Raw genomic sequence first — 57,085 nt, forward strand, 5'->3', positions numbered from 1 at the left:
TGCAGCAAAATACAATGCAAGGCACAACTTTTCTACAGCTAAGTATTTATTTTCACAAGAATTTAGAAACCTACTAAGGTAATAAACAGCTTGCTCCTTGCCTTATTCATTGTCTTGGGCTAAGAAAACTCCGAATGAATCCTCTGCTGCAGCTATGTACAACTTCAAGGGCTTATCACCCTTTGGTGATATCAGCACTAGAGGGTTGGCCAAGTAGGCTTTGATTCCTTTGAAAGCAGTTTGATGCTCTGCTGTCCACACAAACTCCTCTTCATCTTTCAGCCTTAATAAGGAAGAAAATACTTTAGTTTTCCCTGCAGTGTTAGAAATGATTCTTCGAAGAAAATTAACATGTCCAAGAAATTTTTGTAATTCTTTCTTATTTGATGAAGGTCTGACTTCAATGATAGCTTTGGCTTTATTCTGATCAATTTGTATTCCCTTCTTGTGTACTACATAGCCCAAGAAGTTTCTAGCTGATACGCGAAAAGCACATTTGAGAAGATTAAGTTTCAACTTGAACCTTCTCATTCTTTCAAAGGCTGCTTCCAAGTGAAACAAATGTTCCTCCATGGATTGAGATTTTACTACAATATCATCAATGTAACACTTTAAATATCCTCCAATGAGGTCATGAAAAATAGTGTTCATAGCCCTTTGATATGTAGCCCCAGCATTCTTCAAACCAAATGGCATTTTAACCCATTCGAATGTGCCAATATTTCCAAGACATCTGAATGTTGTCTTGTGGATATCCTCCTCTGCAATACAGATTTGGTTATAACCAAAGTGCCCATCCATCATTGATAAAATTTGATGCCTTGCTGAACTGTCTACCAACAAATCTACTATAGGCATAGAATACTCATCTTTTGGGGTTGCTCAATTCAAGTTTCTAAAATCGATGCATACCCTCATTTTACCATTCTTCTTAACTACAGGCACAATATTGGATAGCCATTCAACATACCTGGCTGTCCTAATAAAGCCTGCCTTGAGGAGCCTAAGAATTTCCTCCTTGACCTTCTGAATCACCTCAGGGCTCATTCTTCTTGGTTTTTGCTTGTATGGCTTGAAATTAGGCTTCATAGGGACCCTATATTCCACTAATGACCTATCTAATCCTAGTAGTTCATTATAAGACCATGCAAAACAGTCTTTGGATCTCTTTAAGACCATCAACAACTGGTCTCTGTCAAAAGCATTCAACCAAGCACTTATATAGGTCGGCTGCTGTATGGAACCTTCCCCTAAGTCCACTTCTTCCAAGGGGTCTTGTACCTAAGAACTCACTGATACTTCTTCTTTGATTCCTTTTGACTTCGAAGCAATCTCCTTGCTTTGTCTTGCTCCCAGTTTCTTTGATTCAACATCCTTACCCTTCTCCTCATAGACAAAGTCTGTCCACAAGGCTTCTTCCTCCTGTATCTCATGGACTTTTATTTCAATGTCCAAAGCACAGTATTTATCCAAGGCCAAACATCTGACCTGTTGTTGTTCCTGCTTACAGCCAATTGTCATGGCTTCTTTCTCTTGCTCTTGCGCTTTTTGGACTATTGATTTTATGTCCAATGTTGAGAACTTAATTAAAGTCAAAGATTTGGCCTCCTAGGTTCCATCTCTTTGCCTACAACCAGGCATCATTGTCATCCTTAATGACAAACTCTTCATTAGCACTTTCCTGGACTAAGTGCTTCAAGTGTGCTAATTCCTCATCAGCCGTCACTTCGGCTGATCCATCAAGTTTTTTCAGTATACTGAGTGGTGTTACTCCTTCAATATACAATTTGGCCTCTGCAAAATCTGTACAAGCTATGAAGGGTTGGGGATCTGCATTGATCTCCTCTGTCTCTCTACTGCCCAAGGCCATCATTATTTTCTGATGTAGAGAGGAAGGCATACACTTGTTAGTGTGAATCCAATCCCTACTAAGTAGAGCATTGTACTTAGCATTGCTGTTGATAACGAAGAACGCAGTCATACAGTCCCTGGTTCCCACACTCAGGTTGATAGGTAAAATGCATTGAGCCATCTGTTTGTCTCCAACAAAACCAACAATGGTTGTACTGGTTGGGATTAGCTTGGGGTTCCTCTTTCCTAGTTTTTTCAAAGAAGATTTCGGAAGCAGGTTTACTGCTGTCCCATTATCCATCAATATCCGATTCATCTGTATCCCATCGAAGAAGGCCTTGATATACAGCGGTTTGACATGCTGTGCCATGGATGTTGTGGGATACTTAAAAGGGTATGAGAGGTTTGTACTCACCTCTTCCTCACTCTCATCTTCAGTTTCCATTGGTGTGGCCACTTCGGATTCGTCTTGCACCATACTCACTTGTGAGTCTTCACTGGAAACTGGAATTGGGTCAATCTCCTGACCTTAGCTTGAAACTCCTGTGGTAATATAAGCACCATATTCATTGACACCGGAGGAAACGAGCCAAATTGGACGACTGGCTGTACCTGTTTTTCTTCTTGGCCAACTTGTTCAACTACTTCGGAAGCATCTTCCATGCTGCATTTTGGTACTTTAGTAATAGTAGCTTTCTTCAAATGGTCTGTTTCTGCTAGTTTTTCAACCAAAAATGTATGTTCAGCCATGAAGGCTTCAAACATCTCTTCCTCAACCAACTCCTGCCTTTAGCCTAGGCCGACTTCTTCATCTATCTCACTATCACTTTCCACTAAAGCCTTTTCCAATCCTGTTAAACTGGATCTTTCTTTGGCTTTTGGTTCGGAGTGAACTTTGGCCAATTGTTCTCTATTGCAACTCCTTTTGTCTTAAAGAGTCGACTTTGGATCATGATCTGACTTTGAATTTTCTTCTCTATCTGTCTGGCTCTTTGGCTGGACTAATGAAGAGTTTTCTCTGCTTTCTTTCAGATCCTTCTGGTACTGAGTGTACCTTCGTTGGATCTTCCTTCTTTGGGACCTAGAAATCACTGGGACCATATTTGGTTCCTTTGTTTTTGGGTACTTAAGTAACACCCAATTGTTTAAAGCCACCAAAGGAGGTTTAACCATCCTACCTTGGTTTCTAACAACTTACCTTTGGGTAGACATCTCCCTAGGTTTGTTCTACATGACAAACCAATCTAGAACTCCAGGTACCCATGAACCCACTGGCCCAGTTGTTGAACTGTCTCTTTTGTCCTTCAAATCTATGTTCAAAGCTGGCTCTGAAGGCCACTGTTTGGCCCTGACTCCCTATTTTGGGCCCAATTCTGGCCTTCGATAAAGGTGGCCACTTTCCATCTTGTGTAAGGCTGATCTAGGAGGCCAATCCTTGGCTTTGATCCCATAACTTGAACCCTTTTCAGGTTTCCTTTCAGGATGATTACCCTCCATTTTGTAATAGTTAGGTAGTCTAGATTCATGTAGAGGTCTCTTGTCTTTGGAATGCACTCTAGTGGCCGTTGGCTCAACCATTAATGGCTATTGTCTAATACCAGTTGGATATGCCCTTTTGTTATAAGCACTTGTTGGTTTAGGACGCCTTTGCACATCTTTGTAATACTGCTTCCCATCAATCGGAAGCCCTTTCAGCCACTTATAGCTCAACCTGCATCTGGGACACATTCTTTGCATGACAGCTGCCTCCAAAGAATCATCATCTAGTGTTTCTTCATCAGAATCTTCCCTTTGGTCTGAAAGACCTTGTCCAATAGCTAGCAGACTTCTAGCATATTTCTTGACAGTAGTTTGACTGGCAACATGCATTTGCACATTAACCTCTTCCAATTCTTTCAAGGACAAGTTCTGGAAGTTTGGCACAATAACATTGGCTGCCACTTCTTTAATTTCTAGGAATGGATTAGTGTCAATCCCCATGGCTTTTTCTGTTTTAGCTAGGAAATTTAAACTTTTCTTTTGAATCTGTTCCTGGATCCCGTCTCAAAAAACAACGCAGTTTTTAGTTGAGTGAGACCAAGAATTATGCCATTTACAATCGAATTTTCCTTTAAGTTCTTCTGGAGATGGAATTTTAACTCCTTTTGGTAACTTCAAGAAGTTTGCAGCAAGCAAATGATCAAAAATATCATCTGCCTTTGTTAGATCAAAAGAGTATTTCCTATGAAGGTTTTTCTTTTTAAACTGCTGGTCAATTGTTGTGTCTTTATGAATTAATGCCTCACAGATCACATGCTCTTTCCTTACAATCTCTGCTGCATCAATCTCATAATTAGGATCTTTATAATACGTCTTGTATGATGCATTACTTCAATCTTGTTCTTCTTCTAGTAATGCTTCATACCTAGGCACCTTATAGGTTAATTCTACTAAGTCTCTAAACTCAGTTGAGTAAAACTTCTTTCAAAGCCTAAACTCTAGACCATTTTGAGCCAATCTCACAAATTCAGGCTCTGGTAAGATGATCCTACATTTATTTCGTGCTCTTTTAAATCTGGCAATAAACTGGCAATAAACTGAGTAGCCTTCTCATCAGGCCTTTGACTCAATCTTGCCAAGTCTGCCATGGAAACCTCTGGCTCTGTTTGGAAGAATTGAGCATGAAATGCCTCCTCCATTTGTTGCCAAGTTTGGATAGAGCCACGTGTAAGGTTAATATACCATACAAAGGCTGCCCCAGTTAGAGAATTTGGGAACAATCTTAATTTCATATAGTCATTGTTGGTAAATTCACCACACTGAGCAGCGAACCTAGCAATATGCTCAACCGTTGACTAGTTTTCATTCCCATAAAAAAGGGCAAAGTCTGGTATCCTAAAGCCTCTTAGGTATTCATGTACCCTATCTACCCATTCTGGGTATGGTTTCCTATACACAGGAGTTTGAACCCCCCGAGCCATCGGTCTGCACATCTCTCTAACAATATCAGCAATTTGGTCTCTATGGACCATATTTTATGCTTGTTGAACCACTACTGGAGGAATAAACACAGGATTTGGTGGACAACCTTGTGTTTGTGGTCCTCTTGGTCTATAGGGTGGTATGTTTGGGACTGCTTGTCCTTGCGGTGCTGGCTGCTGTTAGGGATATGGGTGACCCCTTTGAGCTTGTCCTGCAAAAAGACCTGCGAAAGGTGCCAGAACATGTATTGTGTCTCTTCCAGTTGTAGGAAAACCTTCCAACCCCCTGGGTATAAATTCAAACAAAGGATTAGTGAACCCCCTCGTGCCAGGTATGGCTTCGAACATGGGATTTGGAACCATCCTTATGTCATTATCTTGTGTTGGGCCAGATCCACTAATTTGCATGACTTCACTGTTAAGTAATAAGGCATTTTGATTTGCCATAGGCCTCGAAAGAGGCTCATACCAAGACTGAGGTGGTGGTCTTTCATGGTTTTGGCTACTAGTTTGACCATTAACATGTCCATTACTCTGCATAGGCTGTTTATCTCTAGCCAATCTTTGCTGAGGGACATTTGAATTTTCCTCTATATGCCTTGCATTAGTTGGTTGATGAGTACACATTCGATCCAAAAAGGATGTTGCCCATCTTTCTATGGTGTTCATTAACTGTTGTCCCATGGCATCTACTAGGCCTCCCCATGGATTCATTGGCTGAGTAGATGGAACAGTGGATGGTCAAATTCCTTGGCCTCGTCAAATACTTTGAATATGCGGTACTTGTTCCGAAGTGCTGGTCTATTCGACCATAGGTTCTGATAAAACAGGTACTTCCACAGGATGTGTCATCATATTATCCTTTGGATTAGGCATTTTTACCTCTCATTCCACGCCTTCTTCCAGGCGTTCATTTTCTCCTTATCTCCTAGCCATTTTAATTGGTCCCACTGGGCGTGCAAAAAATATATGTTGGCTTTTTGGCTTTCGAAGGTTATTTTTGTAATTGTGAACGTGCCAGCAAGGATCAATCAGTCCTTACAGAAAGTTAATTGCCAACTAATTATCAGACGATTGTGTTTTAGTTCTTTCAGCCTCAATGAAGAGGACTTTTACGGGTGGCTTTGTTTAGGAAAATTAAGTAAACAATAATTAAAGGAAAGACAATTGTAATATTTCATTAAGTAAAATGAAAGACTTACAAAGATCCAAATTAGCCTCGTAGAGGTTTACAACAATAATTTACTTGAAACTACTCCTATGAACGAAATGCAGTGCAGAAATTTGAAGTACGGAAATGTAAAGAACAAGAAATGTAAAAAAACTAGAAAGAAAATAAAGTAGATATAAACTGGTTTTCTGGATCTGAGTCTGGGGGCACTTTCTGGGGCTTTCTCTGCTATTTATACTTCTCAATGACAACCGTCGAACTGCATTTCTAACCATCGAACCACCCTTCCATGATCGCTAATTGTGTTGCCTTATAGTTAGCTCCACTATGCCATATCTGCAGTTAGGTTTTTCCTCTTGATTTTGAATTTAAATATGAGTAATCGTTGAAGTCACGTCATCTTGCACCTTTTTGCTGATTCAGTATTATGCAAATCTACAAAAACCAATACTAACTGCCACGTGTGTGATTATAATTGATGACTTGAATTATTTTCCCGTATTGCCCTTGTTCAGCCACGTGTCGAACTGTAATTGGCTTATACAAAATATGTAGTCAACAATTATTTAATAAAAATATGATAATTATACTTGATTTTTTTATATTTTGTAAGACAAAAGTTAAATGGAAGTTAGCCAATTGAGAAATCAAAAAAATTAGTCTGAGATATTGATCATAAATTTTCTCACTAAAAATCTCATTTTACTTATATAAATGGGAGTATAAGATTTATTTTATGTAAGTGAAACAATTTACTTTTTCCTTCTTTTTTCGATGTGGGATTATAAAATAAAAGTTAAATGAAAACTAGTCAATATGAATTTTCTTAATTGTTTAAAAGTTAATAATTGTTTAGGCGAGAAGTTTATTTCGAATTAAGCAATTTTAGCCGTTTAATCTTTAATTAGGTCAATCTTTAATTTATTTCAAATTAAACAAATTTAACTAATATATTTTGATAAAACTGCTAAAATCACAATTAAACCAATGAATCAGTCAAACCGAAAACGGTTCACCCTATCGGTTAGGTCAAAAAACCAACCAACTTATATAAAAAATAATTAATTAAAACTTTTTAATTTTAAAATTTAAACTGTCTTGAACTGAAACATGCACAACATTACAATATTAAATGGGAGCATAAAGTTTATATAGTGAAGCTACTCATTTTTTCCTCATTTTTCTGATATGAGATTGTAAAATAAAGTTAACAGGTGTTTGGACTAGATGTTTATTTCTAATCAAGCAATCTTAGTCGTTCAATTTTTAATAAGGTCAATCTTAGTTTATTTCAAGTTAAACAAATCTAACCAATATATTTTGATAAAACAGCTAAATCATGGTTAAACTAGTGAATTAGTCAAACCGAAAACGATTCAGCCTTATTGGTTAAATCAAAAGACCAACCAATTTGCGACAAAATTAATTAATTAAAACTTTTAAATTTTATTTTAAAATTTAAACTATCTTGAATTGAAACATTCACAATACTATAATATTAAATAAGAGTATGAAATTCACTTTATATAAGTGAAACAATTCATTTTTTATTTCTTTTCTCGATATGAGATTATAATTATTTTAAAATTAAATATTATGAGAGTTTCAAAATTTCATACAAAATTATTTTTAAAATCAAAAAGTGGATATAAAATAAAAGTTAAATGGAAGATAACCAATGGGGATTTTTTTAATTGTTTAAAATTAAGAAAATCATAAAAAAAAATTGGTATCGATTATAGGACTTTTCACTAAAAATATTTTTTTACTTATATAAATGGGAATATAAGATTCATCTTATATAAGTGAAATAATTCACTTTTTTCTTTTTTTTCCTGATGTGGGATTGTAAAATAAAAATTAAATGAAAACTAACCAATTGAGATTTTCTTAATTGTTTATAATTAAGAAGTTTCAATAATTTATATAAATTAGAGTATAAAATTCACTTTATGTAAATGAAACAATTCATTTTTTTTTCTTTTTTTTCTCGATTTGAAATGGTAAAATAAAAGGTAAACGGAAGCTAATTAATGAGTATTTTCTTAATCGTTTAAAATTAAGAAAATTCAATAATTTTAGAATTAGGGTTTTGAACTTTTAGAAGGCTTCTCTCTTAAAACTCTTTTTATAAGATTCATTTTATATCAGTGAAACGACTCACTTTTTCTTTCTGTTCCCAATATGGGATTATAACACTTTATATAAATTGAATAACTCAATTTTTCTTTCTTTTCATGACGTGAGATTGTAATTATTTTAAAGTTGAATATCATGAGAGTTTCAAAATCTTATACAAAATTATTTTTAAAATCAAAACGTTTATATGGAATTGTAAAATAAAAATTACATGGAAGATAACCAATGTGCATTTTCTTAATTATATAAAATAAAAAAAAATGAGTATGAGATATTGATCATAGGGTTTCTCACTAAAAATCTCATTATGTAAATGGAACAATTTACTTTTTCTTTCTTTTTTCAATATAGGATTGTAAAATAAAAAGCAAATGGAAGTTAGCTAACAGAAATTTTCTAAATTGTTTAAATTTAAAAAAATTCAATAATTTTGCAACAAGGGTTTGGAGCTCCTAGAACGCTTTTCTCTAAAAATCTCATTTTCCTTATATAATATATAGATAGATAGTGAAACAAACTTTGTTCTTTCTTTTTCTTCCAATGTGGAATTATAAAATAAATCAAAAACTAATTAGAGTTTTATTTTTATACGGTTAAATTTTAAATTGTTTAAAATTAATAAAATCAGTATGAGAAATCGTGATTAAACCGGCGAATCGGTTAAACCCAAAATGGTTCAGTCTAATCGATTAGGTCAAATGACCAACCAACATATACAAAAATTAATAAATTAAATTTTTTAAATATTATTTTAATTTTAAAATTTAAAGTGTCTTGAATTGAAATATACCTAATACTATACTATTAAGATTCACTTTATATAAGTGAAATAACTCACTTTTTTGTTTTTTCCTTTTTCCGATGTGGGATTATAAAATAAAAGTTGACAATTATTTGGACGAAAAGTTTATTTCTAATCAAGCAATCTCAGTATTTCAATCTTTAATCAGATCAATTTTTAATTTATTTAGAATCAAATAAATCTAATCAATACATTTTGATAAAACCGCTAAAATCGCGGTTAAACCAACAAATCAATCAAATTAAAAATGTTTTAGCCTAATCGGTTAGGTCATAATTAATTAATTAATTAAAACTTTTAAAATTTAAACTATATTGAATTGAAACATGCACAATTCTACAATATTAAATGGGATGAGAGTATAAGATTTACTTTATAAAAGTAAAATAACTCATTTTTTCCTTTCTTTTCCCGATGTGAGATTATCAAATAAAAGCTAAACAATGAAGATTTTCTTAATTATTTAAAATTAAGAAAATAAAGAAAATTAGTGTGAAAAATTGAAACTCTCACAAACCTTCTCACTAAATCGGATGAGAGTATAAGATTCCATTTATATGAGTAAAATAACTCATTTTTTCTTTTTTTTTTTTTCCGATGTGGGATTGTCAAATAAAAGCTAGTTAATGGAGATTTTCTTAATTATTTAAAATTATTAAATGGGATTGGAGTATAAGATTCACTTTATATGAGTAAAATAACTCCTTTTTTTTCATTCTTTTCCCGATATGTGATTATTAAATAAAAGTTAGTCAATGGAGATTTTCTTAATTGTTTAAAATTAAGAAAATTAGTATGAGATATTGAAACTCTCACAAGACTCCTCACTAAATGAGATGAGAGTATATGATTCTCTTTATATGAGTAAAACAACTCTTTTTTTTTTTCTTTTCTCCTGATGTGAAATTATCAAATAAAAGTCAACTAATGGAGATTTTCTTAATTATTTAAAATTAAGAAAATCAAAAAAAATTAGTATGAGATATTGAGACTTTCAGATTTCTGACTAAAAACACTATTTTTTTATATAATAGATAAAGAAAAATGCTTGGGAGCACTAATTAGTGCTCCCACTAATTAGGTGGCAGTGGGTCCCGTCATGAATGATGTGATGTTTTAGTCTTGGAGTTGTAATTTTTTTTTATTTTTTTTATTTTTTTAATGCATTAGTGCTATTAGTGGTGATGTTTTTAGTGGGATGAATCATTGTTGATAGATAAATTACGTGTGACAATCGTTAGGGCTGAACAAAGAATCCGTGAAATTCATAATTCGATCCAGTCTAGTCCAATCCGATAGGTTTGGATTGGTTTTTTGAATCCGTGGTTCGGTTCTGGATTGAAGAATTAAAAATTCGTATTCCATGGATTGGTTCCGGATTGAACCCCACGGTTTCAGATTGGAACCGATCCGAACCGTATATAAATAGTCTATATTTTTATTATACATTTTTCCCTATAGTATCTTCTCTTATTCCATATAAAACTAAACTCAAACCTAAATCTGCATCATATCTTCTTTTATTACTTTTGTTTGTTAGTTTTTAGTTTTAATTTGTAATGGTCTAAATACTTATGGTGAAACTAATTTTTTTATGGTTGTTTAAATTCTAGAATAGTATGTCGTTATTATAGAAAGACATGTTGCTATTGTGAAACTAATATAGCGCTATATTTATATTTTTATGAAATTAAAATGCTATATATATATTATTTAATTATGTGAATCTGTGGTCCTAAATGGATCCAATCTGTATTTAAATGGATTGATTCGGATTGGTTCCATGATTTAAATGGATTGGATTGGTTTCAATTTTTCAGAAACCGTAAATAATAAATTGATCTTAATTTTACCTCAATTTAGTCCAATTCAGACCATGTCCATCCCTAACAATCATTAATATATATATATATATGTACGGTATTCATGTGCACTTATAGAAAGATATATGACAAGTCAGGTGCTCCAAATCCAAATAAACCCATTTTCTATTCTGATTCTCCAGAGACCACTAATGAGAAAGTTCTTATTGTGTTAATGGAGAGAATTTTTTTTATATCTTGAGTTGGGAGACAGAGACACAACTTTTCTCCTCATTACAGATTTGAATAGATTATAAAAAATATGGATTTAGTGCAAAAACAACATACGACAACAAACGAGGAAAAGGGTATTTGCTTCAATTGACTTGGTATCGAATATATTTTACACTAATGATCGATAGTACTAAAAGTGATATTCTAAACTAATATTAATGAATTGGCATTCATTTAAAAAAATAAAAAATAAAAAATATAAGCACAACAGCACTGTAGTCATGGTAGGATCCACTACCACATCATTGGTGATAGCACTAATTAGTGTTCTCACTCATTTTCTTATATTTTAATATCAATACACACTTGTATATTAGTGTAAATAAAAAATCAGTTAATCCTATGGGATGGTTTGGGATAATCTAAACAATAATTATTTAGACCACTAAAAAATACATCACTAATAGCACTAATGCATTGGGATTGATAAAAAAAAAAAGAAACAAGGCATAGAAAGTGGGCGGAGCCCACTGCCACATCATTAATAGTCCTTCTAGTGCTCTATTTCTAGTGTTCCCAAGCATTTTTCTAATATAAATAAGTGTACTTTTTGACTTTTTATAAAATATGAGTTGGGTATGGGTTGGGTTTGAAGTGATGTGGTAGAGATGTGATGTGACTTAAATAAGATGGTGACTTTTTGACTTTTTTAGATTATGACAAACAATATTGATTTACAGTCGATAAAATCAAATTGATTGCTATAAAATTCATTTTTATGATTGAGAATTTTAACATTTTCTTAACGATTTCATCACCAAATTCTTAATATGTATCGATATTTTTAATCACAGGTGTGAACTCAACATGAATTGTAGATCATCTTATTAAGCAAAAGTGGCGCCAACACACTTTATTTAGATCATGAAAAATAGGAAAATGTCTCGTAGCTCAAATTTTGTGGCTCAAAAGTGGCTCAAATGACCAAAACGACGTCGTTTTGGCCATTTTTATGTTGTTCTGTACTCAAAACGACGTCGTTTTGGCCATTTGAGCCACTTTTGAGCCACAAAATTTGAGCTACGTAGCATTGTCGTGAAAAATAACATTGAACAAAATGTTGCACCTTGTTTGGATGGCCTGTAATGTTCCTACCGCAAGAATGAACCTACAAACCTCATTGTCACAAATTAAATAGGCAGATCAGAGTGTTCCCACTTCCAATTTTGTCTTTTTATTCACTATTTATGAAATTTAAAATTAATCATCATATATATGTAGAACCAAGAAATGGACAGCAAGAACCATCAAGAAATTTACAATAGAGAGAACTCTTCATAAAAATTTTATTAATATTATATTAAACAAATTTGGTTCTTAGCTTAAAGTATCTTATCCGAATTTATAATATGACCAACCTTAAATTCAATACAAAACACTCACTCAACACAATTCTTGACTAACCATGCCAAAAATAAAGAGAATCAAAAAAATTACTAAAATGTTAAATTTGAGTTTAAATTTCACATACTAACTATGTGTATATTGAAAGACATGGTGATTTAATTCTTGTGTTAACAGGCATCTATTTATATAAATAGAATTTTTCTAGAGAAAGTAATTGGTGAAATAAAATCTTTTTAAAACAACAAAATTGCAGGCTAAGGAAGGATTTTCTCCAAAATTGCCTTTGAGTCACTTTTAATCGAATATGGACCTTTTCAAATTTATTCACCAATGCCAGGTCAATCACTTATTTATTATTTTGCTATTTTGTGCTCTAAATGCTCTAAATGTTACGATTTTTCTTGAAGTTTTGTTTCTTTCCCGCAAAATTATTTATTTTGACCAACAGTAGAATCCTAAATATTTTTTTTAGAGAACTGAATCCTAAATTATTGAATGTGGGTTGCTGCTGTCATTGCTCTGTGCCCCAATCCTCAAGGATTTTTCATGAAAAGGATGATGGACTAGGATACAAAATAAATAAAAAACAAAAACCATAATAAAAACAACAAAACTACTACTCCATGAGTTTGCCCTTTTTTTTTTTTTTCTTTTTTTCGATCTCCTCCATGCTACCCGTTGGGCATATAAAATTGCAAAAATTACATGTTATAAATTCACGAAAAAATTTATTATTTTATTTTTTAATGTTTATAAAATTTATCACTAATTTAAAAATATTTTTTTAAACATACACTATTTGGCATAACCTATTTTAGTCCATCTTTTTATCTTTTGTGGTTCACATCAATCAACATCTCCTCTCTACTTTTCTACACATCTTTTTATAAAAAGTCAAAAAATGAAATTACTGCTATAAAATTTTACCATCTTGAAATTGGGTGATTGTTTGTTTGTTTGTTCTTGATGAATAGGTACCAAATTCTCATACAAAAATATATACCTTTTGTAATTTTTTTCGTTTCAAATCAAAATTTTTACTATTATTTTAACTTATAGTTTGAAAATTATAACCTTAGTGGCATTGGTTACTTCTAAGGCCTCGTTTAGGGGCTTACTTTTTTAGTTAATTAGTCAAAAAGTCAACAACTCATATCAAAAAATCAAAGATTCTCTTTTCTCTCTACTTTTTGCACATCTTTTCGTAATTAGCCAAAAAATCATCCCAAACATATAAGTTTTTTTTACCTACCTTTTTAGCCAAATAACTAAAAAATTACTAAATTAGTCTGTTCCCAAACGAGGCCTAAGGCTACTTCTGCTTTCTAATTGTTTTGCTTATCTAAATATATATATATATATATATATTCTATTTGTAAATTATTTTTCAATAAAAAGTGAAAAAGCGAAAAATCTGTGGCTTTGAAGACCCCCACGGGGCGTTCTCGCTCTACCCCATACGATTACATGATTGTCATTATAAAATAAATAAATAAATAAAATCTATCGAAAAAAATCTAGAAATTGAATTTATTACCATATGTTGCCATCAGAGCTTGTGACAACTGAGCTATTATTGAAGTAGTGTTTCAAAAGTACAGTTATGAAAAAGTGAATTTTAAAAATGATTCAAACAGATGAGCCACACATTAAAAGATGGTTTGAGAAACTCAAATTAATTTGGACCAAAAGTGGTCAGCAAAAAACGCCTTTAGGCCTTGTTTGTTTAGCTGACTCAAGGAAGGACTAGTGTATAAATGAGATGAGATTCAAGTACAATTTGTTTGGTTGATTTATTAGCTCTTGGATTGTTACTCCGAATGAAATGCTACTCCCACACTGTAACGGGATTAACTTTTCCTGGTGGCAGAGGATTGTGAAAACAATCCAACGGCTTAGTGTTAGAATTTATTTTATATTATATTTTATAATTTAATAATATTATATATATATATATAGATATTATAAAGATAAATTATATCCTATTTGAAAAAAAAGGGGTTAAATTATAATATATCATTTATAATAATTTTATTCAAACACTTAAAATATATAAAAATCTATAAAATCATATAAAATTATAAAATAATATATATTATTGTCATGGTATTACTAATTTAATGATGTATAAACAAATACTATTTATCTTACATTTCCAAGTTAATATCACCACATTACTAATCTTCTCACTCAATCTCACCGTACTCGTAATCACATCTAATCTAATCTCCCAAATAAGCATGACCTTAAAATCACATCCAACCTAATCCGCCAAACAAGCATGGCCTTAAAATCATTCAACTGGAGTAGGTTTAAATTTGAACTTGATATTTAATGGGAAAATATCATTAGAAAAATAGATAAACTAATTATAAATTAATGAAAACTTTGCAATTAATTTGCATTAAGAACAATTCTTACTTATATAAGACACAACTTTCACTAATTGTACTTAATTTCCACATTTTATAGTTATCTCTTTTTTTTTTTCTTATTTTGATCCGCAAAAAAAATAATAAGAATAAATAAATAAATAAAATTATCTTTATTGTCGATTGAAGGCCTTCACAACCAAAAAATATTAAATCTAGGTTGTGTTATTTAGGACTAATCTTGTTTCATATTGTCAATTGATTTTAAGTTTGATACTTTAACAAAAATTTTATAAATCCAATTTGAAGGCATGAAACTTTATGTCTCTAAATTTTTGTGTCTATACATTTCAATACATTTTTAATCAGATTCTATACGTCAAACTTGTAATGATGTGATGTAAAAAATTTACTTCAATGCCTCTTTTTGCAAGAGAATAAAAGTTAATTTTTTTGACTTTTAATCTCTTTTAAGTCACATCGTATCTCTATTTTTTTATATATTTTTTTCAAAAAAAGCTAAAAAAAAAGTCAAAAAAAATTAACTTTTAACCTACTTTTCAAAACAACCTATGCCAATTAGTTAGGATTGAGTAATATTATGACAAGAAATTTTATTCAAAATATAAATTTATGACTTGCATTTATTTTATTTTTTGAACCCCACACTATAATTCAATCTTTACCACACAACTATGTTACCAGATTTTTCTGGATAAATTTATATGGATAGCACAGTTCATTTTTGGTTGGGATTTGTTTTTTTTTTTTTTTTAAATTTTATCATGGATTCATTTTTTATGCCTTATAATTTGATGTAATTTTGATGAACTGTATATCCTGTATTCGCTCTATTTTTTATATCAATAAAAGTTTTATTTGCCAATGAAAAAAAAGAAGAAATTAATGTATAATTAATTCTCACGTGATTTTATTATGGAGAGTGCATTTGGAGCTGAGGAGACTGTCCCTAAAAAAAATCATTGAAATTAACAATATGATTCCAAATATAAAATTCAATCTAATCACAAAATTGAATATAATCATAGTATATGGAGTGGAATTCACATATCTAATGAATTTTTTTTGAAAGAATTGTGACAAATTATGTGATCCGGGGCTTGTTGGGGAACATGATAAATTAACCAAAAAGTCAATCATTCTGCACAATTTTTTTTTTTTTTTTTTTTTTTTTTTTTTTTTTTTGTAAAATGTAAAATAAATCACTAAGAAAAACCAATTATCAAACGAACCCGAATTATGTGAAGGTAAAATTTTTCAAGAAACAATAAATAGTTAATTGTTGGACCATTTTAATATCTTATATTTATTTATTGATTTATCTTTTTCATAAATGAGATTTTATTACTTTGGTAACCTCTTGATCATAAATGGAGGTTAAATAAAAATCATGAACTTAGTTAATGGTCATTATTTTGGTGTAACCATTTTCTCTTATTTAATGGCCATTAGTGACCTATAAATAGTTCCTCTCATCTACTCTTTTCTACACCACTAACACATCAACTATTTTCTATACAAGAGAGATTACTAGCAAAGAAGGGTGTTTTATTGGTGGAGCTTTAGGTTCACCATCTTGTGCAGAGTTGACCTGAACCATACGACAAGTGGTCGGGCTGTTGTATCCTGGAGGGGACAAGTCATAATTTTGTGACTGCTGCATCGGTATTGTGGTTCTTCTTACCGCAGTGGGCTTGATCTCCTTAAAGAAAACGAGATATCCGTGCCTCAGCCTGATCTATTTGTATCTCATTTTCTTTGCATCATTTATCAATAAAATATAATTTTTTCTGGTATTTTTACCAACAATTTTAAGGAGATCAAACATGGAATAAGTGACAGAAAAAACTAATGATGAAATTGGAGATCTCAACAAGCCTTTCAAGTTCAAAGGAGTTCATTTTAAGAGGTAGAAATGAAAAGTTCTTTTTTACCTTAGACTTTTGAAAGTTGCATATGTTGTTATCAAGAAGAATCCAAACAAAATCCTAACCGAGGAGATGAATGATGAAGACTACGAGGCACATGAAGCAAAAGTGGCTTCCTATAATACAGATAAGTATAAGCGTCGCTTTTATCTCTTAAATTTACTTGCTGATTAATTTTATGATTATTACTATGACACCACTTACACTTTGTCTTCTATTAATTTTTGGCATGCTCGCTTGTGTCATATAAATAGTAAATATGTGGGAATCATGAGTAGTTTAGAGTTAATTCCCAAAGTGACAAAAAAATTTGAGAAATGTGAAGTTTGTAGTAAAGTAAAAATTACCAAGAGGCCTCATAAAAGTGTTAAAAAAAATACCGAATTGCTAGAATTATTTCATACTGATTTGTGTGAGTTTGAAAGAATTTTAACTCGGGGTGGTAACCGATATTTTATCACTTTTATTGATGATTTTTCAAAATACACAAACGTATATTTATTAAAAAATAAAAGTGATACTTTTAAGAAAATTAAAGAATTCCTTCTTGAAGTAGAAAATCAATTCGGTAAAAAGATTAAAAGAATTAGAAGTGATAGAGGCCGAGAGTATGAATCTCTTGGATTCAACTCTTTTGTTCAGTCATTGGGAATTATTCATGAGACTACTCCACCATATTCACCTTCATCTAATGGCGTAGCTGAAAGAAAAAATAGAACGTTAATTGACTTGACGAATGTTATGCTTATTGATTCAGGTACTCCCTCAAATCTTTAGGGCGAGGCTATTTTGACAGCTTGCCATGTGATAAATAGAGTGCCACACAAAAAGACTAAAATTGTACCTTATGAGTTATGGCGGGGACATAAACTAAATCTAGGTTATTTGAGGATTTGGGGTTGTTTAGCTTTTGTGAGGCTTGCAGATCCTAAACGACCTAAATTGGGTGAACGAGCTACCACCTGTGGTTTTCTTGGGTATGCATTGTATAGTACAACTTATAGATTTTTTGATATGGAAAATAATATTATTTTTGAATCAGGTGATGCTATTTTTTATGAAAATAAATTTTCTTTCAAATCTAGAAATAGTAGGGGTCAAATAATTTTTGAAAATATTTTATCTGTACCTACCTCTTCTACTCCTTCTCAAGTTTTTCAAGAAAAAGAAAATTTTCAAATCCAACCAAAAAGAAGTAAACGAGCTAAAGTTGAAAAAAGATTTTGGCCCTGACTATTATCTTTACAATGTGGAAGAAATTCCTCTTACGGTGCAAGAAGCTTTATCATCACCTGATGCTATTTTCTGGAGAGAGGCTGTAAATGATGAGATAGACTCACTACTTTCAAACAAAACATGGAAGTTAGTGGATTTACCTCCAGGTTGTAAAACTATTGGGTGTAAATGGGTCCTTCGTAAAAAACTTAAACCGAATAGAACTATAGATAAATATAAAGTGAGGCTTGTCACTAAAGGTTTTAAGCAACAAATTGATCTTGATTTCTTTGATACTTTTTTTCCAGTTACTAGAGTTACATCCATTAGACTGTTGATTGCAGTGGCTGCAATTCATGATTTAAAAATTCATCAAATGGATATAAAAACAACATTTTTAAATGGAGATCTAGATGAAGAGATTTACATGGACCAACTTGAAGGCTTTGTGGAGCCTGGCCAAGAAAGCAAGGTGTGTAAGCTAACTAAATCCCTTTATGGTTTAAAACAAGCTCCTAAACAGTGGCATGAGAAATTTGATTCCTGCATGCTTGAGAATAGCTATAAGACGAATGAATGTGATAAGTGCATATATTATAAAACTTGTGAGAATGCACATGTGATTATTAGCCTATCTGTGGATGATCTACTTATCTTTGGCTCTAATTTGCATATTATAAATGAGACTAAAAATATGCTTAATAGCCACTTTGATATGAAAGATCTTGGTGAAGCCAATTTTATTTTGGGAATTAAAATTACCAATACTATTTTTCTTGATCAGTGGTATTATGTTGAGAAAATGTTTAAAAAATATAATTTTCTAAACTGTAAACATGTTGCTACTCCTTTTGATGCAAGCATACATTTGTCTGGTGTAACAAATGAAAAAGAAGTGATTAATTAAAAGGAATATGCTAGCATAATTGGTAGTTTGAGATATGCTACTGACTATACTAGACCTGATATTGCATATGTTGTTGGAGTACTTAGCAAGTTTACTAGCAAGCCAAGTCAAGATCATTGGCTAGCCATGGGAAGAATTATGAGATATTTATTTGGAACAAAACATTATGGTTGGTTTTATAATAAGTATCCTGCGGTACTTGAGGGATATAGTGATGCCAATTGGAACACTTTGTCAGGTGATTTTCTCTCTACCTCGGGTTTTATTTTTACCTTGGGTGGTGGTGCTATATGTTGGAAGTCTAAAATACAGACGATAATTGCTAATTCTACAATGGAAACTAAGTTTATAGCGTTAGCTTCAGCATGTGAGGAAACGAATTGGTTGAGAGATTTGTTACATGAAATTCTTTTTTGGGAAAAACTAATTCCTCCTGTGTTAACTCGTTTTGATAGTACTGCTGCTATTGGTAGAGTAAATAATCATTTTTATAATGGTAAATCCAAACCTATTCAAAGGAAACACAGTAATGTGAGATCCTATTTGAGTAATGGCATTATAACTGTGAATTATGTAAGATCTTGTGATAATCCTGCGGATCCGTTAACCAAGGCCTTGGCGAGAGATAGAGTTTGGAATACATCGAGGGGGATGGGTTTGAAGCCTATAAAATCATAAACAGAATAAAGGAAACAAATAAAATCAACCAAAATATTATTTTGTAAACACAGAAAATAATTTTCTTCCGAAATTATTTACGAAGAATGAAAAAAAGGAAACAAATGAAAAATTCTGTAAACAGAATAATTCGGATCTGTCTTAAGATTGTTGGAGCAATCTTCTGTGTAAATAAAATAAATTAAAACAAAGTCAAATAAAATAAAATAAATAACTCACCGAATTTATTTATCGAACCGAATTAAAAATAAAAGACCAAGTCGAGTGTGTGACACTCTGTCCTTAAGACAGATTCGCCCCCCTACGGTGTTTACGGTTGAGTGGCGTCTATCTCTCAGGATACAATGATCTTCACAAATTGTAGTAGCACTCCAAACAATTTATTCGACGAACCAAACCAGTGTTCTAACTCTCTGAAAATTATCCTAAAATAATATGAAGAATAAAGGACGCAAAAGAGCAAAATGAAGGCAAGGAAAATGAATTTTCGGAATCAATCAAAATTGGAATGGGACTGCCTTTATATAGGCTTTGTTGGCACCTATTCAATTTGAATAGAAAATGTATGAAGAAGGGATATACCCCTTCCTTTAAAATAAAAAGACATCATGAAAGGTTTGCACCATTTCATTCAAATGGAGGTTTGACCCTTCCTTTAAAACAAAAAGACACCATGAAAGGTTACACCCTTTCATTCAAAATTGAGTCTATTTCAATTCACAACTACCTCTTTATAAATTTTCCAACAATCCCCCACATGAATGAAATTGACAGACAGAAAATGCAACAACGTGATGTAAACACAGAGAGTACAGAAATTGGAAATATTCTGCAAAGAATAGGTAGCTTTTGGCTTTGAACCTTCCCTTGTGAGATACTATCGGATTTACTACCTAACCAGTGAACATGATGTCTTAAACTGTTCAGCCGTTTGTGTAAACCAAGACAATAGAACTCACACAGTATATCTCCAGACACAGTTTAGTTCTCATTATTGTGTTCATTTTGGCCCTGAACAACCTGGTCTTTCATGAGTGCTCTAAAGACTTGTAGCCCTTCACAAATCTTATAGAACCGGCCCAGTTCACACTCACATAGGTGATTCTTATGAAAAGTATCCTGCCATACTCCACTAGTTTTACTTAGATATAAGAATCATTAAAAGTATTACTTAACCTAAACCGCTGCAGACATCACTATTTCATCAAAGAAATGGGTAGGAGATAAACTCCCCAGGGATCCTTCTGAGTCATTCACAACTCGGTTGTCCCTTTGAACCTAGATCTTAGGATCTTCAGTCAACTAGGTTGGGTTGCCATTGTGGTAACTCTTATTTAATAGGCTTTAATCCCATTCCCCTCGATGAATTCTCAACTAACTCTCTTGCTAACCCTTTGGTTAGTGGATCCGCTATGTTGTCTTTAGATTTAACATATTCTATGGACATAATTCCATTAGAGAGTAGTTGTCTTACGGTATTATGTTGACGACGAATATGTCGAGACTTACCGTTATACATATGACTCTATGCTCTACCAATTGCTGATTGACTATCACAATGTATGCATATAGCAGGCACCGGTTTTGGCCATATTGGAATATCTTCAAGGAAGTGGCGAAGCCATTTTGCCTCTTCCCCTGCTTTGTCTAAAGTTATGAATTCAGATTCCGTAGTAGACCTAGCAATACAAGTCTGTTTGGAAGATTTCCAAGATACAGCCGCCCCACTAAGAGTAAAGACATACCCACTAGTGGACTTTGAGTCTCTTGTATCCGATATCCAATTTGCATCACAGTATCCTTCAAGTATTGCTGGATATCTAGTATAATTAAGCCCAATGTTACGAGTAAATCGGAGATATCTAAGAACCCTTATAATTGCTTTTCGGTGTTCTACTCCCGGATTACTCGTATATCTACTTGATTTACTTACTGCATAAGCTATATCTGGGCAAGTGCAGTTCATCAAGTACATTAAGCTTCCAATAATTTGGGCATACTCTAATTGAGAAATACTTTCTAGTACATTCTTAGAAAGATACAAATTAATAACTACAGGTGTTCTTACAAGATGATCATCATCTTTGCTGAATTTGTCAAGTATTTTCTCAATGTAATGAGATTGTGACAAAGCATATCCTTCTGATGTTTTGGTAATTTTCATACCAAGTATTACATTAGTAATGCCCATGTCCTTCATGTCAAAATGTTTATTCAACATTTTCTTGGTAGTTTTAATCATGTCGTTATTACTACCAATGATGAGCATATCATCTACATAAAGACATACAATGACATAACCTTTATCTTTGTTTTTAATAAAAACACATTTGTCACACTTATTAATTTTAAATCCATTTGACATCATTGCCTTGTCAAATTTCTCATGCCATTGCTTTGGCGCTTGTTTTAAACCATATAATGATTTAACCAATTTACACACTTTCTTTTCTTTTCTTGGAACAGAAAACCCTTCTGGTTGTTCCATGTAAATTTTTTCATTTAACTCACCATTTAAGAAAGCGGTTTTTACATCCATTTGATGAATTTCTAAATTGTATAGAGATGCAATGGCAATTAGCATTCTAATGGATGTTATTCTAATAACCGGTGAGTATGTGTCAAAGTAATCAAGACCTTCTTTTTGTCTAAACCCTTTGACCACAAGTCTTGCCTTGTATTTGTCAATTTATCCATCCGCTTTCAATTTTTTTAAAAAATCCATTTGTACCCAAGAGGTTTATAACCTGGTGGCAAGTCCACTAATTCCCAAGTGTGATTTCGCAAGATGGATTCAACTTCACTGTTGACAGTTTCTTTCCATAAAGGAGCTTCAAGACTGGATATAGCCTCTTTAAAAGTTAAAGGCTCATTTTCTAACAAAAATGTTAGAAAATCTGGACCAAAAGATTTTGAGGTTCTAGCACGTTTATTACGCCTAGGTTCTTCTTCCTCATTTTGGTCTAACTCTTGCTCTTGATCATGTTCTTGATCATTACTAGTAATAGTATCAAAAGATCTCTTATTATTACTAGTCTCTTGTCCAGTTTTATTTGGAAATACATGTTCAAAAAATGATGCATTTCGAGACTCAATAATAGTATTTACATACATTTCGGAATGTTCTGATTTATGAATCAAAAACCGATATGCACTACTATTCTTGACATAACCAATGAAAATGCAATCAATAGTCTTAGGACCTATCTTAGTTTTTTTAGGATTAGGAATAGCCACTTTAGCCAAACAACCCCACACTTTTAAGTATTTGTAGGATGGTACTCTACCATGCCACATTTCATAAGGTGTTTGATTCACTTTCTTTCGGGATACTTTATTTAAAATATAATTAGCAGAAAGTATTGCTTCCCCCCATAAGTTCTGAGGTAATCCAAAACTGATTAACATGGCATTCATCATTTCTTTTAAAGTCCTATTTTTCCTTTCAGCAATTCCATTTTGCTGAGGTGAGTAAGGAGCGGTGGTTTGATGAATTATTCCATGTTCTTTACAAAACTCACCAAAAGGTGATTCATATTCACCACCTCTATCACTTCTAAGTTTCTTGATTTTCCTACCAAATTGATTTTCAACTTCATTCTTATATTGAATGAAAGTTTCCAAAGCATCATCATTGGTTCGAATTAAATAAACATAACTATATCTAGTATAGTCATCTATAAAAGTGATAAAATACTTTTTCCCACCTCTAGTTTGAATTGATTTAAAATCAAAAATGTCACTATGAATTAATTCAAGTGGTTCCGTACTTCTTTCAATTGAATGAAAAGGAGTTTTAGATAATTTTGCCTCAACGCAAACTTCACATTTATGATTTGAATCAATGTTAAATTTAGGTAAACATTCCATATTAATTAATCTACGCAAAGATCCATAATTAACATGTCCTAGTCTACCATGCCATAAATTTGAAGACTCAAGCAAGTAAGAAGAAGATGTAGTATTATTAATAACTGAGGGTACAATGGTCATTACATTTAACTTGAAAAGGCCATCAGACATGTAACCTTTTCCTACATACATCCCGTTTTTGGTAAGTACAAACTTGTCATTTTCAAAAACTAGCCTGAACCCATTCTTACTCAACAAAGATCCGGAAACTAAATTTTTGCGAATGTCCGGTACATGCAGCACATTGTTGAGAGTGAGTTCCTTTCTAGATGTCATCTTGAGTACAATCTTTCCTTGTCCTTCAACTTTGGAAGTTGAGGAGTTGCCATAAAGAGTTGTTCACCATTGTCCACTATAGAATAAGATGTGAACATCTTTTTGTCGGCACAAATATAGCGAGTAGCACCAGTGTCCACCCACCATTCTTTAGGATTTCCGACAAGATTTGCCTCGGAAACAACTGCAGAAAGATTGATGTCATCGACACCATTGGAAATATTGTCCACTTCGGTCATATGGGCTTGAGCAGGCTTCTTGCTTGTTCTTCTTTTGCTTTTGCCTTTGCTACAGCAATCTTTGGCCCGATGTCCCTCTTTGTCACAGATGTAACATTTGCCGTTAAACTTGTACTTTTTATTATCCCTCCCTTTAGAGCCTTGTGATGAACTTTCTCCAGAAGACTTTCGTTTCTTGATTTTTGAAACATGTTCCACCACATTTGCCTTAGACTCCATAGGATGCTTACCAGCCTGCTTTTCAGAATTGCGCGTTGTCCTCCTCAATTCTCAAACGCACAATTAATTCGTCCATAGAAATTTCTTTGCGCTTGTGCTTGAGGTAGTTCTTGAATTCCTTCCAGCCTTTTGGTAATTTTTCAATTAAGGCTGCAACTTGGAAGGATTCACTGAGAGACATGCCTTCTGCGTGAATGTCATGCAGAATGAGTTGGAAATCTTGAGCTTGGCTGATCACAGTTTTTGAATAAACCATTACAAAATCCAAGAATCTGCCAACCACAAATTTCTTTGAGCCGGCATCTTCCGTTTTGTACTTTTTCTCCAACGATTTTCAAAATTCCTTTGTTGTCTTGATTGGACTGTAGACGTTGTATAATGTGTTGTCAAGTCCGTTCAAGACGTAATTCCGGTAAAGGAAATCGGCATGTTTCCAAGCATCAACCGCAGCAATCACTTGCCGGTCGGTTTCATCCTCTTTCAGGATAGGAGCCTCTTCACGGAGGAAACGAGCCAGGTTCAGAGTTGTAAGATAGAACAACATTTTCTGTTGCCATCTTTTAAAGTCAGTTCCTGAGAACTTCTCTGGCTTCTCTTCATGATTTATTGGTACTGTCACCACAGGATAGGGGATTGGTGCAATTGCCACCACCACAGTAGTACTTGTTTGGGCATTAGTTTCAGTAGCCATCAATTCTAATTTATAAAACAAAATTATAATTTAGAATTTACACTATACAGAAAATTAAACCAAATTCACAGAATTAAATTCTGTAAATATAAAAAAAACAAGAATGTAACTTTTATTTTCCAATTAATTTGAAAATAAAATAAAATTTTATTTAAACAAATTAATTCTACACAGAAAATTAAATTCTGTAAAATAAAAGAAATAAAAACTATAACTTTTATTTTTCAATTAATTTGGAAATAAAATAAAATTTTATTTAACCAAATTAATTCCACACAAGAAATTAAATTCTGTAAAATAAAAGAAATAAGAAAATAACTTTTATTTTTCAATTAATTTGAAAATAAAATAAAATTTTATTAAACCAAATTAATTCCACACAGAAAATTAATTTCTGTAGCACTTCAATAATTAAAATACCAAAATAGAATTTTAATTAATAAAAACTCAGAAAATAATTTCTAAAAAACCAAAATTAATTTCCTGACAAAATTTCACAAAAATATATTCTGAATTGTTAATGACACCAGTATCGTACTACTAGTTGTTGTCAAAGAAAAGAGACAGTATATTACTACTATCTGTCAAATAGCATATAATCACTATTTGTTTTTCCAACCAGAATATTATTTTGTAAATTCACAGAAAATAATTTTCTTCCGAAATTATTTACGAAAAATGAAAAAAAGAAACAAACGAAAAATTAGGTAAACAGAATAATTCGGATCTGTCTTAAGATTGTTGGAACAATCTTCTGTGTAAATAAAATAAATTAAAACAAAGTCAAATAAAATAAAATAAATAACTCACCGAATTTATTTATCGAACCGAATTAAAAATAAAAGACCAAGTCGAGCGTGTGACACTCTGTCCTTAAGACAGATTCGCCCCGCTACGGTGCTTACGGTTGAGTGGCGTCTATCTCCCAGGATACAATGATCTTCACAAATTGTAGTAGCACTCCAAACAATTTATTCGACAAACCAAACTTGTGTTCTAACTCTCTGAAAATTATCCTAAAATAATATGAAGAATAAAAGACGCAAGAGAGCAAAATGAAGGCAAGGAAAATAAATTTTCGGAATCAATCAAAATTGGAATGGGGCTGTCTTTATATAGGCTTTGTTGGCACATATTCAATTTGAATAGAAAATGTATGAAGAAGGGACATACCCCTTCCTTTAAAATAAAGAGACACCATGAAAGGTTTGCACCCTTTCATTCAAATGGAGGTTTGACCCTTCCTTTAAAACAAAAAGACACCATGAAAGGTTACACCCTTTCATTCAAAATGGAGTCTATTTCAATTCACAACTATCTCTTTATAAATTTTCTAACACCACTAACACATCAACTATTTTCTATACAAGAGAGATTACTAGCAAAGAAGGGTGTTTTATTGGTGGAGGTTTGGGTTCACCATCTTGTGCAGAGTTGGCGTGAACCATACGACAAGTGGTCGGGCTGTTGTATCCTGGAGGGGAAGTTATAGTTTTGTGACTGCTGCATCGCACTACAACAAAATGGTACTTTAATGACAAAATCACTTCGTCTCCAATAGTGAAATTTTCGTCACCAAATTGATCCGTGACGAAATAATTTCGTCACCACGTTCGTCACCAATTCGTCGTCACTAAAAGTACCCGGTGACGAAAATTTATTTTGTCACCTATTATTGGCATTTGGTGACGAAATATTTCGTCACTAAATGTTAAGTATTTTGTCATCTATAATATCCATTTCGTCACCAAAATTAAATAAAATTTTATTATATTTATTTTGGGTGACAAAATATTTCGTCATTAAAAATAGTGATAAAGTTTTTAGTAACGAAAATATCGTCACCAAAAGATGAAAAAAAAGACCCTTCAGTGACGAAAACTTTTTGTCAAGAAATATTTTAATTTAGTGATGAAATAGTAAATATGTGTGACAAAATTATTTGTTGGGATTAGAAAGTTTTAGTGTCAATTTTTTTCGTCACCAATAATAAATAATTTTTAAAAATTGAGGGGAGGGTTATATTTGCAATTTATATATTTTTTTCAATAAACAATACCTGTACATTTTAATAATCTATTAAATAAAATATTTAATACAAATCAATATAAAATTAACTTGTTCATTATCATAAAACAACTCAAGCAAAATACATGTCTCATAGTATCAATAAATTAATATATAACATCCAAATTATAACATCTATTTTAGTAAAATCAAAAACTACAACACAATCAAAATAACTTGTGCATTTTAATAACCTGCTGAATATAATATCCATTACAAATCATTACAAAAACCTGTTCATTTGGTAATATCAACAAAAACCTGTTCATTTTAATCTATTCAATAAAATATCAACAAAAAGATAAGATCCATCACAATATAATCATAGCCCACAACAACATAGTCAAAATACATGTTTGGTAATATCAACAAAAAGTACAACTACACTATGATGGATGTGTCTGGTAATATCAACAAAAAACTCTTGCTATGCAGGTTACCAAATTCGTTCATCTCCAATCTGCCATTTAAAAAAGAAAAAATAAAAAAAAGACAACAACAACAAAAGGTTAAGGTAACCATTCACTAAATATGTTAATATGCAACCTATAAGAGAAAAAAATAAAAATTTCAAAGTAAATTTTAAACCAAATTTTTACCGTGCTTGTTCCGTAAATTTTTACAACTTACATTAGTTCCTCCCAAGGTGTTCATAATATTTCTTGGCCTTTTAATGACTATTTCAAGATTTTACTCCCTAACGGCCTATTTTCAAGCCTAAATGTTTTCCAACCGAGAGTCCTATGATTGTTCTGTAAGTTTTCATAACTTATGTTGATTCCTCCCAAAGTGTTTGTGATAATTTCTGATAATCTCAAGGTGTTTGTGATGTTTTTCGGGCCTTTAGATGCATACTTCACTATTTTCCCGAGACCTTGTGCCTAAATGTCAAAAGTAGTTTTTTATTCTACCCTAGTTAAAGAAGAAATGTTTTACTAAATTAACATATAAACATAATATACTAACCAAGAAGCTTGGTCATCAGAATCTGAACTTTCCCCATTCTCAAAATTTCCCGTGATACCTTTCTGCGTCAAACACTCTATGATACTTTGTATCTTCTTGCTTTGTTTCTTCTCTGACTTTTGAAACCTTGCAATTTGTTCATTTTGCTGTGCTATTTGCATCTCAAGGCGTTGAACATAGTCACTATTTTCAACAGGTACAACAGTAGTCTTCATAGAAGAAGAATGCCTCAAGCCGAGTCCTTTCACATAACCTGACCTTGGCTTAAGCACCTTAACTGACAACTCCTCTTGGCTTAAAGGGATCACACCAGTCTGCGAGAGGTGTTCGGCTTGCGTCTTTATCATGTTGTCCTGTTAATTTAAAATAAATCGAACAATTATTAGTTATTCTACCCTACAAACCAAATAAATAATTTTATCAAAATTAATATGCATTGCCTTGTACATACATAATTAGCTTGGCTCTCCGACGAAATCCATTCATGTGTGTTCGAATTATAGTGGATGGACTTGTAAAACTTTGCCAAATTAGGAACTTCTCCATTTGCAATTATCTGATTCATTTGTTTTTGAATGTTATTTCAAATATTTAAATAACAAAGCCTACTAATCTGATAAAATAAAATAGCAGAACACACCGAGCTGTGCACCCTAACCGGGATTAATTTTGATCCACATCTATGTTTTGTTTTCATTTGCATCCTATTATTCACATTAGTTAGTGATTCTTCCTACACGATTGAAACACCAATAAAAACAACAAAACTTAACATTAGTAAGAAGAAAATTAATTTTTGACAATTAACATAAAACATTATACCATGAATTCTTTACTATTCCACTTCTTGTCAATTAGAGATGCCCATTGATTAAGAGTAACACTTGTAGGTGGGTGGCTTCTCGCGTACTCCTCCCCTCTTGCATCCTTAAGTTGCTTGTAATGTTTGTGCAACCTATAGGTGAAGCTACTTAATCGCCGACCAAACTGTGTGTTTAAAGTCCTTGCTACATCACTCGGATTGCCTTGTAGATCAAACTGATCCTACAAAATCAAATCATTTTTTTTATAAGTTAAATAACCTAAATTTCAGACAAGCAGCAATGAGCCTGATTAAACAACAAAGAAAAAAAGATTGCATCAACAGATGTGTTAACAGTTGCAATTTAATTCCTAGATATGCAGGCATTATATATTGTAACAATTGCAACAGATGTGTTAACAGAGGAATATGATGTCCATGTTTTTCTAGGCAGTCTACAGGAACCTAAAAATTCAATGTCAAGCTTTGACATGAAATGTCCTACATGTCTTTCTAGGCATTATATATTGTAATGAAAAACATTAACAGCAAGAATATGTGAATCATAAGTGTATACTATTGTAAATATTGCTTTTTACTGTGAAGATATTGCCAAGACCTTCCTAAATACATAGTTATAGTTGCATTCTTACTAATCGTTAAATTCATTCCAAAACTAGAAGTCTTTGATATGCTACCATGTAATATCTTGTTTAGCAGCAAGTTCTTGTAATCACCCTAACAAAGAGAGTATTTCTTTCACACAATAATTACCATGTAATTTCAATTTCAATTTCAATTTCAATTTCAATTTTCATGTGTCATGCCTCTTTTACTTGACAATAATTACCTCCAAGCGTTGGATCATCGGCTTCTTATCAGCATCGTGAACCTTATTTCACCTATAAATGCTCAAGTCTGGTAATTGCGTTCGAACCTCTATGCCAATCTTGGAGGCCAACTTAGAGGCTTGATCTCCCACTGGCGCACGGAAATGTTCAGGTACAGGAACCAACATCTTTCCATTTTTCTAGACAATGCGTTGGGTTTGTATGCCGCGTGTTGGACCACGACCACGTCTGTCATGTGATGCTGTAAGGACATAATGTTAATTGAGTTAATAAGTAAACAAATGCAAGTTAGACCTTAAATTAAATATAAACAACTTTGCAAACTTACCAACACTACTAGATGCAGTCACCTCATGCACAGGTTGCACATTATGAGGTGGTAAGGGTTGGGTACCAATCTCTTGACGTGGGGGATCCATCCCTTCTTCTGGGGTGGGAGTTAATGGCCTCGAATAAGGCTGTAAACGTAACCCCGGTGGCATCTCTTGTTCCTGAAATAACATAATCGAATAGTAAAGAAGATATTTAACACAGTTAAAATATATTTTAAAAAAGATATAATGTTTAAGATATATGAAGAAGATATTTAATTAGTAAATGATATGTTCACACACAAATATAAAATAATGTATATAATACCTTGCGATAAAAGGAACCCAATGACTCGTTATCACTATCGTTCTCACTCTCTGACGGATTATACTCATCATCATCATCTACCTCAACCCTAATTCCCTTTTCCTTTGCATTTGCACATTTGGGCTGAACCACACTCATCAAAGAATTTGTAATATTCTTCACTCCAAGATTGTTCATTACCTCATAGTTCTTCTTGATTCGCTTATTTCTTTGTTTCTCATATTCTGTTAGCTTCTTAGTTCTCAAATCACCTGGTTTCAGCCATTGTCTTTTTCCTTTGACCATTTTCTACAACTATATAACATAATTCAACTTTAATTGGAAAATATAGACAATATAATTATTCACCATTAAATAAAAGAAGAAAAACATAATTCCAATGTTTCGAATTGTAATGCATATATTTTAACTCGAAATATTTCATAACAAGGAAGTTCCAATCCCTTGAATTAATATTTCACGCAAAAATTTTAAATCATATTGTAGAGTAGTGAAGGTTTCCATGGAAAAAAAATCAAGACAAAAGATCCTCTTCTTAAAAGAGGTGATGTTCCTGTATTGCATATATTTTAAATCCAATTAGGATTGATGATCATTGATGCTTAACATAATTATGTCTTGCATTAATCATATATTACATTTGATTTTCTAATTGTTATACATTATGCAATATTGCAAATTCTAAAAATATTTTTTCATAGACATCCTAACCATATTTGTATTTTTATTTATTTTTTGCTATATCGATGTATAGAATTTTATTACTTTTTAACTAAACTTGATTTTGAAATAGAATAAATATGCACTTATTTTCATTTTTTTGTTTTGAAAAACAGCTTAGATATGGTAGAGTATGCAGAGAAACCTTACAACAGTGGTAGTAATAGTACAAATACGCCATGACCATGATCATATGTTGAATGAAGAATATGGAAGCTATATTTATCCTACAAATGAGTCACCTTCTATCTCTTATAACAATAAGGCAAAGCAGCAGCAGCAGCAGCAGCAGCAGCTCAGGCAGAGCAGTAGCAGCTCCATAATTCTAAAACTATCAAGTTGCTCCATAATTCTAAACAATGGGATCTTTTGATAAGGCAGAGCAGCAGTGTAGCCACAGGCAGAGCAGCAGCAGCAGCCACAACAGTCAGCTGCAGCCAAGGCCAAAGTCCACAGACACAGCAGCAAACAGCAGCCAGCTGCAGCCCAGATCACAGTCCACAGACAGAGTAGCTAATACTACAGCAGCTGCAGCTGACTGCTATATTGCTCACAAACTCATACGCTTATAACAATTTGAATCTAAATAATCATAATCCGAGAGACAAAGTGTAACAAGTTGAACCTTCAAATATTACTTAAACGTTTTATGATCAACTCCTCTGATGATTTATTGCATTTTTTTTAATTAACTCCACTTATCAATAAAAAAAAATCATTATTGTTGATATATGGTTGTGGAAGAACATGGGCTTTTGAGAATTGCAAGATTTGAAATTTGAAGCAGCCTTGAAGAGTTTTAAAATAAAGTAAAAAGACAAATTTTTAATATATACATACTATGTTACCAGAAACATATTATAACTTTAAAAATGGGTAAATTCACTTGTGATATTCCCGTTGATGTTATGTATGTGTGTGTGAGAGAGAGCAAGTGAATTACTCATCCTACAAGTTGCTTTCAAATTTGAACACACAATACCATCAACCACACATTACACATGTCAATTTTTAAAACATGAACCAAAGAAACAAAATGATAATGCATTACAATAGGATTTTCTCTAAACAATATGAAACATATAGCTCCTTTTCTCCCACAAACGTATGTTTTCAACTAATCTATCATGTTATTCTTTATTTGTAATAGCTATCTCTAACTCATTCGGCTTTGGAGGACACAATGCGGTGATTGCTTTCACTCCATTTTTACACCCTAAAAAGGACTCAAGGAAAGAAATTCCCTGCAAAATGAACATAGAACAGAGGGTCGGTTTATAGAACCTGTGCATGTGCATATAATCTTTCATGTGTTCTACAAACAAAACCTGTGTTTCTTTTTTCTTGACAAGTATACATGTCATACATAACTTGTCCATTTATATAAATACATATATTACAAAACTAAAATCACTTCCTACCATGTCACATTTCAGACAGTTGCAGCCAGGGCTCACTCAATGTCAACTAATTGGCAAGTTTTTTATTATGTAACCCCAAATTAGAACTGGTCAAATCTCCTCTTCAATTCCAGCACATTGCCCATATTCAGTGTTTATTCGCTTTGTACACAAAATATATAGGTAGTGGGAACCCACGTCCAATTGTTAAAGTAATATAATTTGTTAAGAGGGAGAAAGCTTCAATCAACTACTAAACAAATACCTACACTGATTGAAGGGCTATAAAAAGGGTTAACATTCCCTTTCTAGAAGTATCAAGTAGTAGTAGTTTTGGGTATTACAAACAAAGCCTAAGAAGTGCATCTGAAAATGGCCACTTCTTTGCCAATGGCACTATGTGCCTTGGCAATATGTTTGTTAGCTACACATGTAGCATCTGACACCACCATCACCTTTCTATTACAGCTCCCCAAAGCCACCACACCAGATGGTTAAAGCAATCAATAACATGTTTATACGAATTCATAACATATATGTAAATAAAGCAATTAAATTGGACGTCAACAATACCTTTGTTTTCTCTCTTGAAGCACTATTGAGTCTTGGCATTAATTGAAACCTTCATAGATACGTACCAGTGACACCAAAATAGAAGTTTTGAATTAGGGCAAGAAAACATGGTTAGATATGTGGGACTCATAAATTTGAAAAAGAAAATGATGAATGATTCTACAAAGTTCAAAAGTATTATTATTACAAAACTAAATTTCCTAGTTGAATTGTTGTCAAGAAAATGGAGGAATATGCAATAAGTAAAAATTTGAATTTTTGTGATGTCAATGAGGTTCTGAAAACTCCAAAGAACTCAGCATTACAATATCAAATCTGATTGGCCATGTTGCACAACAAAACTGGGCTCAATTAATAATTCACAGTATGTTTCTTCAATAAAAAAAAAAAAAAAAACACAATCTTGCTTTCCAACCCCCTTTGATATGTCTGTCTCTATATCTATATCTATATCTATATGTATTGGTGTCCATCCATCTCCTTGGGGTTACATGATCCAAGCTTGTACTATTTTCCACTTAGCCTCTTATATCCCAAAGTTTCAAATGCAATTCATGACAAATTAGGCACTCTATAGCTGATGTAGAGATGTGTATGAAATGAACGAAAAACACAAAGAAAACAAGAATAATATTTTATATATTTCTCTGAATTCTATTACTAAAAAGATAATTACTTAATCTCAAAATCTTACATCCCAATTTATAATAAAAAAGAAAATCATGACTGTGTCAATAACTTCAATATTGGGCTAAATGGAATGCATGATATTTCATGCAATTCAAATAACTACTTGAACAGCAAAGGTCTTTTTCTTCTCATGTGGTTCATAATCATACAAATCTTAAATGTTCAGTCATTACCAAAACTCCGATTCGAATTACAATCAGAAAGAATACAAAAAAGTAACTAAAGAAAGAATTAGGATGGAGAAATTAAACCTAAATCTTTCCCCTCCAGAAACAATACTTTAATTTACTTTCACAGTATCTTAATCAAATTACAAGGTTCATATTGTCCAAGAAGAAATTTATTTTTTATAAAATATCAAATTACAAGGTTCATGTCTTAATCAAATTACAAGGTTCATATTCAGAATCTAATTATATTCAGAATCTAATTATAAATAAAATAGAGCAGGATACATATATATATATATATATATTATATGTATAACAATATAATGTATACAGAACACAGAGTAGCAAAAGAAAAGAGAGAAAGAGAGAGCATCGAGAGAAAAGAGCAACGAGAGAGAGAGAGACTAACAGATCAGCGGCAGTGAGAAGAGGAGATGAGATCGGCAAGGGAAGGAGAGGCTAGATCGGCACAGTAGCGAGGGGCGGTGAGGAGAGGAGAAGCTAACAGATCAGCGGCGGTGAGGAGAGGGTGACGGCGGTGAGCAGAGTGAGCCGATCGGCGATGAATCTGTGTCTGAATCGATGAGGAGAGTGAGCAGCGGCGTCGCCTCTGTGTGTGTGTGTGTGTGTGTGTGTGTGTGTGTGTGAAATAGGTTTGAGCCGATAAATTATTGTGGGTGTTTGAGGCGCCAAAACATTTTTTTTTCCCCTAAATATTTAGTAACTAAATTATTAATTAGTGACAAAATTATTTCTTCACCAAAAATAGAAATATTGGCCACAAAAATCGTTTTGTCACTAAATAATATTAAAATATTAAAAATTATTGGTGACAAAAATATATTCATCATTAATAATTTTATAATTAGTGACTAATTTTTTCGTCACTAAAAGTCTCCAAATTTTGGCGCCCTCTGAAAATATTAGCGGGAAAATATTTGGTGACAAAAAAAATTATAAATAATGACGAAAAATAATTTCGTCACCTAATTTTTTTATTATGATTTAGATTGGTGACGAAATTTTATTTTTGTCTCCAAAAATGGTACATTTGGAGACGAAATATGATTTTCGTCATTAAAAGATACGTTTATCGTGACAAAAAAAATTTTCATCATTAGTTTTCGTCTCTAAAGACTATTTTTGTTGTAGTGTCGGTATTGGGGTTCTTCCTACCGCAGTGGGCTTAATCTCCTTAAAGAAAACGAGATATCCATACCTTAACCTGATCTATTTCTATCTCATTTTTTTTTACATTATTTATTAATAAAATATAATTTTTTCTGATATTTTGACCAACATTAATTTTGGAGGGATCGGCCTATGAAGGGTAGGAAATCCTCAAGTGGTTCAGAGCTGTCAAACATGGTGAGCTTTGGTCCCCTACTGCATTCGTATCCATCGCTTATTATGAAAGAATCTCTCTCTCTTTCTCTCTCTCTCATCAAAAATGATAGCCAAAGACATGTGTGGTCTACATACCATCGTACCAACACTTCAATGGTGCTTCTGAATTAATTTTAGAAGAATGGTTCCTGAGCTTTCACTCGGACAAATCCCTCAGGATATAACCAATTAACCAAAGAGTTGAGGATATTTCCATCAAGTGGACTCCTTCCCCTCCTTCTCCAAATCTCTCTAGAGAGAGAGAGAGAGAGAGAGAGAGAGATGGAACCAGTAGCTATGCCTTTGAGTAACAAGAGCAATGGAGGAGGAGGAGACTATGACGTTATCAGATGGTTCGAAGACGTTGCAGAGAACGCGGGTTTCGTTCAGACCCACACACTTCGCCGGATTCTTGAACTGAATTATGGTGTGGAGTACTTGAAGAAATGGTTGGGGTGCATAAAAAATGTACAAGACATGGATGCAAATGCATTGGAATCACTTTACACTTCTTTGGTACCTATTGCTTCCCATGCAGATTTGGAGCCTTACATTCACAGAATAGCTGATGGAGACACCTCTCCTTTGCTCACTCAACAACCCATCACTACTCTCTCCTTAAGGTATGGCATAGGTACCTCTTCTCCCATTAGTTTTTCAATCAAAGCTTCAACTTTCACTAGCTATCAATGAGTTTTTTTTTTTTTTTTTTTAATTAAAAAAATTAAAATTAAAAAATAAAAAAAAAAACCCTGTAGGAGTGAAATAACGGAAGAAGAACTCTGCATTATGCAGTGATGAGATGAGACTCGAATTCAGGAGTGTTGAAAAAGGCAGTAGGAGAGGAATAGTATAAAGAGAAACTGCATCACACAGTGATGAGACTATAACTCGAGCATCATACTCGATAAAATAAAAAATTCTTCATTCACAAGATCAACCCATGGTCTCTATGTGTTAAACAAGTAACTAATCAAAGTAACTAAGAGAGGAGAGAAAGCGAGTATTTGGTTTTAGGTTTTTTTGGATCTCCTTTTTTTTTTTTCATTGTGTTTCTAATCTGTTAAGACACTTCATAGTTGTTCGATCCTATCTATTTTGTTAGTTTGGTGCACAAGAACCAAGTAGATGTCCATGCTTCATATATTGAAAGATTAACATTAAAAAAAATATAAATTGGTTCACCATTGATTTGAAAGGAAACCAGCAAGGAGTAATTCATTTTACAAAAGGGTGTGTTTGTTTGTTTTAATACTTTTCTGGATGATTTCAATGGTGCATTACATAATGGTTCTTTTTTCTAGTTCTGGAACCACAGAAGGGCGACAGAAGTATGTTCCTTTTACTCGACACAGCGCCATGACCACTCTTCAAATTTTTAGGTTGGCTGCAGCTTATAGATCAAGGTTCAACCCTCTCTCTCTCAAACTCCTAAAATCTATTTTTGTATAGAATTCACGATAAGAATGAGATAGTTACATTTTTTTAATTTTAAACCATTATGACGATGTTTTTGTTTTTAAAATGATAAAATCAACAGTCAATCATATCATTCTGTGATGATTTTTTGCGTACTTCAACATTAGTTACTCTTTTTTCTTTTAACTTTTCCATCTCTCTTTATTATGAAGTTGTTTCTTTGACTTAACTATGAAACTATTTTGCTTGAATGTTGGGCCTAGGGTTTACCCAATAAGGGAAGGAGGAAGGATCCTAGAGTTCATATACAGCAGTAAACAGTTCAAAACAAAGGGTGGTTTAACAGCTGGAACAGCAACAACTCACTACTATGCAAGTGAAGAGTTCAAGATCAAGCAAGAACAAACAAGATCATTCACTTGCAGCCCAGTTGAAGTCATTTCAAGTGGAGACTACAAACAATCCACTTACTGTCACCTCTTTCTCGGCCTATTCTTCTCTACTCAAGTCGAATTCATCACCTCAACTTTTGCATACAGCATAGTCCAAGCCTTCAGATCGTTTGAAGAGGTTTGGAAAGACATTTGCAATGATATCAGAGAAGGCACTCTCAGCTCCAAAATCACCATACCCAAAGTGCGAAAAGCAGTCTTGGATATAGTCTCACCGGACCCATGTTTGGCTTCGCGGATTGAAGCGATTTGCGAGGAGTTAGAAGGGGGAGACTGGTTTGGTTTGATTCCAAAGCTATGGCCAAATGCAAAGTATGTGTATTCTATAATGACAGGTTCAATGCAACCATACTTGAAAAAGTTAAGGCACTATGCCGGGGATTTGGCATTGGTGAGCGCTGATTATGGATCAACAGAGAGTTGGATTGGGGTGAATTTAGATCCTTCATCTCCACCGGAGAATGTTACTTTCGCGGTGATGCCAAGTTTTTCATATTTTGAGTTCATACCGCTGTATCGACAGAACGAAGATGTTAGTTCAGTAGCTGATGACTTCATAGAAGGTGAGATAGGACCATTGTCTGGAGTTAAAGTTGGACAGCAGTATGAAATTGTCCTAACTACTTTCACAGGTATGTAAAATTTAAGAAACTTTTCATTTTCAATTCATGTCTTGAAACTTCCAGTGTTAGATCTCATTAACACAGATATAGTTTTACCTATCATTATTAGAGGTAACTCATGAGTACTTTTAGCTTTCCGATTGTTTCAATTTCTTTTATGACAAAAAAAAAAAAAATTAGAAAATAGAATATGTGGTGGATTGTGGGGAAAAGGTGGGGATGAGAGAAAAATGTAAGGAACAGAAGGAAATGGGTTATTTGTGGGATACAAGAAAATTGTGGGAAGCAGCAGGGAAGCAGTGGTCGGTGCTCGGTGGGTGGTGGTTTAAAAAAATAGTAAGGGAAGAAAATGATTCTTTTACCCTCAAAGATGTCTCATGTAAGGGTTACTTAACAATTTCCGTTAAGCACTTTAACACTAAAATACTCACTTTATAAGTTGACCGAAAATGTAAAGTCACTTTATAAGTTGACCGAAAATGTAAAGAATTTAGTGTTATAATTGAAACTTAAGAAATCAAAATGAGATTTGATATAATATAAAAGGGTGCAAAATTGTATTTACCTCACAAATATGAGGATGTAACTCGCACTATATTATATTTAATTAATTTTTTAATTATAAATATGAAAAAATTATATTAAATTGAACAATTATACTCTAGTGTAGTGTAACAAGAAGTACAACAAATAGCTCATTATGAAAAAAGAAGTAAATTGCTCAATACAAACAAACCCTCCATAATTAATTTTTACCTTCCGTAAAGACTCACTTCATAACTTTTGAGATAATAGTATATGTATACAAAATAGATAACTGAGCCAGGCATACACTAAATTTAAATTTATATTATATATTTTATTTTTGTGACAATTTTTAATTTTAATTTATTTTATTTTTTGGGTTGAGTTTGTAAGTCTTGGACATCAATAATGTATATGCTCGTACAGCTTGCTGCTTTAGTCTACAACATGCCAATTTCGTAGGGCTGAGTAAGGAATCCGTGAAATCCGTAATCCAATCCAGTCCAATCCGATAGGTTTGGATTGGTTTTTTGAATCCGCAGTTCGGTTCCGGATTGAAGAATTAAAAATCCGTAGTTCACGGATTGGTTCCGGATTGAATCCCACGGTTTCGGATTGGAACCGATCCGGACCGTATACAAATAGTCTATATTTTTATTATACAACCTCCCCCATAGTATCTTCTCTTATTCTATATAAAATCTAAACTCAAACCTAAAACCGTATAATATCTTCTTTTATTACTTTTGTTTGTTAGTTTTAAGTTTTAATTTGCAATGGTCTAAATACTTATGGTGAAACCAGTTTTCTTATCGTTATTATAGAAAACATATTGTTATTATGGAACTAATATAGCGTTATGTTTATATTTTTATGAAATTCAAGTGTTATATATATATATTTTTGTTATTTAATTATGTGAATCCGTGGTCCTAAACCGATCCAATCCGTATTTAAATAGATTGGTTCGGATTGGTTCCATAATTTAAACGGATTGGATTGGTTCCAATTTTTCAGGAACCGTAAATAACGGATTGGTCCTCGTTTTATCCCAATCCGATCCAATCCGGACCATGCTCACCCCTACAATTTCGAGTTGGACCATGGTTTATTTGAATGCCAAAATATCTAGACCAATCAGCTCAAAAAAAAAAAAAATATCTAGACCAAATCTAATCTGCTTTCCACGTGGACCATTCAGGAAAGTTAGTTAAGAAACTTCGAATACGTGGACTGACTCCAAACCAAAGTAATAATGATGCGGAAAATCTCAGCGTAATTTTAAAAAATAATTATAAAAAAGTGATAAATTTTATAAATATTAATAATTAAAAATATAATTTTTTTATGAATCTCTAATAAAATTTAATTTTTCTTAATATTAATGTTCCTAATAATTATCTGTACCTTATTATTATTTATTAATTATTATGTTCAGTTTTTTTTTTTTTTTGGTGGATACTAGCTAGCTGTAGTAACTTTTTTATTTGTGTAAAAAATTAACTCATTGTCTTTAAGAAAATTTACTTTTTGTCACGTTAAAAAGTTATTAGAAAAGTTTAAAAAGATAAAAATATGCCAAACAAATTAGTTTTTTAAACATTATTTTTCCTTTTTAGTATATTTATTGAGATTTTCTCTCTCACTTAGGATTTTCCTTATATTGTATTTGATCTAATTATAATTGTAATTCATTGAATTTATTGTAATATTATATATGAATCAAGTAAAAAAATCTTTTTATAGGCTTATATTTAGTTACTAGGCTAATTTTTTTAAACTTAAGGCTTCGTTTGGGAAGCCATGGTTTGGGCTTTTTTGGCTATTTTAGCCACAAAAAACAAAATAGGCTATTTTAGCCATAACAAACAAAACATCACATCCAACCCATAATCATTACATTCTTCTTTCACAAAAAAACTCAAAAAAGCCAAAAAGCCAAAAAGCCCTTCCCAAACCAAGCTTTTAAGCCCAGGCTAAAATAGCCAAAAAAACCAAAAAGTCAAAAAGCCAACCCACTTCCCAAACGGAGGCTTAATGTAGTGTGAATAAAATTCAGAATAATTTTGATTCAAGTAGTTAAATTTCCTAATATTGTTTTTTAACTTGTCAAACTATTGGCTAAAAAGTTAAAAAAAAATTTAATTTTTGTATACAAGTTTTATTAGGAATCGAGTGTGTGGGGCTAAACAGCACTAGGGGTGTGTTCGGTCCTGACATGAAATAATAATTCTAACTAATGTGAAAATTTATTTAGAATTTTACCATAAAAATAAAATTTAGAGTGTAAATTTAAAATTAATATATTTTGTGTCACATAGTAGAATTAATTTTATCCAAATTTTTAATTCTGAATAAAATTCAAAGTATTTTTTCGAAGTCTATATCAATGCTCTTCGACTAACCCTCTCCCAAGTCCTACAATTTTTCAGGGCTCTACCGGTACAGATTAGGAGATGTAGTAGAAGTTGCAGGATTTTACAGAGGAACCCCCAAACTCAACTTTATTTGCAGGAGGAAGCTAATCCTAACAGTAAACATAGACAAAAACACCGAAAAAGACCTCCAACAAGTAGTAGAGAGGGGCTGCCAAATCCTGAGCAAGGCAAGAGCTGACCTAGTCGACTTCACGAGCCATGCCAATGTGGCAAACCAACCCGGTCACTACGTGATTTACTGGGAGATCAAGGAAGACGTGGAGGACCGTGTTTTAAGCGAATGCTGCAGAGAAATGGACGCGGCTTTCGTGGATCATGGTTACGTTGTGTCGAGAAGAACTAACTCGATTGGCCCTCTGGAGCTCTGCATTGTGGAGAGAGGAACTTTTAAGAAGATTTTAGAGTATTTTATTGGGAATGGGGCTGCAATGAGCCAGTTCAAGACCCCTAGGTGTACAAGCAATCAAGTCCTTCTTAGGATTCTCAATGCTTGCACTATCAATAGGTTTCGCAGTACTGCATACTCTTGAGATCGATTATGTGGTGTGTGTGTTTGTGCTAACAAGTTTACTTTTTTTGTAACACTCTTTTAATTTTAACACTGTTTTTAGATGTTGTTCTATGGCGAAGGGGTGTGTTAGCAAGATTACGTAATCATGCCTTTTGAATAATTGTTGTTCCATTATTAAGTTCCGAAATTTCCAATAACATTGGTTTCGGGTTGGGAAGATTTTATGACAATCATATTTCTAAGAGTACGAATCATTTGTCTTATTTTTTATTTTATAATGTAGGAAAATCATACACATAAAATATAAGTGGAATAAAATTTATATTAACCTCTTTTAGTCATTATTGATCAAGTTGTGTGATGTGTGTATTTCTTCTGAACCTCTCAATATTATATCACTCACTTCACACTTTATAAATAAGTGTCTTCTAACCTATGCAGAACTTGAAGGCCTCATTGATGGAAAACTACGGGCCTATTTATAACTGCTACGTTAGGGACCCTTATCAGATAGATACATTATCAAATAAACCTTGTTAGTTTCCTGGAAACTTAATTAGTGGAAATTGATAGGTCTTAGCCAAACCACCATTTAGAGTTCTTGATATTTTAGGCAACTTCAATAATTATCACCTATAATTATCAAAAGATAAATAAACATATAAGGATAAATATATAAATAATATATAATATATATATATATAATTTACAAATATTAATATGTATGTGGGCCACATTAAGTCTCCTCTTAGGAGACGCAGCTTACATTCTCCCACTTGGTCCACAAATCATATAAATATTTTATTGGGTGATATGTACTGAATTATGGCCATTAAACTTTGCCTAAACTTTAATATTGAAATCTTCACACTCCATTGCTAAGTGTTACTACACGAATCATAGCGATTATGCCCCATTTAATGGACATTTCCTTCTATAAATTACAATGTATGACACTTTTCAATGAGTACTAAATAAAATACTTTAATTTACAAATGACTAATAAATAGCCATTTGGGTAATACTTTACTTATCCCAATGGATAACAAACATGACAAATACTTTAAGTGCACAATCAAAGGTCATGTATTTATTCTAAATAAATATTATTTTTAATAGTGAATCCCTCAAAATGAGAAAGTAATTTCATACATCAAAAGAGCTAGTTAGTCCCATATGAACCACATGATCATTGTGTACTTTAGCCGACAATCCTTTTGTCATGGGATCTGCAACTATCAGCTCAGTGTCGATGTGCTCAATAGCAATTTCTTGCATCTTGACTTTCTCTCTAACAACAAGATACTTTATGTCAATATGTTTATTTCGGCTGCCACTTTTATTGTTTTTAGAAAAGAAAACTGCAATCGAATTATCACAGTAAATCCTTAGTGGTCTTGATATGAAATCAATAATCCTTAGTCTTGTGATAAAATTTCTTAACCATAAGGCTTGTGTTGTAGCTTCATAGCATGCAACAAATTCCGCTTGCATAGTAGACGAAGCAGTTATGGACTGCTTGATGCTTCTCCAAGATACAGCTCTTCCAGCAAGAAGAAATATATATCCTGAAGTAGATCTTCTAGTGTCGGAACATCCAGCAAAATCTGAATCTGAATATCCAATCACCTCTAGTGAATCTGCATGTCTGTATGTAAGCTTGTAGTCCTTAGTTCCTTGCAAATACCTCATAACCTTTTTAGCAGCTTTCCAGTGTTCAATGCCTGGATTACTTTGATATCTGCCTAACATTCCTACCACAAACCCAACATCAGGTCTTGTACAAACCTGAGCATATATGAGACTACCTATCGCAGATGCATAAGGTATATTTTTCATCTGTTCTTTCTCCAAATCATTTTATGGTGATTGATTTAGACTAAATTTGTCTCCTTTGACAATAGGTGCTACAGAAGGTGAACAAGACTTCATGTTAAATTTTTCCAAAACCTTTTCAATGTAAACCTTCTGAGATAGTCCCAATGTTCTACAAGATCTATCTCTGTGAATCTCTATGCCAATGACATATAAGGTTTCACCCATATCCTTCATTTCAAAGTTTTTAGAAAGAAATTCTTTCGTTGTAGCAAACCCAAATCACTATTCGCAAGTAGAATGTCATCTACATACAGGACTAAGAATATGTATTTATTTCCACTAACCTTAAGGTATATACAAGTATCAACAATGTTCTCCGTAAACCCGAATAAAGTAATAATGTTGTGAAATTTTAAATACCATTGGCGGGAGGCCTGTTTAAGTCCATACATAGATTTCTTTAACTTACAAACCAAGTGATTATCCTTTGAGGAAAATCCCTCAGGCTGAACCATGTATACCTCTTCTTCAAGATCCCCATTAAGAAAAGTTGTTTTCATATCCATTTGGTGTAACTCTAAATCAAAATGAGCTACTAAAGCCATGATTATTCGAAATGAGTCTTTCTTAGAAACCAGAGAAAAGGTCTCATAGTAACCAATTCCTTCTTTTTAAGTAAAATCTTTGGCTACAAGTCTGGCTTTATATCGTTCAATGTTACCAGAAGAATTCCTTTTGGTCTTATAGACCCATTTACAGCCAATGGCCTTAGCCTCTTTTGGTAACTCAACAAGATCCCAAACTTTGTTTGTGGCCATTGATTTCATCTCTTCTTTCATGGCATCATACCATAAATTGGAATTAATTACATTCATGGCTTGTGAAAATGAACTAGGATCAGCTTTAGGTCCAACATCAAAGTCAGATTCTTGTAGACATACAAGGTAATCACTAGAAATAGCTGATTTCTTTTCTCTTGTGGATCTCCTTACTCTTATTGGTTCATTTAAATTTTGAATAAGAGGTTCTGTATTGATTTGTTCCTCATGGATCAGTTGTTCTTGTATTGGTGATTCTTCAATGATATTTGGAATAACACTTGGAGCAACAACCAATTCCTCAATTGGTTTCTCAATAGGGTCCCTTATTTCCTCGAATTCTATGACACGAGAAAAACCACTCCCACTTGACTCATGATCCTCAAGAAATTTTGCATTTCTAGCCTCAACAATTTTAAGTGTGTGTGAAGGGCAATAAAATTTGAAACCTTTAGAGTTTTCAGCGTAGCCAATACAAAAATCACTAACTGTTCTTGGGTCCAATTTCTTTAAGTGTGGATTATAAACCCTTACCTCAACTGGACAACCCCATATGTGCAAATGTCTCAAACTTGGTTTCCATCATTTTCGTAATTCAAAAGGTGTTTTAGGAACAACTTTAGATGGAACCTGATTTAAGACATACACAGCGGTTTTCAAAGCTTCACTCCACAAATTTATGGGAACATTGGAATAACTAAACATGCTCTTTACCATGTCCATAAGTGTACAGTTCCTCCTTTCAGCTACACCATTTTGTTGTGGTGTACCAGGCATTGAATATTGGGCAATTATTCCTTCTTATTTAAGCAACAAAGCAAATGGACCAGGTATTTGTCCGGATTCTGTGTACCTTCAATAATATTCTCCACCTCTATCTGATCTCACGATTTTAATGCTCTTTTCTGTTTGTTTTTCTACCTCTGCTTTATAGGCTTTAAAAGCATCAAGTGCCTTAACCTTATCAAATAAAAGATAGAGATACATATATCGTGTATGATCATCAATAAATGAGATAAAATATCTCTGATCATTGAAACAAGGTGGAGTAAATGGTCCACAAAGTTCTGTGTGTATGATCTCAAGAATATTAGAACTTCTTTTGACACCTTTAGTGGAATTGTTGGTTTGCTTTCCCTTAATGCAATCCACACAAGTACCAAAATTAGTAAAATCAAAAAAAAATTAAAACTCCATCATTTACTAATCTTTTTATTCTTTCCATTAAGATATGTCTTAATCTTCTATGTCATAACATAGAGGAGTTCTCATTGGTAATACTTCTCTTTATGCCAATTCCACTATGTAAGGTTAAAAGACTATTTTCATATGAAAGATCCAAATCAAATTTATATAAACCATCAGTTAAAAAACCATTGCCAATAATAGCATTATTTTCAATAAATTGAAACTAGAACTAACAAAATTAAATGTATATCCAAAAGGTACTAATTTTGAAATCGAAACTAAATTTCTAGAAAATGATGGAACATAAAAAGTGTTTTTAAGATCCAAAACAAAGCCAGAATTTAAAATCAGTCTAAAAGTTCCCACAACCTCTACATGTGAACGTATCCCATTTCCCGAATAGATGTCTTGTTCACTTGTTGTCGGTTTCCTTAGGCTGAGAAAGCCCTGCGCAGTATTGGCAACATGAATTGTAGAACCAGAATCAATCCACCATGTATTATCAGGAATTTTAACAAAGTTAGATTCATAACACACAAGACAGAATAGATTACCTTTTTTCTCGAGCCATTTCTTGTACTTAGGACAATCCTTCTTCATGTGTTCTTTTTTCTTACAAAAGAAGCATTCACCTTTATTGCCATAACGCTTCATTTGCACTTTCTGTTGTGAAACAGTTTTGTCCTTTCGGCCTTTCCTTTTCCATGAAATGCAAGATTGGCAGTCTCTAGTTTTTCATGCTTCAATCTCTCTTCCTCTTGAACACACATGGCCAAAAGTTCATTTATTGACCATTTCTCATTCTGTGTGTTATAGGAAATTTTGAAAGCACTATATTCCATAGGAAGAGAGTTAAGGATAAAATGTACTAAGAACGACTCAGAAATCTCTATCTCCAATGTTTTAAGTTGAGCTGCAATGTCCACATTTCCATAATGTGTTCACGCACACCTTTAGAACCATTAAGTCTCATGCCTGAAAGCTTCTTCATTAGGGTGTTGGCTAATGCCTTATCAGATGTCACAAATTGCTCTTCAATAGCCTTCATGAAGACCTTAACCTTGTCGCAGTCAAGGATTGAACCCCTAATGCCCTTATTGATATAGGACTTGATGAGCATTAAACATAAGCGATTAGATCGCTCCCACCGCTCATAAGAAGACCTCTCAGCTAGCGTACTTGATTCCGTGGGAACAGGTGATTCGTTCACACAAAGCGCCAAGTCAAGGTCCATGCACCCCAAAGTCAAAAGAATCTTATCTTTCTAGTCTGAAAAATTTTCACCACTCAAAAATGGAATATGAGATGATTCAAAACTCAATAATGTAGTAGGAATGACTGCAACAACCAAGAACAAATCATGCTACGGAAAAAATGAAAAATAAAGTAAATTCTAATCTCCCTGTGAATAAAGATTGCAACTTGCATCGAATCTACTTAACTTTATTAATACGACTAGTAAATATCTCTCACAAAATAAAATAATTCCATTATCTGTGGACATAGAAAATTTTTTATTTTGATATTTAACTTACTATCTTATTCCAAATAAATTAATAAACAATTATCTTCCTGTGGGTAAAATAATTAATTTTACTAATTTAAATGCAAGTAATAAGATGTCATCTAATATAATTATTTTCTAACTTTATACACATAACAATAATTTAAGATGATGTGGCTGCTTAATCATCTTATAAATTCGGCACTATATAACCTTTAACAGAACATAAAACAAACTCAAATATAATGGTCCCAAGATATTTTATTTCTGTAAACAAACCCAAAAATTGTTCCACAACTATTTACAGAATAGTTTTTTTATATCAGAATCTGAAGCTATTCTTGCATCTTTAATTACCCTTTGACATACGTGCACATGCATTCTCATTTACACACATACACAGATGAAGACAGTTTAAAACTGAAGCTATTCTTGTATCCTAGTCATGATGAAGACAATTACACAATTGCAAGAACGGTATTGACGGGAAAAAAAAAAGAGTTTATAAGAACGTCAATGAGATATATATATATATATATATATATGATCAATGGGTTACTGTCAATGAAAATTACAAACATAATCAACAACAATCCTCAATTCAAGATATCCAAGATATTCAACAATACAATGATGGTTCTGTTCAAATTAAATTTAATCATAGTCAATCCTCTCGACATAGTACATCTAGTGTTCCGATTGAAATTGAAACTGAAGATGAAATATTTAATACTCCATTATTTCGCAAAAATAGTCAAATTCATCTTACTCTGGACAAGGAATGAAAGTGGGTGACTTAAACGAGGTGGCTAAACATAAACCGATTTCTTGGGTGATTAAGATGAACTGAAAACTAGATTAATCAATAAAACAACAGAATTGATTAATTGGAAGAAACAAAACAGTTAGAAACAGGATACAACAGAACAAGGCTTTGATACCAAAAGGCGGAAGCAGCAAGATAGATGAAGAACATGGATTACAAAATCAAATATGACTAAAATTGCAAAACATGGATTAGAGCACTGATTAACCAAAAACATTTTCAAAAGGCGGAAGCAGCAAGATAGATGAAGAACATGGATTACGAAATGAAATATGACTAAAATTGCAGAACATGGATTAGAGCACTAATTAACCAAAAACATTTTAAGATACAACTTGTAATTAAAATACAACACAGAAAATAACTTACAATTATAATTGTAGCAACTGCAAAGATCTTAATTAGGTTACAAACGGGAAGATTGATTCCCACACAGAACACTCTGGTTTTTCTTACAACAATAGAAGAAAAGGAAAAATTGAAGAATTGCTGAATGACTACAATTGATTACAATATATAGAAAAGAAAAGTAAAGCAGCATATGACTGATGAAGGCAGCTGGCAGCGCATGAGATAAAACAGATGCTGTCGGTTGCTTTCGGTGGAGTGATTGCACAGATGAGCAGCTTTAGCAACAGTTGATTGGATGAATAGTGACAGTGAACAGTAACTTTTACTATTCATCACTTTCGGTGGAATATGTAAATAAAGGAATCAATATAAATACAAATTGGCAGCTTTTCTCAAAAGAGTATTGATTGAAGCTAATTTGTATTTATAGGGAATCCTAAGTTGATCAGGCATATGGGTCCTGAGCATCTTGGAACTCAGATCTTCCATATGAGATGGGTTGAGTAGTTGAACCTTCAGAAGATTTCTTCTGAATTTTCTGAACTAGTTGACTGGGCTTTGCCTTGATCCATAATTTTCTGGACTAACTGGAGCACTTCATCTTTGGATAATTTGGACTTGCTTTTGGATTTGACTTTGGGTTGAGCAGGAGGTGAAATGGGCTTTGACTGAGCCTTGGATTTAGATTTTGATTTGGGCTTTGATTGAGTCGTGGGCTGAGCCGGTACTGCATGAGCTTTGGACTTAGCCTTGGACTTTGATTTATCAGTTGTGGGCTGAATCTTGGACTTGGATGAATTGGGCTTGGAACCACTAGATGAGGGGATTCCAAGGTTGATTGGAGGAAGACTGGGTTAACTTCCTTGGCTGAATGCAGAAGTTGGGTTCTGCTGGGCTTTAGCAATTGTAGGAGTAGGAGCACATTGATCAATGAGGAATTCTTCTTGAACAATTTCAAATATGCGAGGCACATTAAATTTAGCCCACCATTTAACTGAGTGTTGACGGATGATTATATTATCTTCAATTCCATAATGCCATTTAAATATCCAAGGGATTTTGTATTTGGATATAAAAATTAACAAAAGTGGAAATGTTCTTTGATGAGCAGTGAATGGGTAAACAGAAGCAAAATAATTAATTAGTTCAATAAGATCACCAGGGAGGATATCTGAAATGGCGCCATAATGAGTCCACCATCTCAGAAACCAAGAAGGTAATTCTGACTTGAATTTTTGATCAAAAGAAATGAACCAAGAGTGACTGAAAGTTTCATTTTGGTGCAAGAAGATCTTGAACCAAGCATCAATGTAATCATGGTAATTGTATTGAATAGAATGACCAGGTAAATCACGAAACTGATAAGAAGGACCCCATTCAGCTAAGGAAACAATGTTATGAATGTAAATAGAATGATACAGAACCTTGCTAGCATAGGTTCGATCATAGATAGGTTTAATCAAAACTAATTGGTGATGGATCAAAATATCCTTGTAATAGGTGAGTGTTTTCTCTGGATGTGAGAGGATGAAATGGCATCCAGAGCCAAAATAGGATTTAGCAATTTCAGGGATAACTTGGCCTTTGGGGTGACTAGGTTCTTTATAAAATAGATTAGTGGTGTGTGATTTGGTATAATTAGATCGAGATGACCTGACTGGGTTAGCAGGGAATGGAGTAACTGAAACTGCTTGGCTGGAAGAAGCAAAAGGGTCTGAGGCCAAAGCAGATGAGTAATTAGGTCGATAAATGTTACCAAGAACTTAGTAACGGTTAACCATTGCAAGAGGGTGAGACGGGGTTATTGACTCCGAAAGAGGAGGAACAAGAAGTGGATTAGGTTGACTTGAAGATGGGACCAAAGCCTTGGAGGGAGGCCTTGGGCGAGACATCTATTAAGCAAGAAACAATAATTAGCAACCAGAAAGAAGATCTAAATAATTTTGATGATGATTCAAACAATTGTAATTGTGAACAAGTAAATTGCGACGAGCTTGGATCTTATGGTAATTGATGTATTGGGCTCTTTTAGTAGTTGGTCTGGGTAATTTGAGGCGGTGAATACGATGGGTAAGTTGTTTGATTTGGGTTCTGAAATGGGTAATTCGGGATTTATGATAAGAAATAAACGGTTATATATATAGATATACTGATCAATATGGATTTGGAGATAAGCTCTGATACCACAATGTAGGAAAATCATACACATATAATATAATCATATATGTATGGATATACAGAAGAATAAAATTTATACTAACCTCCTCCAGCCATTGTTGATCAAGTTGTGTGATGTGTGTATTTCTTCTGAACCTCTCAATATTATATCACTTACTCACACTTTATGAATAAGTGTCTTCTAACCTATGCAGAACTTGAGTGCCTTATTGATGGAAAACCACAGGCCTATTTATAATTGCTAGGTTAGGGATCCTTATCAGATAGATACATTATCAGATAAACCTTGTTAGTTTCCTTCCATCAAGGAAACTTAATTAGTGGAAATTGATAGGCCTTAGCCAAACCACCATTTAGAGTTCTTAATATTTTAGGCAACTTCAACAATTATCACCCATAATTATCAAAAGATAAATATACATATAAGGATAAATATATAAATAATATATAACATATATAATTTACAAATATTAATATGTATGTGGGTCATATTAAGTCTCCTCTTAGAAGACACAGCTTACATTTTACACTTATCTTATATTGTCTTGTTACCAAAATCAATGGTTAGAAAAATAGTGGACAGATGATGGTACAGAAAGTGTGGTGATGATATCTCATGCTTACAACTACTTGATGCATAGAGTGATTGTACTCTGCCCTGGCAACAATCACCATTGCATGGCAATAGAACCTGCCCAAATGCTTAAAAATGATAAGAACTCTATCAATGGAGTCTCAATCTACTACTAAAAGATTTAGCATCACATATTCATCAAATACTAGTCTTTTGGAATATTTATTGGATACCGTCATCATTTCTTCTGTTATTTTGATTAGTTTACACTATGAATCGATCACAATCATAATTATGTTAATATTTTACCTAACAATATAAGATGTGACATTTGATAATTACATTTAGTGACTGATATGAGACAACACATGTATATGTATATAGCAATACCCACATCATTAATTTTTCAGTATATTGAGTTGGTCCACATGGGGTGGTTATGCCCATGTTACTAGGGGGCAGGGTGGAGCATATAGGTCTAATATCCTAACTAACATGCCCCATTGTCAACTCCTCTCCTCACTACCCAATAATGGGTACAAAATCTTGAATATGCAATTGTCAATGCCTACTGTGACAGAGCATATCTAAGGTGAGAAAAATACGTGGCTTTACCTATATATAATTCAGCAAGTTTTACATATGTTAAAAGGTGTTTAGGAACCTTCCAATCAGAGTAATTATTGTAGGTGTACCTTACATTCAATCAAATTATGCGTATTACTGATTTGCACACAACTAGATTTGCCCACATATCAGTATTTGAGTTTATTTTGACACAATTCATTATTTTTTTGCTTCAGTGTAAACATTGGATTATTTTGGGATTCAAAGATTTTAGTCTTTTGGATAGCTTTTGTACTAGACGGTTGCCTTGAGAGCATTGATTTACTGTAATCTCTACATTTATCACCCCTAAACATAGGTTGATGAACTAACTATATAAATTATTTTTGTACTTCCGTAATTTTCTTATTTTTGCTGAATTTCTTATTTGCTATAATAGTAATGATTCATGATCACAAGTTTAGATTAATTTTGAAATGATTGCATATGTACCAAAAAAATTATCATAGACAAGACTGGTCATAGAATTGAATCTTATAATAGACAATTATTTGATAAAAAATTGCCAAAGATATATTAGACATAACAATAATAGTTCGTTGTCAAGCATTTGAATCTTGTCATAAATAAGACACTTCAAATCACACTTGGTAAAATACCAAAAACAAACACCATTAAAAAATAAAAAATAAAATAAAATAAAATAAAAAAATAATGCTACATTTACCAAATTTTAACTTGTCTGTATCGTTCGAATTTGTGTATGCCGGTCGTCAGCCGATCTCCGGCAATAGAGGTGACAATCGCGGTTAACAAGGGTTGCATCGATCGTCTGAGTAATCGACCGGTATGCACAAATACGGACAATTCAAACAAATTCAAATTTAGTAGATGAATCATTTAAATAAATTAAAAAAACCAAAAACATACTATATATATGTATATATATGTGTGTGTGTGTGACCAATCACTTCTAGATTCAAGAGTCTGTCACTCATTTTTATATTCAAATTCTCAACCAACCTTGTTAAATCTCTCTTATTTTTTTCTTTTATTATGACTGAGAACTTAGGCTGGGTAAGGCATATAAATTGGGGCACCAAAAGCCACTTTCTTAGAGCATCTCCAATGAAGTATTAAATTTTTTATTAAATTTGAGTAAAAATTTGAATAAAAGTTTCACTTGATATCAAGTGCTTCAACAGAGGTCTTTGAAGTTTTATCAGGACACCAGTCGACTAAGCAGACGACCAGGCGGATGTCTGACTGATCGGCCAACTCGTGTAAATTTCTCACAAATTTTTGCCTTGAAGTGACCATCCAGGGGACCGATCGCGCCAATGACCAATTGGACGACCGGGGCCGGTCAGTGTAATTTTTTCATAAATTTTTGCTTTAAGGTAAGGTATTCATTCGGAGGGACATCCAGGGGCACATCCGATGGTGAAAATCAAACGGCTATGAACAGTGATTTAATGAAAAACATATTGATCATCAGTTTGATGAAAGAAAAGTAAAATTCTGGATTTGATACCTATTTGATGAAACCGTTGATACAAGAAAAGGAGTGATTTTTCACCAAATTCAAATTTGATAATAAATTTGAGTAACTATTGGAGATGGTCTTAGAACATTTCCAATCAAACATTAAATGCTTCATTAAATTTGAAATTTGATAAAAGGTGCTAAATGAGGCACTCTAACCCTTTCACTAAAGTCATATGAAATAGAGGCAAAATCTAATTTTTCATCAAATGAAGAGAGCTTTTCATCTTTCATCAAATTTAAATTTACCGTTGAGTTGGATATCCTCTCGGATGTCTACCAAGAACAATTTTGACAATTTTTTTGTTCATGTCTAGACGGCCTTCAAGGCATCATCCTGAACATCCTGTTAGACAATTGAAGATGTGAAAAAATTTAATAAAAATTATAATTTTAACATTGGAATAAATGGTATCAAATCAAATTTTTTATCAAAATTTTATTTAAATTTGATGAAATTTTTTATTCATCGGTGGAAATGATCTAAGCCTAAAAACAAACCAACGGGAGAAAAATTGAATCTTAAACTTCTGAAATAGAATCTTTAACCGAACAAATTTTTCAATGAATTTGTTTAAATCTTTTAAGAAACCTTCTAGTAACCAATGCTATATAACAAAATGAAACGTTCAAAATCGTATGAACAATTTGAAAAAAAAATAACGTAGTGATATAATTTTTAAAAATTAAAAAATTAAAAAATTATCTTTTAATCGAGTTTCAAAAGAAGCCATTACGAGGTTGACAACACGAAACGACATGCATGCATCCATGGAGGCAAAGCTGTGGCCATGACAAGAAGGTCTGTCCCTAAAATAGTACTGCTACTACTGCCTAACCAAAAACTTTAAAAGCACTGCCTAAAAAGTAAAAGATCTACAATTACTTTATTTTTTTCAGATTGGCATTTATTAACAATAATGTGTAGTACTATGCTGCGCCCATGCTTGCATCAATTTATTAACCCGTTGGATAGAACTGTAAAAAAGTGATTATAAATTATATCTTAATAGATTATGATTTATAGATGTAAATATAAGTTGTTGGCCTGTTTAGTACAACTATAAACTTATAGATTTAAACAGCAAAGTAGTGCTAGGTTAATATCTTTTTTCATTAAAATTTTAAAAAATTCAAAAAATCAATTATTAACCTTCTTAAAACAAGCCTATGTTATCATCACATATATAACCTTCTTAAGCAGCATATAAGCCATACCAAACAAGCCTATTATGAACTTTAAAAAATAAATTATTTGCCCCTACTTGTGTACTTTATGAGTTTATCTCATTTATTTTCTAAGAATATGATTAAAAGTTAAAAATGTCTTGATTTTGAAACTGAATTGGTCCGAATTCAATGTGGACTTGGGACCTAACCGAAATATGAAACTAGTTATGGAATAACCAAAAATATGATTATATATATATGCTTAATTATTGTACCATGACTCAACAAATTGGTAATGACAAAAGATGAACCTAATTAATCAATTCAATAATGATACATAATTCTAATACTAGAACTCTAAAGCTATGTTTGTTTGGGCGGATTGGATTAGCATTCCCATGACTAATAGTCATAGGATTACGAATCCGTTGGATTATGTATCCTATCTTAACTAATAGTCAAGTTTAAAATAATTAGTCCGTACTTCAATTGTTTAACCAAACATCGAATTAATAATTTTATTGGACTATTAGTCCAATCCCAAGCTCATGTCCACCCAAACAAACATGGCCTAAATGGAGTCCTAGTGAGACAAAAGAGAGAGAGTAGAGAAAGATAGAGAGAGGAGTGTGAGCTCAACCTTTACATAGCATTTCTCACATTATTAGATTTGTAGTAAAACTCTCGAATATTATTCTTAATCAATTGTTATGATATGATAGACCTAGCCATTCCAAATTGAGGAGCTGAGTGAGTGACTACTGGATCAATCATTTCAATAATATTTGAGTTCATACATGCATGAGACATTATGAAAGCCGAAAGTAAAACCTAAAAGCTGAATTGAAAAGTTTTGGAAATTCCTGAATCACCAATTTATGGACGCTCATCACATGTACTTGTTTCATGGCCATCTTTAATGTGGAAAGTCTATTGTTAGGTAAGGTTTCACACACATGTGCTCATTTGGAAAGTCTATTGTTAGGTAAGGTTTCACACACGTGCTCATTTGGGAATCAAGTTTAAAAGCTGCCTTTTGCAGCTCGGAAGTAAAAAGCCAGATTGGTTTTTATTACCATGTAGTTATTTGGAAAGTTTAAAAAAAGTTACATATGAAATTACTATTATATTTTTTATGTTGTTTAGGATTATATATGAGTGAAAACATAAATTTATTAAATTGGGTAGAAGTAGTTTGGTCATTTGATTGTGATGTGATATCAGAAATAAATATTAATCAAAAAAGTCAAAAGTAACTTTTTATTAATTTTCCAAATCACTTTCTAAAAAAGTCAAAATTCAACTTTTTACCATCTTTTCAGAGCACCCCACAATCTATTTAAGTTTTTTTTTTTCTTTTTTGTCTTTTTATTTTAAATAAATAAATCTAAAACCCTTTTAAGATGATTTGAATCATTAATTTGTAAGGCTTATTGAACAAGTCATCCATATAAAAAATCAATATTCAATCGTGTGACTATTAATGTCCAATTAATATAATTTTTTTTTTCTTGCATAAATTATATTCTTTATGAGTTTACAAAACAAATCGTTCGAATTATATTGATAAGCTGAAGGTAAATCTATCCGGAGCTCAAAATAGGACTAGCTATGCCTTGGTCCAGCAGTCAACCCAATCCGATGCATAATTAATAAACATATTTCCATAAAAATATTTCCATTTATATACCATGATGGCAGTAGGTTGTATAAAGAAGTTATGGGTAGGTTTTAGGTTACTATCATGTGATGGTGTTCTAACTGTGTTATGATTGGTGAAAGGTTTAGAATTTATGAATTTATGTTAAGTGATTGAGGAATATGAAAGGATATAATGAATTGTGATTAGTGAAGAATATGATCACGTGACGCCCCTAAACTAACCAATAATTTTTCGATTATTTATATGTGAACATGAATATTCTTTATTTTTATTTAAAAAATAAAACACAAAATGTCTCCTATGTTGGATAAAGTTATGATATACATATATGATGTTGACTTTTTAAAACTTTTCAAAACGTTGCTGTGCTACAAATTAAATTTATATTTTAAGAATAAGCGTCTTGCTCTGTTAACCCAATCAAATTCGAACAATATTTTATTTGACCAATATTTTTTTTTATTTATTAGTTCAATGTAACTAATATTGATTAATAAACTCAGCATTCAACATCATATACTAATGCATTCATGATGCATCAAACAATATTCATTTTTAATCTACCTTAATATGATTTTTTTTAATAATGATATATACCAAAAAAAAAAAAACCATATATAATTTTCTTACAAAATGATACGACTCAATAAAAAGTCTATAAAAATGAATTTATTTGCAAAAATGACATTATCATAGCATTCCTATGAAGATTTTTATAAATTTTATGTATACATAGAATTTTTTCTTCTTCTTTTTTTTTATACCATTTAGCAAAAGACAAGTCCATGGGCCGACTCAGTCCATTGGACCTTAGCTTGACCCAGACCCACTGATGGGCCGATTCAACTGGCCCTTAGGCCGAAGGGTAGGTCCCGTAGACCAAACCATAAGCCTGGCCTGATGAACTTTTCAAATCTGGTTCCAAAACCATGCCCATAAGCCCATCCGAAAGGCCAATACTTATTTATTTATTATTATTTTTTAATATGTATTTTTAGTAAAATAACAAGATTATAACTGAAATCCTAAGTAAAACTAATAATTGTATTTTCATGGGATTAAATATGCATACAATTTAATAAAATAATTATAATAGATGAAATTTAATATTTCAATAAATAAATTATTATCTTTTTATTTTTCATAATTCAATATGCAATTCTAATTATTGTAATGCACTTCAAAATTTTATATTGCAATTCCTTATAATTTTTTAATGACTCTGAGTTTAATAAGACAGTCCGAATTAAAACTCAAATTAGGGCCAAGTAATCCGATACGCATAATTCCTTAAAGCCCATGAGGGGTGATTCTATTTGCACTCAAAAAATTGTTACGCCCCATTTCTTATTATTCTTTATTTAATTATTTAATTTTATAATTTATTCTTCATACACTCTATATTTTTCCCTAAATTACACTTCAATATAAAATAATAATTTGTGGTACACTCAAATAATAAACAAATCAATTTAAAAATAAAAGACTTTTTCTTTTTCCTCTCTCCTCAATGCTTGGTATCTCTCTCCCACATCTCCTCTCTCTCTTTATATGTATATATCATATATGGATCTTGGTTAGGTCTCATGAACTTTGTTGAGTAAGGTTTGTTTTTCATTAAGAACTGTGCACTCTCTCTCTACAGTTAGAAACTTTTTTCTCTCTAGGGTTTTTTCGTTTTTTTTTATTTATTATTATTATATAATGATGATTCTAATGGTTTCGTGGGTTCTAGAATGATGTTTTGTGAAGTGGGTTTTATATTAAGAGATTGACATGATTTATTCTTTTCTAAAAATCTCATCACAAAGATTCAAAGAATGATTG

The 57,085-nt window shown here is 32.5% G+C and overlaps 2 protein-coding genes and 1 long non-coding RNA gene across 4 annotated transcripts; 1 reads left to right on the plus strand and 2 right to left on the minus strand.

Annotated features, from left to right (window-relative positions):
* Nucleotides 1-27,048: 27,048 nt before the first annotated feature.
* On the minus strand, nucleotides 27,049-29,252 carry LOC145796709 (uncharacterized). The gene is made up of 2 exons (XR_014337198.1): nucleotides 28,309-29,252; nucleotides 27,049-28,210 (listed from the first exon to the last, which is right to left on the minus strand). It is a non-coding gene; the product is annotated as an uncharacterized LOC145796709 (long non-coding RNA).
* A 269-nt stretch (nucleotides 29,253-29,521) lies between these two features.
* Nucleotides 29,522-34,343, minus strand: LOC145796710 (uncharacterized). Its single transcript, XM_082881878.1, has 4 exons — nucleotides 34,112-34,343; nucleotides 30,150-30,443; nucleotides 29,839-30,001; nucleotides 29,522-29,751 (listed from the first exon to the last, which is right to left on the minus strand). The coding sequence occupies exons 2-4, from the start codon at nucleotides 30,432-30,434 to the stop codon at nucleotides 29,690-29,692; spliced, it is 510 nt and encodes a 169-aa protein (XP_082738004.1). The 5' UTR covers nucleotides 30,435-30,443; nucleotides 34,112-34,343; the 3' UTR covers nucleotides 29,522-29,689.
* Nucleotides 34,344-35,131: 788 nt separating this feature from the next.
* DFL2 (Auxin-responsive GH3 family protein) lies at nucleotides 35,132-41,303 on the plus strand. Of its 2 annotated transcripts, none has more exons than XM_082883821.1 (4): nucleotides 35,132-35,711; nucleotides 36,393-36,494; nucleotides 36,771-37,591; nucleotides 40,524-40,871. In XM_082883821.1, exons 1-4 carry the CDS (start codon nucleotides 35,371-35,373, stop codon nucleotides 40,721-40,723), a joined length of 1,464 nt encoding a protein of 487 aa, XP_082739947.1. In that variant the 5' UTR covers nucleotides 35,132-35,370; the 3' UTR covers nucleotides 40,724-40,871. The 2 variants fall into 2 exon arrangements, with proteins under 2 accessions (XP_082739947.1, XP_028066367.1); XM_028210566.2 differs by having other exon boundaries at nucleotides 35,140-35,711; nucleotides 40,540-41,303.
* Nucleotides 41,304-57,085: the final 15,782 nt, after the last annotated feature.

The sequence above is a fragment of the Camellia sinensis genome, chromosome 8 (assembly GCF_055761805.1).
Source record: "Camellia sinensis isolate YWXY chromosome 8, ASM5576180v1, whole genome shotgun sequence".
NCBI classification, from domain to species: Eukaryota; Viridiplantae; Streptophyta; class Magnoliopsida; order Ericales; family Theaceae; genus Camellia; species Camellia sinensis.

Coding starts and splice junctions, on each gene's coding strand:
- LOC145796710 (XM_082881878.1), bottom strand. CDS start 30,434: ATGGTCAAAGGAAAAAGACAATGGCTGAAACCAGGTGATTTGAGAACT. Junction 30,002..30,149: donor TGGGTTCCTTTTATCGCAAG/GTATTATATACA, acceptor ATGTTATTTCAG/GAACAAGAGATGCCACCGGG. Junction 29,752..29,838: donor GACTGCATCTAGTAGTGTTG/GTAAGTTTGCAA, acceptor ATGTCCTTACAG/CATCACATGACAGACGTGGT.
- DFL2 (XM_028210566.2), top strand. CDS start 35,371: ATGGAACCAGTAGCTATGCCTTTGAGTAACAAGAGCAATGGAGGAGGA. Junction 35,712..36,392: donor ATCACTACTCTCTCCTTAAG/GTATGGCATAGG, acceptor TCTTTTTTCTAG/TTCTGGAACCACAGAAGGGC. Junction 37,592..40,539: donor TGTCCTAACTACTTTCACAG/GTATGTAAAATT, acceptor ACAATTTTTCAG/GGCTCTACCGGTACAGATTA.